This window comes from Ctenocephalides felis, unplaced genomic scaffold, assembly GCF_003426905.1.
Source record: "Ctenocephalides felis isolate EL2017-DRISC unplaced genomic scaffold, ASM342690v1 CF-g0.4_SCAFFOLD_01886, whole genome shotgun sequence".
NCBI lineage: Eukaryota > Metazoa > Arthropoda > Insecta > Siphonaptera > Pulicidae > Ctenocephalides > Ctenocephalides felis.
In genome coordinates, this window is record NW_020538040.1 from 102,205,550 (window position 1) to 102,277,638 (window position 72,089).

At 30.6% G+C, this 72,089-nt stretch overlaps 1 protein-coding gene across 1 annotated transcript; it reads right to left on the minus strand.

The window, feature by feature from the left end:
• Window positions 1–9,127: 9,127 nt before the first annotated feature.
• On the minus strand, window positions 9,128–48,870 carry LOC113375613 (protein naked cuticle homolog). Its single transcript, XM_026615544.1, has 5 exons — window positions 48,774–48,870; window positions 13,648–13,982; window positions 12,326–12,448; window positions 11,192–11,751; window positions 9,128–9,964 (listed from the first exon to the last, which is right to left on the minus strand). Exons 1-5 carry the CDS (start codon window positions 48,868–48,870, stop codon window positions 9,316–9,318), a joined length of 1,764 nt encoding a protein of 587 aa, XP_026471329.1. The 3' UTR covers window positions 9,128–9,315.
• Between the last annotated feature and the right edge of the window lie 23,219 nt (window positions 48,871–72,089).

The following is a 72,089-nucleotide window of genomic DNA, read 5'->3' on the forward strand; positions in this document are numbered from 1 at the left end:
TTCTCAATAATTATTGAAATAATTATTCGAAAAATCATAATACATTTTATTGAAAAACACAATAATATATATATATATACTAGCTGACCCGACAGACGTTGTTCTGTACCCACGTCTACAATTTTTCAATATTTTATACTAATATTTACTGCTTAGTTAAAAATAATAATTACTGTTTTTTGAATTACTATTTACACCAATTTATGAGTGATGTTGAATGTAGAACTGTTTCAAATAAAATGAAATGAAATGAAAAAATGTTCAATAAAATTGTATATTAAAAATTATACACTGCGATTTATAGAACAAATTTATTTCCAATAGCTCAATTTATTTTATTGCATTTGAGAGTTATATAGTAGTTTTAGTCATACCCGTAGATGTGGATGTATAAATGAATGATTTTTTGTTTATTCACGACTAAAACATTGATTTTCCAAATTTATCACACTAAAAATGATCGTCTGCCTTTGTGATTTATGGCCATAGCATAAGATACACGTGTTAAAAATTGAAATCTTTTAAAAAGTACAACAAATTCAGAAAGAATTAATATATAGCATTCGCGGCAAAGGTGCAATATCACCTTTTATTTTTCTACCCAAAATAATTGCTTCAATAATGTTGCCTATAATTTTTATAATTTCGTACCATATTTTAACTAGCTTTTAGTAATTTTAATATCTATATTACATTTTTTTCTCCAATAAATCAATATACATTATTGCTTAAGTTTATATTTGAAGTGAATTAATTTGTCAAATCCTGTTCACATGTGCTCTATTCAACTTACGATCAACAAAATTATTGCTCTGTGAATTTTTTTACTGTGCTCCAATTTACTTGATATTTTGGAAATAGGCTAATCGTTATCTTAAGTTCAATGTTTTTAACAATTTGCACTCCGTCACCATCCACAGCATTAATTGGATTATTACTCTTTTAATTCTGATTTTATCAGTACTTGTAATACACTATTTCAAAGGTGATTAAATGAGCTACAACTTTCTCTATCATAAATTTTACCGTAACTTCTCTTATTGTGAAACGGCGAAGGGTTAAAGGGCTCGAAAGACCTCTGGTTGGACAGCCGCGCACTCCTTAATTAATACCTCTATCAATTTTTGTGTAATGGAAAAATAATAAACAACAATAATTAGTCAGAAAAATACCTCGAATTTTCATATATATATATACTTTTATACGTATTCTTTCAGAGATATTATAATGAGAAATTGGATGTTTTTTTAAGGTTTTTTTTTCATGAAATCATGAGTTTTTTGAAAATCGTTTGTACCAAAGTTGTGGTATATCCTAGAATCCATCAAGATCTCTTAAACCAAGTTAATTCTAGATGGAATACGATTATTTTTAAATTTGGTGGAAATGGCACTGAAAAACTATTTGATTTAAATGAAAAAACATTATATGCGTCTTTTATTTGCATGATAGTTTACTCATTTTACACGCAGAAGTACTCATTTTAAAGCTTATTCTGAGCACTATAAAAACCCATTCTCATATCTAGCCTAATAATGTGCCTAAAACACTAAAAAATAGCGATTTATTAAGATTTTAATTGATATAATTTTGTTCATTACATGATTTTCGTTAAAATGTATATTTTTGAAGGTATTAGCAAAAAATGATGAAAAACGCAAAAAAGAAAGAAATATTCAGTAGACAGTAACTTGAAAAGTATTTGCTTTTTTGAAAAACATTATTAAACATTTTTCTCTTATAATTAGTTCTTTTATCGATAACCAACGTTATTTTGAAAAAAGTAAAATTACACCACTGAAAAGAAATGTCATCCACCCGAGAAGTGGTAAAGGAGTCTAAATTGTTTTCACTTCTGAAGAGTAAGATGAACCTAGTTCCAAAATTCCAAACGAATTGGAAAACAGTAAAAAAAGTTCAGACCGAAAGCGCTTCATTGAGTAAATATTCCGTACCCAATAACAAACATATGAATTTTTGACACAATGAAACTTCTAAATAATTTTTTTTGTATTGTGACTTAGTATAGTAAGGCAAAACGACTGCAAATTGAATATTTTTGAGCAGAAATATATATATATATATATATATATATATATATATATATATATATATGCAGTGGCTTCGGAAGCAAATTTTTGATGGGTGGGCTCGTTTTTTTTTTTGAAAAGCTGGCAGTGGGTTCGTTTTTTTTAGACATAGTAGGCCATATCATTTTTTGAGATTCATGGGTGGGCTCAAGCCCACACAGCCCACACGGTTCCGACGCCACTGTATATATATCATGTCAAGTTAAATATTTTTTTATTTTTATGAAAAATGAGACACAAAGGTCTCTCACATGGTGATTGAATATGTATATATATTTATTTATAAATTAAATCCTATTCATCATGGAATCAAGATTAATTTTGCAGCAAAATATTTATTTAATTGGTGATGTTGAAATTCAAATTATTATCTTGATTTCATGATGAATAAATATTATAGAACAACCCACATGGATTTAATTAGCTGTTAAGTGATTTATAAATATTCTTATGTGTCATAATATTTGAGTTTACGAATACTATACAGATGGCGCAAGAATTTACTTAATGGCGTATGTTAATAACAAATATAAGAAACTTTCAATTGGCGTGCGCTCTATCTAAATGTTTATATTAAAAGCTAATACTATTAGAGATTCATTTTTTATTCATTTGGAAGTATTGGCGCCCTTGGGAGCAAAGAAATTCGAAAATGTCCTTGTTAAGGACCACCCTAATATATATATATATATATATCCACCCTAATTATATATATATATTGGATTCTTGTTCGAAACTCTACATATATATATATATATATATATATATATATCGAAACCGCAGGTCCATGATATGAGAGCACCAAAAAATCAATGATGTTCTTACTCTTCACTGTTTATTATTCCCAGTACCGTTTTATTACCATTAATTAAAGTCTATTGATTACTTTGTATTTATAATAACTTATAAATTAATTTTTTTGTTATAATATGAATGTAGGTATGCATACATAGATTTTGTTTATCGTTTACATTATAACATACAATATTGATTCGAATTAGTTGATTAATCTTACATTCTATAACCTCCAACGCCATTACTAACAAAATCCTAAATAAGTAAATAACGCTCAATATATGTTAGAAATTATTTTTTTTGTTTCGTAATTACAAAGAGTTAATAACGTATTTCATAGTACTAAACATGCTGAAAATATAATACTTGCTTAAGTACTATGTCAACACCATGGCGTAAAATCGTAAATCAAATATCTAAAATGATTTATAAATCACGAATAAGTTTAATAACGGTGAATGCACTAATTATGAACTTTGATTAAATTATCTCTACAAATAAAACAATTATGAAAATTACTCACTTTTTCGCTTCATGTCGCATCTCACAATGAACCAAGTCCAGCTTCTTGATCGTCCCCAAGCATAAAGGAAATACGTCACCATGCAAAGTTCTCATCGTTCAAGTCGAAACAGCTGGACTGAAATCAGGTAATACATAAATAATAAAAATAAATAAATCTTGTCAAATAAAAAGCAATGCAATGCACAACAAACTATTATTTTTTATATATTTTATATTAATTTATTATTTAAGCTATTATTCTTAGTATCTATAAAAGCAATAGTTGTTATTAAAATCATATTTCGTATTTCATTTCTGGCGGAAATGATATATATCGATATATATAGAGTACAGATTATGGAGATTCTTTTAGGCGCGCTTTATTAATAAAAAAATCCCACAATATTTAATATACTTTTAAACAATTAAAAGACAGGTTTTTCTCACCATTGTCATTATTTAAGATTATGTATTTTATTACAAATTGAAAATAATTTTTCGTGTTTTATTGATGATACTCTGGTTCATCTGGTAATACATCAGTCATGTTGGCTAAAGTGAGGATTGGCTAAAGTTGCCATGCTTTAATTTTTTTAACATAGTGGACCAATTCTGAATGTGTAATTTCTGCGTCAATAAGATCAGACATGGACAATTCAAATAATGCTGAATCTTGGGAAAGCTCTTCCTCTTCTTCAGCTTCTACTTCTACCAGTATGTACAGTCTAAAACGATTTATATTCATTCAAAAATATACAATTATAACAATTGAAATGTTGTGTTCAAATCTGTGTTGAATTCAATTTAGATCGGCCAATGTCGCTTTTGCAACTGTGCAGGCGTCGAATTCAAAATATGGCTTTTCAGAAGGCTCTAGAAGACAATAATCTAACCGGCCACGTAAAAGAGGTTGATGATACGTTAATTTTAATATTTTTTACATATTCAAATTATTATTGTTGATTTGTTAATTTATTTATATATATTTTGCTACAAAATTATTAATATTGTTGTGATAGATAGGCTTCGAAATCGTGTTGTCAAATGATTTGAATCCAGAGTTTCTAGTGAAGTTTAATAAAGGGTATGAGCAGCCTGCTTCTGACGAGGAGGAGAGCTTTTTTGACATAAAGCCGTGTTTCAAATTTTTGATTAGCTTGTCGCCAATTATACTGAGGTGAGATTTAATATACTATCTAAAATTACTCAAACATTGAAAATTAATTAATTAATTATCAATAATTTAAAATTATTACCATCTACAATACAAAAATGGAATGAAGTGAGAAAGATGTATGTAAGATGTTTCAAAAAAAATAATAATTTTTATAAAGACTTTTCATAGTTGTGATAATAATAATTACAAATACATATCATGAAAATGTATTGCTGAATATACCACTCAATATATGATTCCTTTGTGGTTGAGAGTGACTAGAAGGATTTCATGTTGTGAACCAAGATGATAAAGCAATAGACTAGATAAATATTTAGATTCATTAAATACATAGTCACAAAGAAAATTAACTTAGTTATTGTGGAAACTATTTTATTGTTTATATAAATATGTAAGTTTGTATTGAAGAAATAATCAGCAAGTGATAGTAATAGGATTTTTGATGTTTTAGTATTATATAATCATTTATTGCGCAATTGAAGTTGTGTTTAATTTTGAAATTTTAATTTCAGTGCCCTCGATAAGTACAATGAAATAATCGACTATGTAATTAAAGAAACTCGAGCCATCGATAACTCCTCAAAAGCGAATTATGTGCACATTGATAGGTAAGAGCGAAATTACCATTCTAAAACAATAACGTATTATATTACAAAATTATTTAATTATAATTTTTTTGTATTAGAAGCTGCATGATTTTTCTCCCTGAAAGGTTTGACTGATGTGAAACATTGCTTAGTAATACACAATATTATATATGATTAATTTAATATTAGTTGTTTGAAAACATATCTAAAGATTTTTTTTATTAATTTTATAATAATAATTTGAAAAAATATCTGAAGATTTTTTTTATTAATTTTATAATAATAATTTCACAGGTTTCAAACTGTTTTCTTAATAAATCCATCATTTCATTAAAACACAATACAGATTACAGTTATTTTATAAAGTATCAGATATATATCATAAATTATTAATGTTTTGTAAATTTTTAATGAAAAAAGAAATAATATGTTTATAAAATGCATTTTTATTTCTAGAATAACAATATTTTCTTCTGAGTGAAGTAGAATTAAATAGATGAATTTAGAATAATTAGAATAATCTAGGTTAGTTAGTTATTTCTATACTTTGGAATTTTCTCGTGTGATAAGAGTCAATTTGCAATATTAAATATTATAAAAATTTAAAGCTAATAATAACATTTTTATATTGTGCTATTAATTTTTAATGCTCATATCAAATTTGCACCAAGATGTATACAATCATATATAATAAATTTATCATTTATTAAGAGAGATTTTTTTCTCTCATAATCAGATCAGAGATCTTATTTTCTTTGCATAAGTGAAATGTAACAAATCCTATTTTTTCTGAAAAATATATTTTGTTGTATGATAACTATATTGTTATCAGTAAATTCAAAAAATACTATAAAATTAACAGTTTATGTGATAGTGGTATAATTACACATCATGGAAATAATTGTTTTATTTACAAATTTCATTCAAAATTTAGCAACAACATAACCTATAACAATCGGTTTTGGAATGGTTTTATTTCAGCTATAATAAATATGACGTATTATATATTTTTATGAATATATTATTTCTTTAACAGTCTTTTCTGAATTTGTTAATGAAGTTATATCCAATATCTTGAATAAAATACTTGCTGGATCAACTAATCGAGATGTGGAAGGGGTAAATACATTTACTTTAACTTAAATATATAAATCTGATAACGCATGTTGAATATAATTAAAAATATGAAATCTTATAATTTGTTTTTAAACTTGTCTTGTAATTTATTCCAAACCTTTCAACTATATTGATCATTGGCCACTTGTCCTTATCAAACCCTTAATTTTCAGTTTCCAACTTGGATATTCTTTGATTTAATTTGTGATATTTTTGGTATCAATCAAGTTGAATTATATATTCACATTTTAATCATTATGCTGTTCAAATCATACTGTATTCATTTATACTTATTTATCTATGACTGTATTCATTCACTACAATTTTTATTGTTTTATATCTTACCTTCACTCCTTGTCGTAACAGTCTTTAAAATTATTTGCTACATTTTCAATTTTTTTGATTTTTTTTTAAATAATACTGGTGCTGTTATTATAATTGTACTTGTAGGCTTATCTAGATTACTGGTTTGCTCCTTATTAAAATTTAATATTTCTAACTCGTCCATTAAAAGATTTATATTTGATTTTCTTTGAAAATGATTGTAAACTATTTGATTTAAAATATTCAATGATATGACTACAAATATATACTGACAATTGTGAGTCATCTTTATATAAATTATGTTATCTATATATTTTCAAACTTCATAATTTTACATAAAGTTAGGTGATAAAATCATAAAAATATTAGTTATCCTGTAATAACAAAAAAGACCATATCATTTCCAACAATATGCTGTATATTTATAAAAAAGATTTAATTTATCCTTACTTCATAAATAAATACAATAATGATCTTATATCTACACTATACATGTTATATTATTATATAAATAAATTTAACAACTAACTCAGAACGTAATGATAATATATTCAAATATACAATGTTTTTTTTTACATTATTTCATTTAATAGATTCACCATTTTTACAATCCAATTCTAGTCTAAAACTGGCTGAATGTTTGAAAAACCTTACATATTGAAGTACAAAATCAACTAGAATGTGGAAAATTGCAACAGCTTCATTTTGAAATTTATATGCAAAATAGGCTTTTTCGTTTAGATGTAAATTATTATTAATACATCTTTATGTCCGTTTAAATATCAAAGCTTTGGAATTAATTTTTTTGGTATTCACTATACGAGTTTGAATTCTTTCGTGTCAGTTATGTTGGGAACTCATATACAAAGTTATTTCATTAAAATTGCAAATCGAGAATAAGAACCACTCAAATTCATGCACATATTTCAGTAATTTTGTGTTTGATGCTCAAAGTATTATTTTAAAGTAGTTTAATATTTAAGCTTATGGAAAAATAAATTATATATATTTATATATATATATATATATATATATATATATATATATTTCTTTTACAAATGTTTATTTCTTTTATATAAATATTAAACGTCTTTCAAATACAATATTGCAATAAAACATGATTCAATACCAAGTAGAAAAACATGAAACACAAAATATATATATTGTATAGTGCTTTGAACAAGGAATCCAACGGTAATAAAAAACCAAATAGCTTTTAATAATTTGTTAATTATTGTCAACATTTTCGCAATATGTACATTCTATCTAGTCTAAAACATGATCTTGAATAGAAGAAAAACAGACAAAACTAAAATAATAATAGTAAAAATTGTAGAAAGTTGATTTTAGTGATATGCAAAGTGTTTAGTACATAATCAATTATGCAGGAAAATAATTTTGTTCGCTCAATTATAACTTTTTAACAAATTTATTCAAAAATACCAAGTTTTCACTTTACCATCTTGTTATATAAACCATTCATTTATAAATTTTCCTCTCATATTCCTCTCTTTTATAATTTTATCATTAGTTTTGTTTGTTTATCTTCGAATTCAAATCATGTTCTTTAATTAAAAGATAGAACGTACATAGTTCTGAAATTTTACAATAAATAATAAATTGTTAAAAAAAACTATTTGCTTTTATATGACCATTGGATTCCTTGTTTGAATCTGTACACAATATTCTCAAATATAAGACTTAATTATATATATGTTCCGTTTTTATATGTATTTATTTTTAATTTATTTATTCTTTCTAACACTGAATAAAATAAAGTAAAATAATTCGAAAGTGTTTTTTACATTGTTTGAATGGCTCTTTTTAAGCCAATTTAATATGTGACCTAAAACTATTGTCTATTAATCAAAGCTGTTGGCGTTATATAATATATCGTTTTGCAAAAGCAAATATAGCAAAGAGCTTCTTAATATTATATAATATAAAAAATTTCACTAACCAGTACAAAACTATATAAAATAAATAACTTAACTATAGAATTAGTATTACAAGTTGGGAATATTATTAATATGACATTTGTACTGCTAAATCATTATAAATAATACATCCACAATAGTACAATTACAGAGTATTTCATTCAGTCAGAGATTTCTTTTAGAGTTTGAGACACCAATTTATTTTTAATATTAAATAAGTATATCTTTCGATGCATATTATAGACTTTCAAATCATCTTATATGGTAATCTAATCACACCTGGACATAATATTTTGAATAATCTTTAATTAATCATATTGTTCTCTCTTTAAAATTAATAATTCGTATACAATTTAAATACTTAGTACAACATCTCATTATGGAAGAGCTCACAATTATTTTAAAATACATTCGGATGAAGAGCTTTTACTTTTATATAAAATAAATGCATTTAGATTACAGGTGTATTATTCATATTTGCATTCAATAATCCATAAAATGATTGTAGTTATTGATTAATAATTAATTAGTATAATTCAGTTAAACAATTTTTATGAGAAGCTGCTGAATCATAAACTGCACTATGGGACTAGGACCTAATTTGATTATACAATTTACGAATTACTATTGATACATCATGGAGAGATATGATAACAGCAATTCAAGATAAAAAGTGAGTTAGTGAGCAGCTTTAAAATTTGATATATTGTGAGATATTTGTTTATGTATTTGGAAAAACAATGTGTATATTTTTGTACTAAGTTCATAACTACAATTTTTTATCCTCAACATGCGGCAGAGGCTTCTTCCTCAAAATGATGATAATGATGATGTATGTGTTCATGTACATAACGATGAATTGTTGAGTTTGTAGGACTGGACGACTTATCTTCTAGTGAGTCATTTATTTTATCAGTTGTCTTTAATAATCCTTCACATTCTTGAGAATCAATTGGATCTACACAAGCCTGCTGCATTTTTTTCTGCTTGGAAGCTAGTCTTGTAGCATTATCATTTTCCAACCAACGCTCAACTTGAGCCATGGCCCGTGCATGATACTTTTCTCTGTTCTGGTGTTTTAAATGATGAGGTGAACAAACATGTGCAGTATGTTTTTTCTGTAAATTTTTTCTCAAATCCATTTTGCAATAACTGACATCGGATGGTTCTAGAAGAGTGTATCGAATAGCAGGATTTGTTTGACCTAGTTCATGTGATCTTGACCTTTGAGGAGTTGTTTGAGGTGTTCCATTCTTTGGTTTGATTTGTGAGGCAATATTATGCTGGTGTGTGTGCTGCTGAGAACAAATTACAGAATGTAGAAAGCTGTCATATCTGCAAAATTTGCTATCTTGAGGCTCCACGGTTTTAGATACAGTGTGTGCCCGATTTCTATGACGTTTGGCATTGGAGCGATCTTCATTATTTGGTTTTCTGTAACATGAAAAAAAGGTTAAATAAACAGGAAGATATTTCATAGATTTGATAATAATAATAATACACAAAATATTTGAATAGTTTTAAAGTTTAAAATTAAATATTAGTTTTAAATTTAAATTATGAATGATTTATTAACTACTCTTTATGAAAAAAATCTATAACAATATGGCAGATATGTCTAGAAGGTTGTTTGGAAAGTCTAGATTTGTCAGTATATTTAGTACTCAGTCAAAATGGCCGGTTGTGCATTTTCAATTTAAAATTCCGATTATACGTATATAACAGTAACAAATATATATTTGGCTACTATCATTTATACCAGTATCAGTCAAAACTGGTGCAAGTTTCTATTGAGAATTGATGAAAGGATTGACATAACAATAGACAGTTCGCATGCGTTTATCGGCGACAATCTATATTATTTATTATTTATTGTTTATTGTTTATTCTTTATTCTTTGATATCTTTATATTCTTTATTAGAAAAGCAAATTGCGGCATTATTACTAGATATCTACAAACAGAACAGTTGTTTCGAGCTTCATTCAACACACCAACTAAAATTTTATTCGAAGTGATCTTCAATTTGAATTCAGATTCAAAGTGTAATTATTTATTCTTCTTGAAAAGTAATAAAGGTAAGAAGTAACATTCATGTGGATACAGAAATTATTCATAAATATATTCTTGGGTAAGAAGAAGGCTAAAAACGAAAAAAGTATCTTGGTTTAACTTATTTTGTATCGAAAGAAATTTTTTTAGCATATTTGGAAAATGCAACTAGAGTATCTCTGAGTAAATAAATATCATAAATTTGGCATAAAATTCTGGCTGCTGCTCGTATTTATAAAAGATCAAAGCTCGAAATGCATCAACCCCTCTAAGCAAATGTATCAAATGAAACATTTCGAACCACATACCATGAAAGGTAGAACTAGTATTCCTCTAAAATAAAAATTAAAATCTAAAAATACTTTTTAGCAGAAATTTTATGTACAAAAGAGGAAACTGCCGATAACTTGTAGTATAAAGCTAAATTTTATTATTTGATAATATCTATAAGTTTATTTAATTACAGTTATTAGTTTTGTTCAACTTGAAACCAGAATAAGCATGTTTTCTTATAGACCATTTTGACTGGCATTGGTTTCTACCAGGCATATTCAAATGCTCATAGTGATATTCAAATGGCTAGTAAATCTAATACTTAAAAAAATCTCACCTATTGGTTTGAAAACACAGGTTGTTCTTCTCCATGCTGGCTTGAATGATTTCTAATAGTTCTCGCCTCTGTAAAGACCCTGACCTGCGCCAATATCCTCTTTGTTCTGGTCCACTGCCTGCACTTAAACTTCTTCCCCTTGGTCCATGTTTACCAGCGGTTAATAATGTACATTCTGTGGCTTGTGACGAGGGTGGCCTTTTTGCATGTTGTTTTGTATAAAGTCTAGCCCTTCTGGATTGACCTTTTTGTCCATCCGAATCACTAGCCACTTCATCATCAAACAAAACTGAACAATGTTCCTCTTCTGAAACAGGTTCACTATGAATAGGAGCCGTTGGAACTGTTTTTCTTCGCCTAGGTTTCCGCCTGTGAAAAGCAGGTTCTCGCCTGGGCGCGGGCCTATTTGGAGTTGAGTTATTTACAAGTTTGGTGGTTGTTGGTGATTTTTGTTCAGGGGCTACTGTCAATCGTACTTTAATTGTCTTGCTACCATAATGAGGTACTATAACTGATTTTCCTACAGATTCATATATTGTTGAAACTATTCCTGCAATATCCTGTAAATAATAAAAAAAGATGTAATAAATAAATCGGATCAAACTTTTTGCTGGTAGGACATTTATTCATATTGAATTTAAATATTATTAAAAATGTTATAAGTAATTTTCATAAGCAAATAAAGAATTATTGATATTTTTCTGTTCCATATGTGGATAATAAACAAGAACTTAGCCTACAAATGAAAAACATTGCAACGTGGAAGTGGCAATTTATTTTTCAATATAATCTTCTTTAAGGTTAATATATTTGTCCCAACGATGAAAGTATTTTCTATACGAGGCTTTGGTAATATCAATTATTTGTGATCTACTTGTATAAAATTTTATTTTTTAATTTTTTTTTTCAATCTATAAGATTAAAGTGAAGTAAAGTGAAAAAGTAAAAATAAGGTAAAGTAAAAATATCCGTAAGATTTAAAAATTGTATCTATAAGATGATTTATCACTATTTTGTTTGCAATTATTTTCATTGCAAGAAAAAATATAAGGTTATTAATATTAATCATATATAGTTTTGATTTTCAGTATGTCATATTTAAAAAAATGACGCATTTTATTTATAAATGCTTACATCTTTGGTTATTCGTCCATGTCCATCCAGGTCATATAAAGTGAAAGAAAATTGAAGTGGTTGGCTAATATTAACACCGGAGCCATCCTCACCGCCCTCTATTGATACATCACATGTGAATTCCTATAATAAAGTTAATGCTTAGTTTTGCAAATTATAGAAGACAAATAATGTTACACAATATAACATTCTGTTCAAAATTTAATTTGAAATTTATAAAGTAATAACAAAACTTTCATGCAAACCATATATCTTTTAATCAAGAAGAATATTGTGATTCAACTTATATTCAGATATATAAAAAAAAAACGCGCACAACTAGTGGGGCGCATGGCATCGTGCCTTAAAGCATATTGCTGGAACTTCCCGTATCAAAAAAAAAATTTTTTAAAGATTAACATTTTTGAAAAAAATAGATTTTTGAGAAACTATAAATTTTTGACAAAAATTTACTAGAAAAAAATACTTTTTGAAAAAAAATTTTCTTTATTTTGAAATATTTTGGAAATTCTGAATTCTTTTTCAAAGCAATCGTATTGCTCTGCATAGATACGAAATATAGAATTTTTGACAAAAATTTACTAGAAAAAAAATACTTTTTTTAAAAAAATGTTTTCTTTATTTTGAAATATTTTGGAAATTCTGAACTCTTTTTCAAAGCAATCGTATTGCTTTAACTGCATAGATACGAAATATAGAAGCGCGTAAGCGCCGCGTCGACGTCTAACGGATAAGCATTGGTACGAACCGCATAGAAATGTAAACAAAATTGATACTGAATGTTAAAATCTCTATAAAATATCTGATAATTTGATGTGCATATGTCTAATGATCATTTTTGACCGCCAAATGGCATTTTTTTTTTTACTTTTTTCACTGGATCTCCGAAACCTAGCCTGTCTTCATGGAAATTTAATTAGTTCTTCATCTTGTCAATACAAGTAAAATGTTTTCTGAATTATTAAAATCGGAGGCTCCGTTCTCTTAAAAACTGAGTTACCGTTTGTGGCACTTTTTGCACCGTATCTTCGAAACGGCTATACCTGCCTATGCCAAAAACTAATCAGCACGTCTCCTTATCAACAGCAACCGAATGTTTTTTGAATAATTGAAATCGGTTGAACCGTGTTCCCGAAATCGTCGACAAAAATTTGTATCCGCACACACATACACACACATACATCCATTTCTCTCTAAGGTATACCAAAATGTTCAGAAATCCCTAAAACGTAACGATATATAAAAATTTTCCTTTTCGATTTTTTCGCGAATACTATAACTTACCCTACGGGAAGTTAATTAAAAAATTTGTGTACGCTTACCTCGAAATGCACTCTGCTATTATTATTATTACTGCTATGAACATTTGTCGCATTATTTGTCATATGATGTGGGGGCCGTTCAGAAGGTGTTGTCGTATTCTGTTGATGTTGAATTAAGGGTGATGGTTGTGCCGGTTTGAGCCGACTTTCGCACCGCTCCCGCTCCCGCTCCCGCTCGGCGCGTTTTTGTGACGCCACCGAGCCATAAGCCGCGTTGTCGGCGAGCGTCAGGGCCTCATTGCGTGGCAGTAAGTCGGGTGGCGCACTGCAGGCGGATGGAGCTCGGTGGCATATCAGCTCCTCGGTGTCCGTTGCACCACAGTCACCGGACAGAACTGAAAAATAAAGACATTTTAATAATATTTCGGATTTTTTGCTGTTATCAATAACATAATTATAAACTAGTGGTAATAAAGGTGGGCATTGTGCCTTAAGGCAAATTGCTGAAAATTTCCGTAACCGTAATTTAAAATTTTTAAAAGCTCTAAACTGTTTTGAGAACCTTGCAAAAAAAAAGATTTTTGAGAATTTTGAAATTCTTGACAAAATTGCACTTTTGATCCAATGAAAATTTGTTTTTTTTGTATTTTATTTTTTTGAAAATTTAGATTTTTTTTTCAAAGCAATCGATGTTTTATAGACAATCGAAATGCGAAGCGCCCCGATGCCGTCTAAATCATAAATCATGGTACGGAACCCATAGAAGTGTAAACAAAATTTGTATTTATTAATAAAATCTCCATAAAATATCTAAATATGACTAATTAATAATTATTTCTTTTTTCATTGGATCTCCGTAACCGCTTGACCTGTCTTTCAAAAAATTTAATCAGTTCTTCATTTTGTCAATACAAGTAATGCGTGTTTTTATTCAAATCGGACGCTCCGTTCTCTTACAAACTGAATGACCATTTTTGGCACTTTTTGTCCCGAATCTTCTTTCTTTTATTACTATTACTTACCATACGATTTATTTATTTTATTGAAAATATTGACTTAGTAGAATTATTAATCAATAATAAAACGTGTTGTATAATAAAGCTACTATTTGTTTTATATAAAAGTCTAAATTTAAAATAGATCATAAATTCCCATTCTAATCAAAACTTCGAGATTCAAATATTGTTCACGAAAAAAAACCCGACCGTAAAGTGGTTAAATTCTTTAAATTGAGATATGAACAAAATTTAGATCGTTTTAGAAGCTAAATATGAATATGAATAATAGAACTATAATAATCAGTGCCAACGATTATATCTGTCTTTCAGGTTTATTCAGGCGAGGGTTTACGATTTTTACTGTTTTGTTCTCGATTTGAAAAGCAGTATGAGCGGCGGCGCGGCGGCACGAAGCTAAGATCAAACGATCGACTCGGTCGAAGCAGAAGAGAGAACAGGACGGACGTCCACAGATGGACTCTGCGCAACTAAAAAAAATTACTATGCCGCGCTCTCCAGGGTCAACCGTATTATCGCACACCTCGACAGAAAATAACATTACATCTCTTACAAGGTATTGACTGTATACATTTGTTTAGAACATGTCAGTATTCTCATATAGTTATCTTTTAGGTTATCGTAAGTCAGTTAAGTTATTCTCAAGTAAATTTCTCTATACTTGTAGTGTTTTCGGTGCATTTGTTTGTATATCATTTTCATTATTTTAATTAGATAATTATGGCGTATTTATTGTTTGCAAATAACCTAACACGCCTATAAATGTAAATTAGACAACAATACAAAATCTTGAAATTCGTAGACTCGACGCATGTTTGTGAGCGGTGCGGTAAATTGTTCAAACAAAGGTAACAATACCCATGCGGGACAGTTAATTGCTTCGTGTGTACCATATGGGTAAACAATAAAAAACCTGCGCGTGCCATGCATAGTATCATTGGAATATATATCGTTAAGTTTATGTTCGTTCGTAAAGAATCAATATACCATAGAGTTGGTCTAGTTTATGTTTCTTTCAATTCAATTTTATGAAAAGTACATATTACATTATGAACATAAACAATATACATACAACGTTGAAACGTATATTGATAAAAATGAAAACGATTCCAACTATTTTGTGCAACTTCAAATTATGATGAAAGTTTTGTTATATTTCAAGTTCGAGTTTATGAAGTTTCAAAAATAGAAAGATATTTATCAAACGCGTTTGATAGATGTAGAATATTTTTTAGCCTGGCAGATTTGCCCAGAAACATATATTTTTCGCAACTTACCAAGTAAAAAGTTCATAAATATTTAAACATTTTATCGTTTATACTCTATGCAAGAGCGTTTTTTAAAAAATGTTTTTTTTTACTGACATATCTCTCCTCGCACATTTGACTTTGACTTGAATAAAAACTTATTCTTACGGTTTTGTTGAACAAAAACTGAATTTTGCAGCCGATAAACAAGTACTCGGTAATCTCTACCTAATTGAAATTCCTTTCAAACTTATGTTTTCACTGATGACTATTTAGTATTATTAAACAATCATTACTCTAAGAGATTAGTTGTTATTTACCTTACAACTTCTCAAATAAGGACAAATAAAATTGTAATGAGACTCGTAAATAAAAATCAACCTTTAGTAACTACCGAAAAATTTATACATCCAAAAAGATCAAACTATTTCATTTATTTCTCGAATTTAAAATTCAGCTATTATCAAATAAAGTTTAAGTAAATTTGGGTCATCCGTGACCTGCAAAATGTTTAATTTTAGGCTTCTTATCAAACTATTTCGAGATGAATGAAATATGATCGCAAAGAGGTCAAATCTTATGCATCATTTACGATCAATGATGATTTATTTTGAAACTATTTTTTTTATAATCATTAAAAAGCTGTTTTTCATAAATGTGAGTAATATAAGTATGATTACGAAATTCGACCTACTTAAGTTGTTTGAGATAATAAAGAAATCTCTACAATTGACTTATTCAAAACTTGAATAATTGTCGTATGTAAATATGCTTTCTGAACATTTTTTTTATCTTTTTCGCCTCTTAAAATGGTATTGTCCTATGAATAAATTAAATATATTTTTATAAAATAAAGTGTGTCAAAATATAATTTGTCACAAGGTTTTTCATTCTTAATTCAGTGACTAACGTGAATGTTCTAAGTTATTTCTGTACTCTTAGTGCCCCTATGGGTTGATTTTCATAATTTGCGATAAAAAATTAAAAACCAACAAGCAGTAATAATAAAAAAAATACAGAATTACATGCAGAATCATGATTTGTGTAGGTACGTGAATTTTGCACTGTTTACATCCGTCATCTCGTATGATGCTTATGGAACACTAAACAATGTTTGCGCTGGAAATCTTTTCGAAGAAGATCTTTTTCTGCGTAAACATACTATTGCTGATAATATTATTGTATTTGAAGTTTTGCGGCGATATGTAACCAGCGTTGTTGATGTGTTATTTGTATACTATTTATTTATACAGATAACAGCTGAAATGCTTTGACGGAATACCGACTGTACAATTAGATATCGGAAGGCGCATTCGGTTACTATTTGATTCAACAATTTTTTGAGTGTGCACACCGAAATGTTAATATGCAAAATCAATCTACACCGAAAAAGATATACTCTTCTCGTAGACGAAAGTAGACCTCAGGAATTGCTTGCTTAAAATATTAAACCTGATGATTTCCTCGTAGTTTTCGCATGCTATTAATCAAAAACTTTATGGGTGATAGATGGTCATGATAAAAGAGATTTAAAAGCCTACATTAATAATAGTGATCATAATGTATACCATATTACGTTCATAAACAATTAATTTATTATTGAATGCTTCGTGTTACATGGTAACATTTTATTTATTTGATCAACTTCACAAATGTCTCAATATTACTGTTTTATAATGACTTATTATCGATTAGAGTTCATGGCCATAGTTTATAATTCTTTTTGTGGTGGAAGAGCAAACGCCTGGCCTCTCTTTGATTTCTGCCGACCGCGGTTGAGTAATATAGTGCTGGATGACCAATCGAGACAAACAGATTGGTCCAAATTGTTTGGACCTAAACTATATAGAACTAAACATAAAGAAATCCTGAAAATTTTGATACAATTTTACAGTGATGGTTGTTAGTAAATTCAAAATTTGATCTAAATCCTAGTTTTATGCGGAACCCCGTAAGATACTGTGATAAATGTAGCGATAGTTGTTCATTTGTGCTGATATATACTGCCGCCGTTTCAACGGGCTCTTTTTTATCAATGATTAGAGGCTGCGCTGCTCATGGTAAATGACTCATAATTTATCATAATCACATAGAATATCAATAAGTTTGCTCCGGAGGGATTTCTCTATAATTATGGAATGCAAGAGTTCCAACAATCACATTGAACGCATTCTGCATTAATATAAATGATAAAATAGAGTTGTAGAATAAACAGTACTCGGTTGATTTTATTTTACTAATCAATTAATCTTTAACGATTCTATGTATATTATTAATGAATATAATATACAAAAGCAATTTAACAATAATCACATAGCATTGATTAGTTCTGGGTGATGATTATTCGTACCAGTGGTGTAACTTTGCCATCTGGGGCCTGTTACATACTGAGACCATCACTAAAAATCGTAGATTTTTCATCGTAATCAATTACACATTGCACGCCCCACTACTAGCCGTAAGTCTATTCTTCAAAATGATTTAAGAAATTAGCGCAAATCTGTATAAAATTTAAAAAAAATTGCTGCCTTTTCGGTTGTACTCTTACGGTTCAGGAGCCTGTGGCATTTTGCCAGCCACGCCACCCTATAGTTAGGCCAGTGGCTTGAGCCATATTTTTGTAATCAACACCGAAATGACAACATTTGGCAACAAAAACTTAATTTCTTTTGAAAACTGAGAAATCGTTCAAAAGGCATTCATTTGAAATCATGCTGATTACTTGCAGTACAAGCCTTTTTTGAGTACTATTTTAAAAAGTCCAATAATTGACTTTTAATTATTGTTATCATTCAGCGGTTTTAGGTATAAATCGACTATGCATTCCATCATCATTAAAAACTTAAGACACAGTGCCAAACTACAGATTTCATTTTAATTACTCCATTGTCATGTCGGACTCCGCTCATGTTTTTTGCTTCGGTCGTCGATATCGGACCCTCCACCACGATTCTGTAACTTATATTATTTAGTGAAACTCATATGTCATTGGAAGGCTTTCTACCTCGCCCGTTCTAGGAAAACCGAGCAATGAAATAGTTATGAGCTCTTCTAAGGATGCATTATGTGGCATTCACGGTATGGGACCCATCACGCAGTTCCGTGAGCCTACATATGCAGTCACAGTGTTAGAGGACATTTTCTAATCACAAAATAAGGGATAAATATCCTATATTCACACAAGATTAGAATAGATGCAAATGTCAAACGCATTGGTTTCGGAAACAAGATATTGATGTACATCAACATAGAAAATTATAATTTATATTTCTATTGTAGTCCCCGTGTTTTGTGAAACAAAAATTAATAATAATTAGAATTACGGCAATGTATGAAAACGATTTTTTTGTCGCTTCTACATTCCACATCTATTGCAGTAGGACTTAATGAATTATTCACTACGTTTCATGTCGGGGGTTTGATCTGAAACGTATTGGATTTTACATACGTCTAGCTTATGGGCTTGCTGATTATTATATTATATTACATTATATAGTTCGAAAAGCATATTGTAACGTTTTGATCGAAAAAGGCAACACAAATTGTAAAATTTGTTAAAATTTAAGCTTTGACAATATATCAGTATTATCAGTAATATCAAAGATACAATAAATATTAATTCTAATATGTTTTAATGAATATGTTAATACGTTAGTACTGAATTTTCATGCACTAAAATATACTAAACTGTACTGTTTTACTTGTTAACAACATCATAACCCAAAATTATCGTTGATATTCATCTAAATTACATTCAGATGTTTTGAAGAAGCGTTGTGCCAAGTTCTTACGCTACAATGCCAATTATTTTTAAACATCAAAAAGTTAGCCTAGGTCTTATATTCACTTTGATGTATCTATATATAACATTGATTTCGACTCAATTTTAAATTCGGTTTCGTTGCGCATATTAAAATTTATATCAAAGGCGAACAGTGGTCTTTATGATGCAACTTTTGTTCAAAGACACACAACGTGCAATAACTATAGTCTTGACGTTTATCCGATTTATAAAACATATCAAAATTAGAAAATTTATTTTATAAACGCCGAACTTCAAAGCAAATGTGAAGTACTATCTCAATTTACAATTAAAATTTCAGTTTATTAAAAATATATTGTTAATAATTGTGAACAAAGTTCTGTTCGAGAAAACAAAAAAAAATAAAATCTGACTTTTTTAATTTTAAAATATTAATCATTTTTTTTAGCTCCGATATATTTTTTGTTAGTCATATATTATATGTATATACACACACACACACACACACATATATATATATATATATATATATATATATATATGCTTTTAACTTATATAAAAGAATACGCATGTTACTTTTTGTTGTCACCAATGACCTAATTAAACAACTTCTCAGAAAAATGCAATGAAATGCAAAAGGTAAAGTGAGGCAACAGCTAAGCATTAACGATTGCTTTAACTAGTATTATCGAGAATATTGTTTTATTATTTTATTTACCGCTTCACAGATAACATAATGCAAATGCTATTGATACCTGGTATAAAATGCCTATATTTATTTAACTTCTAGGTGGGCAATAAAACACTGCCGCCAACTTGTGGTTGTAAAATGTTTATGTCCCTTTGGATATTGATAAATTGCACCAATGTCAAACTTTTGTATGACGACTCAATGCCATAAAATGACTAAGTACGAAATGCTATTGAAGAAAATACAGAGTAGTTTCACGATCTGAAAATGTATTCGCGGTACTCATATATTTTAGTAGTTTCATGTCAATTGTGAACGATTGAGAGGAATAGAAGTGTAGCACATTGTATCGCGAATCCACAGGTTGTGAATATGATATAGTAGACGCACTATATTCGACATAGAAATAATGAACTAATCTCTACCAATCAATTTATTATAGTATGAATAAATGGTTCGTTAATGATGTAACAGTTACGGGTGCGTCGATGTAGTGATACGACGGGTACCACGAAAATATATATTTATGATTGAAAATAACCTATTCAAGCACTAATGTGTAATGGCAAAGTGAAAGCACTTACACTAAAATTCCACGAATCAATATGCAGTAACTCAGTTATATAGATGTGTACGTGTACAGTTTTATCTAAAGATTACTAAATGCGTGTAACAGAAAGAGTTCGCTCGCTGCGATACTACATTAATCTATTATTGAAATTTATACCGAGCTTAAAATCAGCGTTTATTATAAGCCGATTCGACAGCCTACATCAATTTGCTTTTTATCTCGATCGCGCGGGCCAAGCAAAACACAAGTTTGGAATTCCGAGCGGGATACGCCAAAAGACGCTCTTTGAAGAGACGCGAACAAGACGACGCTACACACCGCTTCTTCATTAATTATAAATAATCAAACGAAAAGCAAGCTTTGAACTTTGAATACAGAATTGTCTTGAAATAATAATTTATCTCTTGGTGCGAGATATCTTAAAGACATAAAGTATTTATCTTGTGTCGAAATTGTATTCGTTCAAACGTATGCGCTTATTATTAATCCTGACGAAGTTTTGTCGTTTTTAAAGATGATAGCAACTAGTAGCAAGCAACATGTAAAAACATAACGTTATATTAATTATATTACGTGCAGTTAAAGCCGAACTGTTCAATGAGCAAGAGTGCAGTATCGCCTATTTATATCAATTCAATTTGCAAAGGAAAATATGAAAAGTATGAAAAAGGTCATACTTTGTTAGTGAAACAGAACACCTATATCAATGCTGCGGCAATTCAGCAGTTATTGATAATTTTACGGCAGTTGAGCTTAAAATCAGTTTAAATCATAAAACACTAGTTTTATGAGCAACTGATAGTAAAGAAAAAAACTAATGATAAATAATACAAAGTTTTGTTAATATTTTTACTTGCGTTGTTATTATTATTATTATATTTATTTATTTCAGCCTAATGGCCTAGAAATATATCATTATCTTAAGTCACAATAATACCTTAAACCTACTATATATACAAAAAATAAATTGAAAACTTGCGGCGTTATTATTTTAAATAATTAATATTCTAAGAGAAAATAGATTACTTGTAGATAAAGAATATAAACAAAATCTAATTGATTGAAAAAAATTGATTACAATCGATTAACTAGTGACAGACTTTTTAATCAGCAGACTGATTGCCCATCCATATTACGAAAATCTCTAATTTAATGTTCGATATCTAATTTCATATTCGATAACGATAAGGAAATATAGCATTATGCAAAAAATGCTTTGAAAGAGCAAAATGAAGAAACTACAAAGATTTTGACAAGCAGATATGTTGAGAACTTTTAGCGATTGTGAAACATATGGATAATAACGATATGCAAATGAAAAAGCTAATATTTTTTTCTCCTATATCACCATAATTTCTTGATATATAATGTATTATATAAAATAGATTTGAAGTAATTCATATTCGAAGATATTCTTTTATTCAAAAATTGATGCCGACAGAAAAGAGGAATATTGAATAGTTAAAAAAATTGTAATTATACTATACGATGTAATATGCTAGAATTGTTTATAATTTGCATTTGATTCCAGAAAAAATCAAAACGTTGATTTGCCATTTTAAAAAAACATCAATACTAATTATATAACGATGCAATAGTAAATTGTTTTCGTGTTTTTCCATCGAATGTATTTTTGCATCACTTTTCATAAATTTTTATTGCTTAAATAATTGAATATGTCTAGTCAGGGGCCGTCTAAATCACGTGAAAGGGGTTCCATAAAAAATCACGAAATATCACGTTGAGTCGAGTCTAGTATGACATCGCATGTATGTATTCATTTTTAACCTGAATTTAAATATTTTTAAATCTTGCAATTTTTTTTATAGTGGAGAGTTAATTTTAAATATAATCACGTATAACCAAAATGTCGAAAAATCTTTAAAAATCGATCGCGTCTCCCCTAAGCTATGTGACGAATAATGTCTACGATTTTAAGTGAAAATTTTAATGTATAAAACAGTTATAGCATGAAACACGGACAATATGACATATGATATTATGTGCAGACAGTTAAAATAAAGGTGTCAGAATTTTACTATAGGTCAGAGTAATAGTATACTTCATGCACACGATACGGACTGGCGGAAAACAATAAACCTTAAATTACATTATACAATAGTTGTAAAAAAATATTAATTTAATTTAAATCGACGTCCGATGGTGATGGCATCAGCGTGTGCCGCGAAGCCATCAATCAACGCGGAGAAAAGTTGAAGAGCCATTGTATCGTGCGGCGCCTCAAAGCACTCATAAACATAACAACTCGCTTTATGGCCACATGACGTCACCGTTCGGTATCGCCGTGTAATAAAATACAGGTGTCGGCCGAAAGACTGACTCGCTCGCCTGCCGGGGATTAGCGATGCCGAGGGGACATCGAATCGGGAGATTCGGCGGACGAAAAAATCAGACTGGCTGGAAGTGTCGTTGACAGAACCAATTAAATGATGATTTTTGGGTTTACGCCAACTATATTGAGAAATACATATTTGTTCCGAGACCAAAACAGGACGAGGTCCGCAGGTAATCCTTTTAAGTTTACCGACGTTGCATTTAAACATAATAGTTTAAAGTCAAAACAATTACTGAATGTTCTAAGTGTGACAGATTGTAATTAAAAAAAAACAATAATTCACACACGTTTAGCCGATTAGTTATGGATTTTAGTTACCATAAACTTAAAAATGACAAACAATAGTAATAATCAAGGAAATAAAGTAATAATATAAAAACATAAAAGTTACAAATAATGAAACTCTACAGATCATCAAAATTTTAATCAAGTTTTTAAAACGTCATCTTCATAGACCTTATAAAACATATGTATTGTAAGATCTATGGTTTTCTTACATTTTATTTGTAAATACGTATATGTACAGTAAACCCTCGCTTTACGCGGCAAGTGCGTACCGTGCAGTATGGGAACCGTGCTATAAGAAACTCGTATTTAACATACAATTCAGGCTAATTCGTAGTGCGTTCTATGGAACCTTACATAGTGCAGTATGGGATCCGTGCTATGAGAGACTCTCAGTTGGAGTAATACGGACGAAATGACATGTAGGACATTGATACCTTATTCAAAAATTGGCGCGACACAGTAGTCAGCTCAAACGTGTTCTTAGACAGCTATTATATAATCAAGCATGTCTAAAAGATAACAGTCGATAACAAAATTTACATCAATACCCGTTTGCACAACGAACTTATGGGCTGTTTACTAAATATCGTGTAATAAGAAGTCCGTGTAGTCGGAGGGATGTTGGATTTTTAGCTCCGTGTAGTATGGGAACCGTGTACCCAGAGTGCCGTGTAAAGCGAGGGCCTACTGTAATTCATTTTCGTACTTTGTAATAATTCCTTGATACGCATGCAACGAAAAACAAGTACTTTCCACACTAAATACGCATTGATCGTTTTGGTGATTTAAGGAGGTATTCTAGTATAGAAATTTAAAAAAAAATATTTTTTTTCACATTCTTAAAATTTAACTATTTAAGAATATGTGAACAAGAGAATTTTTAAAAATTTGAATTATTTTCTGAGTTACAAGTGTTTGATCATGATAATCCTCTTTTGTTTCCTTCCTTTTGCGAAACATTAAACGCATTTTTCTCAAAACTATCTTTATCAATACAATGCCCACAATTTCTCGAGTTCTACTGAGCCGATTTACTTGACGAACGGAGAATCGTCTTTATAGACTTCTTTATGGCCTTTATAAACTAGCCTCATCTCCAAATGTTGATTTTTACTATTTTTTAAAAATTAGAGAAATACAAAAATGCGGTAAGAAATTGATCCCTTTGTTCCAGCAGTCAGCGTTTTGTCAAAAATTCATTTTTACATCGTAATCCTGGTATATACATTTCGACATCATTCTAGATTAATTATCTTTTTTTTTTTTCATTTTGAATGGTTACGTGTCAACTTATTGAGATCCCTTACTATTGCTAATTTGTAAAAATATTAACATTTTTAACAGGTTGTCGTCGGCTTATATTATACATTAAAATTATATTACTCATTGTGAAGTATTCAATTGACCGTAACAAACCGTTTGTTCAATGTTCAAACAAACAACAAAATCATATGTTTCTGACAAATATAACTAGCTGATATTTGTGACGATAGATATTGATTCTTATAACCTAAAATAAAATGGTAATTTCATCGTTATATATCTATTGTAAAGCAAAACAATAACATTATTGATTGAATTTCTCACACATTTAAAGGAATGATCCCCAATCGCAATGAGTAATTTCCTCGTCGATTGTTATCACACGACGAAATTAATGACCCGATCAAATCATCGCATCGGAACCGTTCGCGCATCAATAAACCCGGCGACGCCAGCGGTCCTTGATTAGCATAGAGCACACTGCCAAGTCGTAAAAACGTAGTCGAATTCATCACGAACTCACAAAATTAAAAGTACAACGTTTATTGCTTTATTGCTTATTCAACGTCAAACTGATGACAGAATTATTCCTGTTGTAATAACTCAATCACGGATGTTTAAGATCTAAGCTATTCACATCGTCAATATTAATTTGCAATATATAAAATGTTCGATAATCACATACAATAATAATTCATTGAGAGGTTTTTATTTCGTTATTGTGATTGAAAGGTTGTGTAATTCTTGCATATGAGTTGAAAACACAATCATTCAATTTTATTTAATTTTTAAAACTAATATTATTATATAGGCCCAGCGTTTAAGCTCAAGGATTCGTGTTGACGGGGTCGTGAGTTCAAACCCCGCTCTGACACCTGACATCGAGCAGAAGCGATGTCCATTTTCACTTGATATAGATAAAAAATATGTTTCCAACTGAAAATAGCTCATTTAGGGCACTCCGAAGTGAAATGGCAATGGTAAACTTCTCACACTCTTTCTCCCCTGCTTACAGACCTGCCCTATGGCGTATATATACACATATATACATATATAATTTAGGCGAACTATATTTTGATTTAAATTTTATTTAGTAAGCAAACAATCTAAATAATCGATATCCGCTCTTTCATCGACGCAAAGGCAACGAAGAATTGTGTTTGTATTTTGCCGCTGTGAGGGCAAAACGATCTTATCCAGCTATAAAACATTTTACCCAAAAACGTTTCGTTAATCCCCTATCTCAGTGACTACGAACAGTTGTTCGTCTCAGCGAGAGGTCCTTTGTAGAAAATCCATACGGAGAAATCTCAAAGAGCGATGTACCTACTCAAACGATGCGGACGTCATTTCATATTTATGAACCATAAAAATCATTCTTCTACGGTAATCGCAAACACAAAAGGCGAGTACTTTGAGAACATGTTTTATTAAGGGTTACATTTTACATTGCGGCATACGACGTAATTACAGGTGCTGTTTGGAAGGAAGAACCACGACAAAATGTGAAAGCGTTTCGGGAAGCTATTAATTGCACATTTCAAAGTGAATTGTTGCGTGAACACAATACTGACTTGTTTTATTCTGATTTCATGTAAACCGGAAGGTTAATTATGAGGTAAGAATAATGTAATAAAATTAACAAGTAGACGATATTAAAACAAACAGAAAATTTGATCTGAATTGAATGTAATTAAGTTTGATTACTGAGTGAGCTTTATGGCATCAAAACATAAACACAATTTTCATGTCAGTCCAATCTTCTTGCAAATATAAGCATTCATTTCAGTTAAGCGTTCTAACGTTCGGCGACCGAAAGCGTGCAACAGAAGCTGCAACACAAGACAAGCGTGACAAGAGTTGCGACGTCGGGCTGAGGATGAGAAATGTTTAATTTGTGGTAAATAAACATTGTTTAAAATTAAAAATTAAGCAATGAAGAACAAGAAATAATCATGGAGCAAACTATGGTTGACTTCCCAAGAAACACATAACTATATAGTTCTATATAGCATAGCAAACTGCTTAAAATAACACAACAACGATGTTCTTGTCTATAACTATAAATTAAGGAGCAAATCATGCAGTAACATAGACGATAACATAGCATTGTTATGGCAACACTAGCTTATCCTTCTTTCTTGAAACTAAAAACTGTGAAAATGCTATATATTTACTGTACCATCAGCAGTTTTACACATAAAACCGTATGTTATAAATGCTCATCACAAAGATACGCCTGATCGCAATATAGATAGCATTTTCACAGTTTTTAGTACCAACGCTATGTTATCGTCTACGTTACTGCAGAATTGGCTCCTTAATATACATTTATTCAACAAATTTAATTAATTTAATTTAGCACAAAGTTACTTCTATCTAAAAGCAACGATAAATTTCAATATTAGTATAATAATTTATTTTAATAAGCATCAATGTTTTATATTAATACGCTGAACATTTTTCTACGAATGTTTGAGATTTTCACGAGCATATATCTTAGCTTCGATGGGAGGGTCTCCAAGAAGATCTTCCATGACAAATGCGACAAAATAAAAAGGCGAAAAGAACCAGGGTCGCCGTATATCTAAAGAAATATGGGGCGGGCTCGATGGCAATCACATCGTGACGAAGGATTTCGCTTTGGAGAACTTTGTCGCGCCTCATGAACTGTGCCATTCATTTCAGAGACAGTTGACTGTGTGCCGTTAGTGGAACGACTGATATTTTTTGTTCTTATATATATACTATATATATATATTTTAAATTAATTTGTCTCAATTACAAGAAGTAATATGTTATTGAAAGAAAAGTAATGTATTATATGTCTTTATGAAACACATGTTCTTCAATTGAGTGGGTCAATATCATTTTGTTGCGATACAAAAATTATGAAATACAAAGAAAAACTGTCGCATTTGATGCCCAATTCGACTTGAGTATATTTCTCATGTTCGATCTCTCGCTCTGCTTTGGAATCGTGCTTCTTTTTCTAGACTTTATTAAGAGCCCGTTTGTATTTTACTACATCGAATGATTGAAAACCTGTTTTAAAATGTTCACGTTTCCTGATAGAGAGGAATCGATTAATTATTATACCTTTTAATGTGCACGGCACTTCTTCAGTGCTTTTTCGGAGCGGGCCGACTCGTGCGTCACGAGCCACGATGCGAAATGATGGGTCAGTGAAGATGTTTTTCCGATGCGAATTATTAGTAACAAAACGTTTGAATATAGGTTTGGGCAAATTTTGTGTTTGGTTATAGCCAATAAACACGATAAGACGAAGTACATACCCATATGTATAATAAAACAACAAAATATCTAATGGTATATTATCGTTGTTTATCATTTACTATAATTCATATAAACCGATTCAATCAATTTGGTATTCATGTGTGAAAATCATTTTTAACGTGCATAAATATATAATTTTCATTGTCTAAATACATTCAAATCAATCTCTTGTTTAATATATTATTATAAGAATTATATACAATATAATAATTATATATCATGTTTAATTTACATTATAATATTTTGAAATACAATATGATTTGAAAAAATATATACTCAAAGACTTATAAGTTTGATTATGTGAGAGCAATTTGAAAACCTATCACACGATAATTAATTTCGTTACATGCAGTTACATTTCAATATATTTTTTTTGGAAATGCTTTAAAATTTCATTTACCATTTATCTATTATAACTATAATTAAACTATGATATTAAACTGCTTTACTCTAAACTTTAAATGTAACTTTCCACACTTCGGGCCAATAGTGAGCTTTAAAAATTCCTACATATATAACAATATGTTTCCAATATTGGACGAATTCACGAAACGTGACTGTAACAGGACCCAAACGGATTAGTCAGAATTTTATAGAAACCTTTTCTGCATCAAAACCAAACACAAAAGTCGAATTTTGTTTAGTACCACCGGTATATACGTGGACATATTTTTTTTAAAAGCTTGGATGTAAACATATAACAGCTGCTTCTTCATGATTTTTTGACGATTATGAGTTCACGATATTTAACCGTGACTTATGAAGCGAGTTTAATGTTTATTCTCATATATAAATTTTAAGTCAAATCTTATGAATTATATTATATTTTTGTAAGAAAGTAGAAGAATAGAAATAAAATAAAGATGCGTTTAAAATATAGGTATTATAATAATGAATTCTGAAAATCAAATCATTTAAGTTAAATTTCTGAGAGAAAAATAAGAACTGATCTATACTGTTCCAAAACAGAACGTTTGGTAACGTTGCAGAGCATTACATACAAAATGTAGAGCCGCATATTTTTCACTTTCATATAACATATGCATATGCGGAAGATAGCTAGACAATTACCGGGGAAACTCCTGGTCGGAGCTGCAAAGCCACCCAGCCACTAGTCAACGAAAAGGATCAGGCAAAGTCGTATATCAATCGAAGAACGGCAATAACACGTAAAGAAACTTCGCATCTTCATCCAATGAAAGAAACACTATTGCCCGTAACTGTAATTCTGTCGTCGTGATTAACTTAAACAGTCGTAAATCGACTCCTCACATACACCACCTAGATAATAATAATAATAGTCCGAGCGAATAGATATATAGCATCAGATACCAGCCGCACCAGAGGAATGAGAAATGATAGGTTTAGTTAGAAATGTTGGGGAATCGGTATTGAAACAGATTCCAGATCTTAGCATTAGAAGAAATACTTGAAAATATTTATATATAAACAAAATCATATTAAAGGAGATGTTAGCGAAACAATGAGAATTATAACATTCTCTTAACGTAAATAATTAAAGTAAATAATAACAATTTACTTCAATTGATATAGTCAATATTTTTTATTACCTAAAGAAAGATTTTCATATATGATGTTTTATTAAATTAATTTAATTTTCAAAATAACCCATACATTATTCCTATGATGACTAATGCATGTCTTGAATTATCAATTGGTCCATTCATCACTACCTACTGGTCAGAGTCATTGATATAATTTTTCAACACATTCGTGCTAATGACAAGACGGATATCTGTCAGTCGGTGTCACGATAACAGTATTATGTCGCGATCAACATTCATATATCAGCAATTATCTAAACGATTCATAAATCGTTCGAATACAATAACGTAATTAATTTTATAGGCGCTTTAATAAATGGGTCATGATTGCGACGGCGACTACGGCTGCGCTGCCTGCACACATGTAGTCTTCATGAGTACAAAAAATAACATTAACATGGGTGATATCAAACCTTTGCCTTGTTTGCCTTTTTGAAGCTCTATTTGAGTTTCTATCCTAAAGAGCAGAATAAAGTTATATTAGTTCCACAACACGGCCTGAACTCGAGCATATTCGACGTCCAAAATTTATGATCATAACAATAACAAAGAAGATTAATCTCCTTACACCGAGCACCGGGGATTGTACAAACAGTTTTCTGTATATTTAACGAGCATACCATTTAAACTAATAAATCTATAGCGAGCATTACCAGTATCTGTTGCTAACAACGAGGTCCCAAGAGACGGATGGGGTTTGTTGGAATATAGAAACATTTCAAGCGTCTGTTACAAATTTCTGATAAATCATTTGGACCTTTTCTCAATCTGTTTAGATACTGCGTACCAATGCAGTCAATTTGAAGTATATTTTAAGCCCTCAATTCACCAATACGATAAAGATTGTTACAAATCTTAATGCTTTTAATCTCTCATTTATTTCTCTCTTGAAAATAGAAAAACACAACCATTGCAAATGACAAAATGACTGACAGTTGAAAATACGTCTTGTTATATATGGAATTCTTTTGAACTTGATATATAATATGCGCAACGGTAACTATACTACAAACAAGAATAAGCGAATGTGGAGGAACGTTTGGGTTGAATAATGGCCCATTGAACCATCTTGAACATTTTTGTCTCTCTATGGAACATCTGTAATATAAACATCTATAATATAATGTGAAATTTCGGCGTTAAATACACCAACCAATAATATTATTAATCTTGCTCTTCATCAACATATAATTGAAATAGGATGAGATTTATATTAAACAAATATTTCATAGCTAATGTTATGTATGAGACGTGACGGCAATTTCAAAGTACTAAGAATCGTATGCTACGGTCATTTTGCTTCGCATGTAAATGTGATCCTTTATGATTGGCAGAAGCTGAAGCTGACATGCTAGGTCCCTGGTCCCCGGAGTCTTATGACAATAGAAGCAATTGTCTGACCCTGTCCGAGCAACGAGTGAGCACGCACGTCGTGTGTAGTACTTCGCTCATGTACAACATCGCGGTCTTGTTTCGACGAGGTTATTGCCACGGATCTCGTGTAGAGAGGGCGATAATTGGCCCGGAGAGAAGCTGAGTCGCTTCTTTGCGCGCGGATGCGCGGTATCTCTCGGCGGCTAGAGCGGTATAGCGGCATGGACCTGATGCCCGGTACGTTTGATATAAGAACCGATCTTTTAATATACCTAATACATTCAAGTTGCATCACTTTACAATTGTAAAGACAAAACCAAACCATCTCAATTTTTATATTCACCTGGAAATATAACATTGCCAAGGAAATGTAAGAGCTTTGTTTGAAATCATATCACAATGTAAATTTTCTACCGTGGCAGCGCCAGCTCGCATAAGCTTTCGTTTGGAGTATTTCATATCGAGGTAATGAATATTTTATGGGCGTCAAATTGGCCACAAGTGGACACGCGAACAAGACACGTACGAGTACTCTGCGCGAATCTCCCGTTAATTAACGAATGCGTATACAACAGTTGTTGCTAAATGAACAAGGCGAGACGTCTTTTCGTGACGAGTTCATATAGGCATTTATAAGTAAGCGTCAATATACATTTGCCTTGGGCCGCTTTTAACTGACAATGCATAACGCAGCGCTGCTATTATATTTCAGTATTGAGTCATCGTGCGGTATCGACAAATACCATTTGAAATAATAATTGCGAATCAGGCACATCTTGGATGATTCGCGGTTAAAATATAAAAATAAGCCGAAGAGTTACACAATCGTGACAATCAATCGGACGCAAACACGAAGCAAAAATCAAAGGTAGAAGAAAAAAAATGATCAAAGGCAAAACAAAGTAAAACGCAATATCGTACAAACGTCTATAGTATTTTATCTGATTTTTTTGGTTGTTCGTTTTCGGCTGAATCTTTTGAGGTGCACCTGTCTGTTGGCATCAAGAGGATTTGTGCGTAGGCACACACACGCACACATGCGGCCCGAGAACACAACCTGATATCCCGCGGCAATTCCGAGAACAAGAAACAAGCCGCTCCGGCTCGGGTCGACCGCACAGCACACGTTTTCAGGCAATGTCTCCCAAACCTTTTCTTATGCAGAAATCGGCCTAACTTTAACATCACGACAGAAAACGATTTGAATTTTATTGAAATACAAAATACAAATAATGTCCTTATAATTAAAAACCTAGAAACATCTATTTCAAATATTTTGCAAAAAATGTTGTTTTTAACAAATTGACAAAAAAGTAAATTCGTTAAAAACAACATTTTGATTGTTTAATTTCATTGACATAAATGGTCAAAACGAATGTCACAATCTTATTCTTTTGGATAAATGTTCTTTGAATTACGCTTTGTATACATCCACAGCTTTTAAAATTTTCTTTCAGGTACCTTTAGCAAATGTATAATAATAATGCATTTGATCTTGTAAACTATCCTAAACTATCTGAACAAATATGCAATCTTTATAAAAGGATGGAAACAATTCAAAATGTACACAATAAAGTTGTTTGTATGTTTGTACATGATAGAGAACGGAGGATATCTGGCCCAGAAATAAAAACATTACTTTCACTGTTCTTTATTAATTATTTTGACGGTGATCTGAAATGTCGTTCTTTAATTAGATCATATTAATAATAATAATCAGTTTTATTTATGTATACTTAAAAGTGAATTTTAAAAAACTTGCAATATAGAGAAGACCGATTGAAATAAAACTTTGGAAGTTTTTGGCCTATATTTCATATACAGCGTACATCCCGCTCCGAGAGCATATAGGGACGACTAATAAAAGTTTCATAGCATTATAAAAACATTACCGTGAATATTATTCGGTTCTCGGAATCTTAAAATACGAAAAACTATCGAATGTTTTATGGGATAATTTATTACTACGTCAAAAGAACTTTGATTTGATTTATCTGCATGTGTGTATACATATAAACGAACGATGTATACATATATCAGCTGGTCGAACTGTTCATGCTTACCGTAGCCGACACATTTTTCCATTTGAAAATGGCAAAGTAATATTTTAAAAGTATGATACTAATATTGTTTTGATTAATGACAGTGAAATTGTGCAAAAGTAAATTACGCTATATAACACTTCTATAAACCACTTAAAATAGTTGTAAATATACAAGAAAATGTAGACATAGATAGTTTAGTCAATCTAATGTTAGAGCAAGTTTTAATTAAAACTGACATAATCTAAAATCTACTTATTGTTAGATAATTCTTAAACTTCCTGCACAATTATTGTTATGCTGGTCTTCAATTGAGTTAATCGACATTGTGGTCGAAATACTTTTTCTCTAGAAATAGAGGGCTTATGTCACAAATTTGACACCGTCATATCTTCAACTTAATATCAAGCATATGAATCGTTAATTTAATATAAAGCAAAAACTTTGGAAAATCTATATGGGTTTAATTGAGTTCCTCTATTATTGAAAAATTAAAAAAAAATGTTACTTAAGACCAGTGGTTGGGAAACAAGGGTAAATTACACCAAATGGAGTAAAAATGGAATATTTGGGCGTAAATGGTATTTTTTTTTTATTATATTTACTGTATTTACTACGTAGAAGTCCGTATTTGGGTAATCATTCTTCGCCATGGGGGTAATATCAGCTCAGACAAAAATATTTTGGGGCAATGATTAAAAAACAACAGCTACTTCAGTCTTTTACAATAATATTAAGCATAGTATAAAAATTATTTTATAATTTCATGTTTTTTGCACACCAGACCAGATGATTGTTATTTTGAATAGCAAATGTTCCTCAGAGTCTCTGATATACTCAGTTCCCTCGAGATCTCTTACTAAGCCGTATTTGGTGTATTTTAGTGTGTGTGTTCGGACCGAGGCAATGCCGTTGCTTCTAGACGCTGATTAGGACTAATGATACCTGGCGACTGAGCGGACATAATTGAGAATATCCGCTCCCCTTCCTCACCGTTCGATGACGCCTAATATTGTTTTTGTTCTTTCGTGCCGAATCTAATTCTTGATTTTCGACTTATATTAGTGATTCCGACTCGATTCTGATTCTTCTTTTTTCTGTCGTTTACATTTTAAAACGCTCAGTGTTTTTGCTTGTCGTCTGTCTGAAGCTAAGATTAAGACTCGGCGCGGTAAACAGCTTTGATGTCGAATTTGCATTTGTAATTTTGGTGAATATGTTTTGTGTTGAATATGTTAATGATATTACTCGGTATATAGATCTACTAGTTAACACGTGAATGAATAAAAGCTAATTTACGGCGGTTTAAATGTGAAACAAAAAATTCATTATCAAATACGATGAACCACAAATCAGAAGAAAAATAGAATTATTCAATTATGTGAATAAGAATTTGCATTAATGGCACAATAAATATTATATAAATTTGTTAAAAAAATCTAAAGAAAGATCCAAATACTAACAGCAAGTAGCAAATAAATTTTCTGAATCCAAAGAAAGATCCAAATACTAACAGCAAGTAGCAAATAAAAATTATTATTGATATTGACATTAATAACAAATACATAATTATACGTTTCAAAGTTAAGAGACTAAAAAATATTCGAATAAAGATACATAGTGCATTTGTAATGCATTTGCTTTTGTTTGTTTTTTCTTTGCAAAACCATCAATATTCTATGGATGTTTGCAGTCGCAATGAAAAATATTTATGATGGCATTGTTTTATGATCTTTGATGCAAAGCAATGTAACCACGTTTTGTGACAGTTGAGTTGCGTGTGAATAAATATGCGTGAGCGTTTGAACATATTGCTTTGCCAATGTAAGCAACGATTAACAATTTGTTTATGACCGTGGGGTAACCGATTTATTAAAATAATTCTATTTTTTTCTCCGTAAAATGTTCTAGATATCTTACATATGTTTTATGCATCTATTACCAATCATTTTGATTTGGAACACTGGCAAAATGTCTTATAGTATCTCATTTAAACGAATTCATTCTCGTTTACACTAGTTTTCACTTTTGCATTGGTTGAGTATGGAGAAATGATTTATAACTATACACAATGAATTTAGTTTTTGTAGTTAATATCGATATATTGTTGACCATCCCTAGATTAATGCTTCATCATCTGTATGATACGGGCACACACGATGGCGTCTTATAGTCGCGCGCGGCGCTTTCTCCCAACTCAGGTATGCGAACGTACTGCCGCTTCATCGGGCCATCCTCGGGGAAGCGTCCTCAAATTGATTCCGGGTCTTGTCCGGTATTATCTTCAACAATATCTTTATACAAGGGTTCTAACATTTTTGCAAATCATAAAACAATTAGAAATATATTTAATAAATTTTTACATCACAAATTTAATTCAATTTCGAGAACTCAATGTAAAAATTAGCTGACCCACATGAATCGAAACAAAGTGCACCGACGTAATATATCATGTTTTACTGACCAATGTGTGTGCTTTCAAAGATTTACAAAAACGCCTATTTGATTTCACAATATTTAGCAATGCCAATAAATTATTGTAACTAGTGGGGTGTATGGCATCGTGCCTTAAGGCAAATTGCTGGAACTTCCCGTACCGTAACGAAATGTTCGAGGAATACTGAATGTTTTCAAATAGATTATTATGAATATTGTAACATTGTCTAATATTTATAAACTGAATTGCAAAGTTAAAATTATTTGTTTAAAGTATATTAGAACTATAGTCAGAATTAAAAATAAAATCTAAATTATTTTCGATATACAAAAAAAAATTCTTGAAAAAAAAATTAAAAAAAAAAGTTTAAACAATTTTTTTTCCAAAATCAATTGTTATGTTAAGATAAGCAGAAAGTTCTTTGAATCATTTAAATCGGACGCTTAGTTCTCTCAAAAACTGCCATTTTTTGCACACTTAGCTCCGTATCTTCAAAATGGCTGGACCTGCCTTTGCCAAAAACTAATAAACGCTTCTCCCAATCATTACTAATTGAATGTTTGTTAGATCATTCAAATCGGATGCTTCGTTCCCTCAAAAACTCGATTTCTATTTTCTGCACTCTTTGCTCTTTATCTCCGTAACTGCTGGACCTGCCTGTGCCAAAAACTAATCAGCACATCTCCCTATCAATAGGAATCGAATGTTTTTTGAACCATTCAAATCAGTCGATCCGTGCGCCCGAAAACGTGACTGGAAAATTGTATCTATACATACATACACACACAACTGCCCAAATGTTCAGAAACCGTCGAGAAATGTAAAAATTTTCAATTTAGATTTTTGGCCCATTACAATAACTTACCCTACGGGAAGTTAATAAATAAGGTAGATCGTCACCCATTTTTATTGACTCGAAGAGAGGTTTTCATTTATCCTTTCTTCTTCGAATCTAATCAAATTTTAATTCTCGCATCCTATAGAAGTTTCTTTGGTGCGATCTGCCTAGGGTCAGGACGTCACGGCACAAAGTTACGATAGCGCACGGGTCGGGTATATTGAGAGGAGTCTCACGAGCCGAAGCGTCGCGTCGCACGGTAGCCGACAACGTTCAACTATTTCTACGTTTGACAGCGCGACAGGATATTACACATGTCCATATATCATGAGGCAATATGAAAAACACGACTGCCTTATACGTCCAATGTATGTTATGTTACTAGATTCTCATACAGATAATAACTTATATATATACGATTATGAAAAAATTGCTATTCTTCAAACCAATTAAACCTATATCGCCAACAGTTGAGCAATGAACGAATGCGCAATATAAAGAGTATACGATACAAAAGCGATCGTCTCGTCCGTTAATGAGGGATAAAAATCACTAACAAGGTAGCACTTGGAAAGCATCGCAATTAAAATTCTTATCTGTCCATAAAGGTTCTGCTCTAGCCGACCGATGCGATAGAGCTCTTGAAGGCAAATGATGTTTGTATACCCACACAGCCTTACAATAATAATAACTCATACATTTTTAAAACTGTGCATGCGTGTCTGTATTATTATACATGAATGCATTTATCTAACGGCCTAAGATTATTTTGCTATGGTTTTGCTGGATTTAATGATGCATCAAAAGTATAGTAGTAATAACAAGTTTATCGACCCTACATATATAGGTGGATACTACTGTCGGTTCTGTTAGATTTCTACAAATATTTTATTTATTCATGAATGGCTCAAAGGGACCTCACTACACTTTGTTTTTACAACAGCGATCCTCGAAAGTTTATCGTTTTCTAGAAGATAAATGTTTTGTATAAAGGAAATTAAACTTTTTATTAGTATTCTGAATGAATATATGTGCTATACTGCATATGTTGTTTAAAAAATAGGCCAAAAACTTTCATAAAATTTTAAAATCTAAAATTTAGTTTTTTTTGTTTTAAGCACTATCCTTAAGCACACGTTGGGATTAATTAAAATTTAATATATTTAATAAAAAATATAACTACATATCTACAAGAGCTCAGCAATTCAGGTGGAAGTAGCAATAGTTCATATTCCCTCATATACTAGATAATCCCTAAAAATATCGAACATATTTATTATAATATTTGTTGATAAAATATTATAAAATCGATCATAATTATGTTTTCGTTTATTCATCAAGTATCGACACAAATTATTGGAAATATGCAATTATGCACTAAAACTATAGACAACATAGCGAGCACGTGCTACTGATTCATTAATTGCTCATTTAACTATTAAAAAGTGAAGATTCATGAACCAAATAAAAATATTTATTAGTATTTCATATCCCGATAATTCGTTTTGATACAACCGTCATTGAACGTAGGATCGTCGTAGAATTTGCACAACGTCGCGCCTTAGGAAAACAATGTCAGAAGACGGTAGTTACAGGCTCGGCATTTTTATGTTGCAAATGCGATCGGCATGTATCACACGCGAGTGTTAAACACAGGCTGAACAGACAAAAATGAATAGAAAAAATAAGCACCCCTTGTAGTTGCGATAAGTAAACGTGTTGCACGCTGAGGGCCTTCCTGGAACGAACGCCGCAAGAAAAATATACAAGCAGTCGAAAGAAGAGTAATATATAGTAATACCAGCACTCGACAGAGCGTGAAACTCACAAAGGTATTGAATTCGATCCCTACGTTTTTAACAATGCCCGAAAATCGGTTCCTCAGACTGTTTACGCTAGTTTCTGGAGTGAATCGTTTTCTTTGAAAGCGACGATCGTGTTGCAAACCACCCTAGTTGAAACTAAGCCAAGCCAATGAAGCGCGTTTCAAAAAATCTCAGAATAGTATACATGTATTATTATTGTGAATTTCCCAAAATCGTAGTTGACAAACTTGTGAACATTCGAATAGAGTCAATAGCAAAGAAAAAACACGCCTCATCGATTTTGATGGCATTGAATGGTTTGAAAACTAGGATTCCATGTTAACATTAAGATATAATATTGTTTGAATTTTAACCGAAGCTTTCACTTTCTAGTGGGAAAAGTATGAATAATATATATATATATATATATATATATATATATATATATATATACAGGGCCGGTCCTGGGGTCCTCAGCGCCCGCATGCAAGATTCGTTCTTGCGCCCCCCCCCCAAATAAATTTAACTGTTTATCATTTAAAAGTTTATCATTAAAAGTATATAAATATTTACATTTTTTTTAAATAAATTTTTAGTTATTCTGGATTTAGTACACAAAAATTTAGATATAATCTAAAAGCGTATAAAATATACATCGATTTTAAATTTATTTAGAAAATCGAAGTAATTCGCGGGTTGATTATTTTTAACGTATGTGCAATATTGATATTTGTATTTTGAAACATTTTACTTATTCATTATGCGATTTATTTCTATAAGCAAATCATTTTCAATTATAACACTCGTATTTCATTATTTAAATTTTTAATTTAATTTAATTTTTCATTATTTACAATATCCAAAATTGCGTCGTAAACTTTTCTTTATTGATATGGTAAGACCCGAATTGTATTCATCCTTGCTTTCCCGTCATATTCAGAGTATCAGATTGTTTCAATTGTGATCATTTTTTAACGTATTTTAGAAGTATTGTTTAAAAATCAGTAAAAATGCAAAGAAATTACACATTTTTTTAACTATATAGAAAAAAAAACTAATTATATTTGATATGTATTATTTCTGCATAGTTAATATAATTATTAAATTTAGAGTATGGACACTACTAGGTATAAAAAAGCCTTAAGATATTCATTCCAAAGTAAATTTTGCTTTTATTTTTTATACTTGTTCCATTTTCATAACCCTAACCACGCATGTCTTCAACATACAAAGTTCATCACATGAAAAACATTTGCAACAAAAACACAAGTTACAATTCAATTTCTCTGAATAAACATTTTCTAAGCACTGACTCCCCATTTTTTATTTTCTCGATTATAATTTGTTTATGTTTTTTAAAAAGTTCCGTTTCAACTAAATCAGCTCGTAATTTGTCGTCAATAATGCCCAATAATTAATTTAATCTTTCGCAGGTTTGCGCTTACGGGATTGAACACTAGATAATTTATTTTTTGATTCCATGGTAACTTCAAACAAAGAAAAAATTGAATAAGTAGATTAATCAATAAACAGAGCTGTTATTGATTAGTTTGCAGAGTTATTAATCGGTTAATTGTTTCTACTAATATCACATTGCAAAATAAATATGCTTTTTAAGTTTCCGTATCCTTTGTTAAGTTAGATTGTTTATTATAATTTATTAAGTATTCTAAATTTCATATGAATAATAAAAAATATAAATAATACATTATAAATTTAATTTCCGAATCTCGATTTGGCGTCCCCTAAGGCTTGCGCCCGCATTTTTTGCATGCATTGCATGCAAGGCAGGACCGGCCCTGTATACGATATATATATATATATATATATATATATATATATATATATATATAAACGACGAAACTCAAAGCAACCATATTATTCGTTCATTAGACAGATTAAAAAAATAATGATCAATTAAAGCGGTCGCATACACGTTACGGGATTACGAATACGTGTTCGAAAAAAGTAATAAATGGTCGATTACACCCGCGGAAATCTTCAAAGAGATCTTCAATTTGGCATCGTTCTATAAAAAGTTCATACGATCAGAAAAACGATTTTATAACTATAAACTACAGAGCGTTCGCGAGTATTTGGCAGGCCTGTTAGTAAATATTTACGAACGCTATTAATTCGGACTAGTGGCGACTAGTACTGACCTTGTAGATGGCTAGACATCACAGAGAGAATAAAATTAGTGCTCCTACAATATCCGACTTCTTTAATGGATTAATATGATCCATTATTGCAAAAGTTGTATGCTCTTTAATTAAAACAAGACGAAAATAAATATAGACTTTGAAGGTCTCGCGAAGCCGCGTTTCAATCACTGCACTGAGTGATGGCTATTTTAAGTGAATTCATAAACTGCGTGTGAAGCATAAATGAATGCTCAATAAATACAATAGCGCTCTAACGATTTATATCTAACGTTCAAGATTTATGTAGTGACATAAAAGATCGTTCGAATGATTCATAATGTAAGAAATCAATAAATCAATATATTATATGTTACAATCGAATACACACTTTTATCTATTCATAAAATGCTTCTGAGTAATTAACGAAATAATTAACATGAAAAGTAGATCAATCAACCAAGATATTTAAAACAAAGGATAAACAATCTCTCTTTATTTTATAATTGGTGGTAAGGTTTTCAGTACTAAAACATTATTACTTTATAAGAAAGATCGATATATAAAAGTGATGGACAAAAAATATCTTTCGATTTTCTTCTATAAAGTTTTTGCAACCGCAGTGAAGTTTCCTGGTATGTTGTTAAGCAAGACAGATGGTACAAAGAAAAACGCGATGTCGCGAAGAGTTGAAAAGATTGCGTGAGCAGACTAACAATATTTCAAAATCTTCATGTGTACGCACTGTATTATGATGCGAACACTAAGGGTGTACAAAAATGATCGATGTGGGAGATAACTGGCGATAAAAATAAACTTTGTTTGATCCTAGAAACTTTAGACCTTCTACAGTCTGCATTTAAACAATTGTAAAAAGAATATCACATTGTTCTATATTTCAACGTATAGAAATACAACATTTTGGCTAATAGAGACGATTGGGTACGGTTGTGCCACTTATTTTTTGTTCACTAATAATTTTGTTAATTTATCAGTTAGCTGGAAGAAAAGTAAATTCTATGGTAATTTGAATATTTGTCTATATGAAAATATGTACTAAAATACTGTCTTTGAATACAATGGTTTAGTCATAAAACCAAATCATACAAGAAAAGGGCGAGTGGCACAACCGTACACACCAGGCATAAAAATAGGTTAAAAACAATAGCTATAAACACCAAAAATGGTTCATAACGACTTTCAATATCAGAAATATGTAACACGACATAATCATTTAAACAAAGCTTATAAATATAATATAACAAAATATAATTATTTAAACAAGAAATCTTTGTGAAATCTTTTGTTTCCTTGTACTATATTTTCCTTTTCCTTTATCTTCCGTATTTTGTCTTATATTAGTTAAGTTAGTTTTTTTTTTCATCTGTTTAATTTTCGTCCAAAAAGGTCAAAAAATACATGTCACAACATATAAATGTCACTTCAAACAAAACTAATTGCTGGTAATTATTTACTAATATCCAACTTATACCAAATAATAAACAAAGTGATCTATATGTTTACAAATTACATTATTATTAAAAAAAAATTGAACAAAAAATGCCTGTGACTCTTTAAAAGCAGTGCGGTCAAAGAATACAGATCAGCAATCAAACTAGCTGTAAGTGGAATTCTGTCTTAAGGCAATTAGGGCATCGTGCCTTAAGGCAAATTGCTGGAACTTCCCGTACCAAAAATTATTATTTTTTTTTAAAACGATTAACATTTTTAAGAAAAAATTACTTCGAAAAAATAAGATTTTTGAGTAACTATAAATTTGACAAAAAATTACTTTTTTTGAAAAAAAAAAATTAAAAAAAAAAAATTGTTTTCTTTATTTTGACATATTTTGCAAGATCTAAACTTTTTTTTAAAGCAATCGTACTGCCCTTACTGCATAAAGACAAAATATCAAAGCGCGTAAGCGCCGCGTCGCCGTCTAACGCGTAAACATTGGTAAGGAACCCATACGAATGTAAACCAAATTTATACTTATTGTTAAAATCTCTATAAAACATCTGATAATTTGATGTGCATATGTCTAATGATTATTTTTGACCGCCAAATGGTTTTTTTTTTACTTTTTTCATTAGATCTTCGAAACCGCTAGACCTGCCTCCATGTAAATTTGATCAATTCTTCACCTTGTCAATACAAGTAAAATTTTTTGAATTATCAAAATCGGACGCTCCGTTCTCTTAAAAACTGAGTTACCGTTTTCGGCACTTTTTGCCCCGTATCTTCGGAACGGCTGGACTTGCCTTCGCCAAAAACTAATCAGCACGTCTCCTTATCAATACGAATCGAATGTTTTTTGAATTATTCAAATCGGTTGATCGTTGTTCCCGAAATCGTCGACGAAAATTTGTATCCGCACATACATACACACACGCACACACACACACATAAACACACACACACACACATATACATCCATTTTTTCTAAGGTATGCCAAAATATTCAGAAACCTTTGAAACGTCGAGAAATGCAAAAATTTTCATTTTCGATTTTTTTGCGATTACTATAACTTGCCCTACGGGAAGTTAAAAACAGTTTCGTTTCGCTGTTATGACGAAATACACTACATCAAAATACCAAATCATTCATTCGTCCCTGCATTTGTCTAATGTTGTTCATTGATATAGTTTTCGAATACATATATTGCTAAGAATCAATTGCCGATATATCGATGAATAATAATTAACTTCCCGTAGGGCAAGTTATAGTAATCGCAAAAAAATCGAAAATAAAAATTTTTATATATCTTTACGTTTCAGAGGTTTCTTAACATTTTGGCATACTTTAGAAAAAATGGATGTATGTGTGTGTGTGTGTGTATGTACGTGTGTGTATGTATGTGCGGATACAAATTTTCGTCGACGATTTCGGGAACACAGATCAATTGATTTGAATAATTCAGAAAACATTCGATTTGTATTGATAAGGAGACGTGCTGATTAGTTTTTGGCGAAGGCAGGTCTAGCCGTTCCGAAGATACGGGGCAAAAAGTTTCGAAAACGGTAACTCAGTTTTTAAGAGAACGGAGCGTCCGATGTGAATAAATCAAAAAACATTTTACTTGTATTGACAAGATGAAGAATTGATCAAATTTACATGGAGGCAGGTCTAGCGGTTTCGAAGATCTAATGATAAAAGTAAAAAAAAATGCCATTTGGCGGTCAAAAATGATCATTAGACATATGCACATCAAATTATCAGATATTTTATAAAGATTTTAACAATAAGTATAATTTTTTTTTATATTTCTATGGGTTCCGTTAGACGGCAGCGCGGCACTTGCGCGCTTTGACATTTTGTCCCTATGCAGATAAAGCAGTACGATTGCTTTGAAAAAAAGTTCAGAATTTCCAAAATATGTCAAAATGAAGAAATCATTTTTTTCAAAAAAATATTGTTTTCAAAAAAAATTTTTTTTTTTCAAAAAAAGTAATTTTTTGTCAAATTTATAGTTTCCCAAAAATCTAATTTTTTCGAAGTAAATTTTTTTCAAAAATGTTATTCGTTTTTAAAAAAAATAATAATTTTTGGTACGGGAAGTTCCAGCAATTTGCCTTAAGGCACGATGCTTTAATTGCCTTAAGACAGAATTTCACTTACAGCTAGTTATCCTTTACGATCGACGTCTGTCACATTTCAGGCATCCCTAAGCCAACGTATGTGTGGATCTATGCGGAAACACTCGCAGTCGATTATGATGTATGCGTGTTGCAAGTGTGTTGTGCCGTCGCTGTGTATGGGCGTGTAATAAATTGGAGAACGTTCGTTTTGTGAGCGTTTATTTTTCGCCTTTGGCCAAACCAGAGATGGATTTCTCTCGGAACACTATCTTTTTTGGGTAATCAAAGCAAGTTACATAACAAACGCGGTCGTACAACGTTAGAAGGTATAATCGTTCGTCCTAACGTAATTATACCCAGATCCACGATGTTTGATGTAATTATATTGTGTAGCGCGATGGTGAAATTATACAATCTATTAAAATGCTTTTGTGGATATACAGTGGAACGCTGACATTCAAATATACTATACTATATGTGTATACACATCTTGTATCCGAAAAGAATTGATTGTGATTGATCTGATTGACAAATCCCAATATCCCATACAATTGATAGCAACAATCCTTATTCATTGTCGTCAATAGTTTCTCTTCATCCAATTGCTAACGCACAACTGACATGCATTCATAATTCGCATACCTGTACTAAGTTAATATTTTACGTGTATGGAAAGGATGCTGGTGTCAACGGTACGTAAAATAAAGCTTTGATCTATATGTAGCCAAACTTAAATAAGTACGTGATACCACCGAGTCTTAATTCTAATGTAAAGCGGTTACCGAACGCAGCAGCGCATACTAAATAAACTCAATAACCTAACGTGCTTTTCCAACTGTTCGAAAGCTTACCCGAAATGATGATTATGCATGCACACTTGCGAAATATACATAAGATATTTATGAAAATTATAAATAAATTATATGCTGGAAATTACCATCAACATAAGGAAAATAGTTTATCAATCTATTGTTACTTGGAAAATGAATACGAATACTATATATGAAAATATCTTATATTATTGAGCAAAAGATTTTTTATTTGAATGTATGTGAATGTAGGCAGGGGTAAAGCAAGGCTTAAATGTCAGCGGGTAAAAAGGTCCACCAACAATATTTCAAAAAAGATTGAAGTTAAAAAAAATTTAACAACAATATTTGAAAGTAGAAAGAAAAAGATGTATAACCAGCCATCATCTTGATTCTTACGACGTCGCTATCGGGAGATAAACAACAATATTTGGAAAAAATTCTAACGGAACCTTTATCCTAGCACAAATGTAAACAATAAAAAAATAGTAAATAAAACATTAATAAAGATAGAAGCAATTTTTCAACAGATAAAATAAATTAATAAATATTCCAACACTACTGATACGAGTATTTCTGACAAAATACTAGATACAGGTTACATACAGTGTTATCTCTGGGGCCGTTCAAGTATTACGTAAACACTATAGGGGGGCGGGGGGGTTATTGATTTGCTTATTTATGTGATATTTTAGTGACAGCTTTGCTTACTTTTGCTGAGAAAGGGGAAGGGGGGGGGTAAATAATTGTACTAAATCTGCTTACGTAATACTTGAACGATCCCTCTGTAAAAAATGTATCCATGGAGTTTATATTTTGCATTGGTTGATTAATGCAGTTATTATTTCATAAAATTTCTTTAATACTAAAAATAAGCCATTGTATCTGTTCGCCCCTTAGCCGTGGGGTAAAAAAGGTCATGAAACAAGTTTTTGAAAAGGTGCAACAAAAAAACACATTTTTACAATAATGAATTAGCGGTGAGTTTTATTGAACGTAATCAGATAGTTGTTTGTTTGATATGTGTTATTTCTTGTGATATAATTGGGTTGGTATACAATATATTTGCTCAAAGTCAAATTGGACCTTTGTGCCCTGCCCTACCCTATTTTTTATCCATTGAAAGTATTTAATCATCATATAAATTTTTGTGTTGCTTTTAAAATATTACTTTAAAATCTAATTTTATGTTATTTTACGATATTTCTAAGTTTTTTTTATTACCCGCATAAATGTTTATAATGTCCAATTATCCGAATCTTATTATTTTAATGCAATTAGCTCTATGAAGTAATCTAGACCGTTACTGAAGATGTGGTTTGTTCTTTTGAGGTTAAAAACACAATGTAGGTCAATAATAGAATTGTTTGCAAAGTCTTAGCTAAGTTTAAACAGCAAAAATGATTTGAATTCTCTGTTTTGTATTGGATACAAATCGAGCAAATTACATTAGTGCCCACATGCACGTGTCGTAATAATTGCAAGCGGGAAAAGGTTAAAAATGAAAAATATATAATAGGGCAGCAATATTACTATTTAGAATCATTTACCGATATAGCAGTGGATCGCCCACACAAAATGCTAGAGAACACATTTCCTAAGCAGTGGGCATCGGTTATATGAATGAAGATCGTTGACTGATCAGATATTATGCTCTATTCTGGGATCAAAGCATTCTAGCTTATACTGTGTATACTCTGGTTTGGCACTTGCTACTTGGAAACATTCCACATGAAACACTGGGTCGGCGGTAATTTGTCCATTTTCTTTTTATAATCATTCTTTTAATTTCGTTCACGAGTGGCATGGATGTATGTCAAAGACGATTGAAGTTTGAAAAAGTGAATGCGCCGGGAACAAAACATCACAAAAAATAATAGTAATTCAAAAGATACTGAATTTTGATCGTGCTGTATTAACCGTCATGACTCTTCAAATAATATATGCCTTATATGCGACAATTAAAAAACTGCAAAGTTTGACATATAATATAGAGTAGGGGGTAGCACAATGGTGCAATTTGACTTTGAACAATTATATTTTGAAAACTAAACCAATTACACCACAATAAATACCACATATCAAACGAACAACTATCTGACTATTTTCAGTAAAAATCTAAGCTAATTCATCATTGTGGAAATGTGTACTTTTGTTGTTTATCAAAAATTTGTAAATTTCATGATTACACAGATAACATTGTATATAACCTTGATCTGGTATTTCGTCAGAAATATTCAGCATCATAGTTGGAACAACTATTTATTTAATTTACCTCTTGTAAAATTGCTATTTTAAACTTAATTTACTTCTTTGTTTACTATTTTTCATTGTTTACACCTTGGCCAAGGCAAAGGTTCAGTTGGGGCTTTTTCCTCCTTTCAGATGTAAGCTTTTATAGATGTAATACAAAAAACACGATTGAATCTAACTTAAAGTTAACAATACATCTTATAAAACAATTAAATACGTATACCTAAGGTCTCATAAACTAAACAACAGTGCTCACAACCAAAAAAACTAACAACGAAAGAAAATATTTTTATTATACATTTTCAAACTTTGCCGTTTATCTCCGGATAGCGACGTCTTGAGAATCAAGGTGATGGCTGGTTATATCTTTTTCCCTACTGTCAAATATTGTTGTTAAAAATTTCTTGGCTTTACTTGTTTTTAACTTCCCGTAGGGTAAGTTATTGTAATGGGCCGAAAATCGGAATTGAAAATTTTTATATTTCTCGACGTTTTGAAGGTTTCTGAACGTATTGGCATACCTCAGATAAAATGGATGTGTGTGTGTGTATGTATGTATGGATACAAATTTCCAGTCACGTTTTAGGGCGCACAGATCAACCGATTTGAATGGTTCAAAAAACATTCGATTCCTATTGATAGGGAAAAGAGCTGATTAGTTTTTGGCAAAGGCAAGTCCAGCCGTTTCGGAGATACGGAGCAAAGAGTGCAGAAAATAGAAATCGAATTTTTGAGAGAACGGAGTATCCGGTTTAAATGATCTAAAAAACATTCAATTAGTAATGATTGGGAGAAGTGTTTATTAGTTTTTGGCAAAGGTAGGCCCAGCCATTTTGAAGATACGGAGCTAAATATGTAAAAAATGGCAGTTTTTGAGAGAACTAAACGTCCGATTTAAATGATTCAAAGAACTTTCTGCTTGTCTTAACAAAATAATTGATTTTGGAAAAAAAAATTTGTTCCAATTTTTTTTTTTTTTTTAGTTTTTTGTATATTGAAAATATTTCAGATTTTATTTTTAATACTGACTATAGTTCTAATATACTTTACAAATAATTTCAACTCTGCAATTCAGTTTATATAATTCTTATAAATATTAGACAATGTTACAATATTTATAATAATCTATTTGAAAACATTCAGTATTCCTCGAACATTTCGTTACGGTACGGGAAGTTCCAGCAATTTGCCTTAAGGTACAATGCCATAATTGCCTCAAGATAGAATTCCACTTACAGCTAGTTAAGATATCGTTGGTGGTCCTTTTTACCTGCAGATCTTTAAGGCCCGATCTACCTTATATGAATTAATGAATTAAATATTGAAGTGTATATTTTTGAAGAAAAATCTAAATTTGTTATATTTAGAAACTTGGTCAACCGACAAATAAATACCTATTGCTCTATATAGGATAAGGAATTTGCATAAAAACATTGAATATCAATATATTCATAAACTATGTATTGAAAGTTCTGCATCTAGTTGAAATTTATTCATCTAAATGTATCAAATATGCAAATCACGATTAGGTAACGCAATCTCAACGGCCAGGACTCGTAGGAATGAGGCAGAATAGTTTTCAAAATTAAACATATCAACAAAATTTGTGTCAAATGATCATGACTGGAATGATGTTTCAATTACGAACAGGCTGAGATTCCCGTCATATTAGTAAGGTCATAAAATAGCAATCGCAATGTTCGATTAACATTTTCCGGCTGCAGGAAAGGACGTGCGGCGTTCTTTCAAAAAAGTAGAGAGTGTGCCGGCAGGAAGGCGCGCGGGCCCCGTCTTCTGCAGGGACGTGCGTTACTAGAATAAACATCAAAGAGTCTCTAGAAAAGTAATTACCTGTTATCTGTTTGTAACCGCCGTGGAACTTGGCTCTCCACCATTTCACAAGTCCACTGGCCATCGGCTCCACGCTGCTGCCTTCAACGTGAGGCATTCACACAACAAAAACACTTTTACGTTATTATTTTTCAAATGATGAACGAATAATTACAACTCTATCCTTCGCCCATCAGTAACAACTTTGTCAGATGAAAACGATGACAAATGATTTAAAAACGACACTATGAAAACACACAACAAGTTAATAAACACGCGCTTATTCTAGCACCAAGAAACTTATATTAAACAAAGATCGTAGAGAATCACTCTTTGTCGTCAACAAACACTGAACACACTCTCCTTTGTATAATCCAAATTGTTATTGTGCGATGGTACGCATCGGGTACGATGCACGTGTATTGTGCCCGTCGAAAGCCGTTCCGTTGCGACTGATACGCGTCCTGCGCTTACGATACGCTGAAAGCAACTGGCGCGTACCGACGCACAGCGCTGTGTTTTGTGTTTTGAGTTTTGAGACGCTCGAGGAGGTACACTCTCCGACATAAGCGGACACAAACGGACACCTCGCTCTACGACGCGGCCGCCTCGTTCGACCGGAGAAGCGTTTACCTTCGCCGAGTACTCGACACTCGGCATCTGTTATTTCATTTTCATAGATCTCTATAATTCAAAGCCAAACAGATTGATGCGCATCAATCCTAATGAATTTTATACATTCATAAAAATTTAAGATGCTGTAAGTTGAACGAGATAGTGTAGAGTGGTGTTTAAAGGTCCGCGGGTAAAAAGCTCTATCACAAATATCTCAAAAACAAGTCAAGTTAGGATTTTTTTAACAACAATATTTGAACGTAGAGGGAATAAGATTTGTAACCAACCAACATCTTAAATAAAGCAACGTCGCTATCAGGAGATGAACAACAATGTTGAACAATAATAAAATTATTTTCATTCGTTGGTAGCTTTTTTGGTTGCGAATAGTGTTGTTTAGTTTACGAAACCTTAATATAATTTTTAAGTATATATTATTTAATAGTTTTATAAGATGTATTGTTAAATTTAAGTTAGATTCAACCATTTTTTTTATATAATTTCTATAAAAGCTTGCTTGTGCGTAGGGTAAAAAGTACCAACTGAACCTTTTCCCTGGCAAAGGCGTAAACAATAAAAAATAGTAAATAAAAATATAAATTAAAACTAGTGGGGTGGGTGGCATCGTGCCTTAAGGCAAATTGCTGGAACTTTCCGTACCGTAACGAAATGTATGAGGAATATTGAATGTTTTCAAATAGATTAATATAAATATTGTAACATTGTCTAATATTTATAAGAATTATATAAACTGAATTGCAGAGTTGAAATTATTTGTTCAAAGTATATTAGAACTATAGTCAGAATTAAAAATAAAATCTGAATTATTTTCGATATACAAAAAATTAAAAAAAAAAAAAAAAAAAAATTAAACAAAATTTTTTTTTCCAGTATCAATTATTTTGTCAAGACAAGCAGAAAGTTCATTGAATCAATTGAATCGGACGCTTAGTTCTCTCAAAAACTGCCATTTTTGTACATTTAGCTCTGTATCTCCGAAATGGCTGGGCCTGTCTTTGCGAAAAACTAATAACCCCTTCTCCCAATCATTACGTATTGAATGTTTTTTAGATCATTCAAATCGGATGCTCCGTTCTCTCAAAAACTCGATTTCTATTTTCTGCACTCTTTGCTCCTTATCTCCGTAACTGCTAGACCTGCCTTTGCCAAAAACTAATCAGCACATCTTCTTATCAATAGGAATCGAATGTTTTTTAAACCATTCAAATCGGTTGATCCGTACGCCCGAAAACGTGGGCGAAAATTTGTATCCATACATACATACACACACACACACATCCATTTTTTCTGGAGTAGGCCAAAATGTTCAGAAACCTTCAAAACGTCGAGAAATGTAAAAATTTTCAATTCCGATTTTCGGCCCATTACAATAACTTACCCTACGGGAAGTTAAAAAATTACAAAAAATAAATTGAATTAAATTCCAACTCCGATGATGAATATTTCTAAAGAAATACCATACCAAGGTTATATACAGCGTTAGGAGCCGTTCAAGTATTACGTAAGCACTATAGGGGGGCGGGGGTGTTATTGACTCGCTTATTTTGCTTATTTTCGGTAAGAAATTTGCTTACTTTTGCTGACAAAGCGGAGGGAGGGTAAATAATTGTAATAAATCTGCTTACGTAATACTTGAACGATCCCTTATCCTTATTAAAAATGTGCCCTTTAAATTGATATTTTGCATTGGTTGAGTATTGTAGCTATTATTTCGTAAAATTCTTTTAAAATTAAAATTGAGACATAGGATCTGTTTGCACCCTGGCTGTTCCATTTTACCCCGTCCATGAGGTAAAAAGGGACAGATGACAAATTTGAAAAAAATAGTGAAAAACACTTTTCTTCAAGAATTAACTGGGAATAATTTAAATTTACTGGACATAATATGGTAGTTGTTTATTTGATATGTGTTCTGCGTTATGATGTAGTTCATTTGGTATAAGCAGTATAATTACTTACTTGTTAAAGTCAAATTGAATCTTTGTGCCCCGCCCTATCATACGTATAAATCAATTTGTATTGTGTGTATTATTAGAGTTGTTTGTTATTAAATTTTTTTATAAGGTTTTCCTTCTAAATGCAGATGCTACTTTGCAGTATTCTTTATATGTTCTAATTCATTTCATTTCAATATTTACTATTGTATATGTAGGAATTATTTTATTGCTAGATTTTTCATGTTTCAAATATATGATTTTGCATATTGTGTACTTCTATAAATTTTTTAAATAAAAAAGTACAATAAATGGCAAGCAACTCGAAAGTTATTATATTTCTAAAAATATATCATATAGTATAAAGCATATTATGAATTTTACTGAAAGTTTAATTTAAAAATATCAAAAATATAAACATAATATATAAATTAAACTGATATTATTATTACACAATTCCTTTAACATTAGATCTAAAGTATACATGCCATAAGCAATTATTTTTTACATATACTTGAAAATGTTTAACTTTGATTTTATTGCATAAACCATCTGAATTACTAACTAAACCAAAATACAAAGTCGTGTTTCAATTCTGTGAAAGCACACTTTACTTTTTTATATTGATAATTGCGAAAATGTATTAATTGAAAAAGATAAGAAAAGTTTGACCTCTTATTTCAAACTGCATGAAAATAACCCTGAATGATAGATTCAGTGTCTTATATTTTCTATTATGGAAACTAATTTGTAATCATGAATGAGAATAAAATAATTTGTAATTTTGTGTTCTTCTCAGTTTAATCAAATTAGTCTATTCATTTGAGAAGGATGTACTGCACCGTATCGTCTATTCATTACTATATTTTGTTCTAATGACATAAAATGTTGCGGCGTTACGAATGTTATTGCCACGCTCATTTAAACTGCCTATGCTTCTCTCCTAAGCTGCATGTACTGCGTTGTAGGCTAGGTCCACATATCGGGATCTTGTAACATTGGACTTGTAAAAACATTATAAATATATTATAGCAATAATAATTATTTTTTGTACTGTAATTATTTAATTACATTTATACAGCTAATTTACATGTTTTTTTAATTTAATTTTGACAATTGGGCTCGCTCATAGAACCGGGGTCTCGAGTTCGATCCCGATATCAGCAACCTGTTGTCAAATAGTAGTGACAACAATTTTTAATTATAAATATACATAGCAATGTTTTTCCAAGTAAAAAAAATTCGCCCTATTACAGAAATAGTAATAATAATGATCATACAGAGATGAGACAACTGTTTGGGTTGCTATATCTGTAGAACCGACTAGTATTAAGTAAAGCACATCAGCTTATAGGACTCTTAAGTTCTGAATGCTGTTCAAAATAATAATAATAATAAATACAATATTTTAATTATGTTATATATTATTTATATAAACATTATATTCATTTTATATATATATATAATATAAAAATAAACAATAATAATAAATATAAATAAAAAATAAAAAAATAATTAAATCATGGGAGCCACCCGAATTCAAGTTACTTGCATGTTCCGAATTCAATCGAATCATTCGAGTTACTGGCATGATCCGAATTGAATCGAATCATTCGAGTTACTGGCATGATCCGAATTGAATCGAACCATTCGAGTTACTCATATGATCCGAATCGAATGAAATCGAATCATTCGAGTAACAACAGATGCGCAAATACACCACCGTCATTGTGTTCTTACATTTGTTTATTAGACGGAATACCGAAAGCGAATTCGTTTATAAAATAAAATATACACAATATCAATAGACCCAAGATTCTAAATATTGTTTCATATGCTTTAGTGGCGCAGACGTGTTTATCTTGATCGAAAATATATTGCAATCGTCTTTAAAACTAATTCATTAAAAAAAAATTGCAATATATTTTTTGATACTTCACAATCTTTACTTTGTCGAGTATATATTGGTTAAACTCCATTTTTGTAACAATTACTATATAAATTTATCGATGGCTTTTTTGTTTTACCTTTTATTTATCAATAGACTTAATTGGAGTTAATTCAGTTTTTTTCTGAGGCGTCTATAGATCCATATCACCTATTAAAATGATGATAAGTAAGTCATAGGACTTATGTAACAAGAATGAAATAAAATGACAAAATAATCAAGCAAGCGTTCAGGAATATAAAGTTATGCTTGCGTAATTTTTTTTAGTTCAATAGTATACACAGCATTTATAGTGTATGGCCATTTGGACGAGGCCTAAATGAGATGGTACAGATGCGATGGTTCTTGTGTGAGGCGCTCGCTTTGTGAACTACGATTGTCGACGGTTGGAGCATGTGTGCGTTTTATATACGTACTAACGTACTCGAATTTCAGTGTGTTCGTGTTATTGTCGGCTTGTAGGACCATGCTTACCAATGATTGTCAATCTTTTTTATCGATTTCAGCAATTATATTGTGAAAATCAAACCAATTATATCACAAAAAATTACACATATCAAACAAACAAGTATCTGACTACGTTCAGTAAGCTCCCAGCTAATTCATTATTGTAGAAATGTGTTTTTTTGCTGTATATAATGGCATTTTGTTAGAAATATTCATCAAAAGGTTGAAATAACTAATTATTTAGATCGTCTATTAAAAAATTACTTTTTTAAAATAATTTACTATTTTATTTACTATTTTTTATTGTTTACATCTTTGCCAGAGTAAAGTTGGTCCTTTTTACCCCACCCACCTGTAGGCTTTTATGGGCTAATTAAATAACGTATACCTAAAATTTATATTAAAATCTCTTAAACTAAACAAGTGCTCACAAATGAAAGAAATTACTTTTGTTATGGATTTTCAAACATTGTCGTTTATATAACGATATTGAGGTGGTGGTGGTTATTCGTCTTTTCCCCTCAACTTTTAAATATTGTTGTTAAACAATTTGTGACTTTGATGGTTTCTGAAATATCATTAGTGGACTTTTTTACCCGCGGACCTTTGGTCTCGCTCTACTCTACATGTGTTCCAAATTTAAAAGAAAATCCAGAATTATAAGTTATTAACTTTAAAACTTTAGAACTTTTTAGGTTATACTTTAATATTTTATTTTAATCAGAATATCTATTAAAATATATGATAAATAAATAGTTGGTATTGATGAACTTCCCTATATGTGTGAATTATCAACTTATTCAATAAAAAATAAATTAATTTATGAGTGATTAAAAGTATTCCGAATGGATTTATTACACAGAAGTGAAAACAAACTAACACGTTAACTCGGAGTATTTTCTAAAACCAAATTTTCAAAAATCAATAATTTTTATAATTGAACCAGTTTCGTAGGACTTTAATAGTTTAGTATGTCATTAAGACCAAGTACTCTATCGTTATACCAAGTAAATCGTTTAATTCTAATTTTAACAAACGCCAAAAAAACTACTCATTTTCTCAAACTTTGATGAATTTCTAAAATTAAACTATTTCTCGTAAAGCATATATTTCAGTAAGTTCTATAAGACCATGGTATATATCGCCACATGTCGATGAAAGGTCTAATTTTGACAAACGGCAAAAAAACGAAACTAATTTTTGCAAACTTTGACTAATTTTTAAAATTAAACGACTTGTCGTAGGGCCGTAATATTTTAGTATGATCTATAAGACTATGGTATCTACTCCAATAAAAAATTCATAAAAATTGTCGAATTTTTTTTTAACACTTTATTACAAGAAAACGACTCGGCCGATCTTTTTTCAAAAACTAATCAGTGCGATTCCCAAACCAATATCTTTCGAACGGTTTTCGAATTTTCAAAATCGATTCAGAATTGCGGGCTAAAACGTAGACGAAAAAAATTTCTGCTATGTACAAAGAAACGGCTTGGCTGATCGTCGCGCAAAATTGATAAACCTTAGTCCTCATCGAGATACATCGAATGGCTTTTAAATATTTGAAATCGATTCAGACGTTTTCGAGAAAACCTCGATTTACGGTAAAAAATCTGTACACACACACACACGCATACTTTTTCTGGTCTCATTCGATTCAGAATGGCTTGAAACGTCGAGAAAACATAAAATGAGCGAATCGATTTTTTTATGAAAACATAAACTTCTTCGGAAAGTTAAAAATATATAATTTCACTAATTAACTATTTGCTCATGTATATTACATGAGAATATAGTAACACCCTTAATTATTCTATTCTATACCTGAGGTAATAGTTCACTTTGATGCAAAATAAGTCAGTAGGACACATTCATTGATAAAACAGGGTTGCCTTGATTTAATAATGAAATGATAGTGATATCATCTCAAAACATGTGGAAATTGGATCATTAGCTCCTGGTATATTTTAGATGCTATTTTTAGCTCAAATATAATACAATTATATTATTCAGTGAGATCAATTAGCTAGATTCTATTTCATATTATTTTATTTTGATGACTCTTACGATAAAAAATTATAAATTAGAAATTATTTGCCAAATAGTTAGACAATGTTAATTTTTTTTTTCAAAATTGGTACGTAGGTAGATTGGTATCATCTTAATATGACTTATGGATTTGGTACATTATAATATAAAATTAATGCCGTCTAGGTACGGTTGTGCCACTTTTTTATCAGCAATGTATTTGTTAATTTACGAGTTAGCTGGGAAAAAGTAAATTCAATGGTATTTTAAACCTGTGTCTATATAGAAATGCTAAAATACTGCAATTAAATACGATGGATTAGTTATAAAATCGAATCACACAAGAAAAGAACGAGTGTCACATTTGTCCTGGGGGTGTGGACGGCATAAACATAGGTTAAAAAACAATAGCAAAAAGGTTGACGACTTAATAACGAGTTTTATTGTAAAGGCAGGTCCACCCGTTTCGGAGAAACGGAGCAAAGAGTGCAGAAAATAGAAATCGAGTTTTCGAGAGGTCGAAGCATCTGATTTGAATGATTCAAAAAACATTCAATTCGTAATGACGGGGAGAAGTGGTGATTAGTTTCTGGCAAAAGCAGTTCAGCGGTTTCGGAGATACAGAGCTAAATGTGCAAAAAATGGCAGTTTTTGAGAGAACTAAGCGTCCGATTTGAATGATTCAAAGAACTTCCTGCTTGTTTTAACGAAATAATTGCTTTTGGAAAAAAAAATTTTCCTTTTTTTTTCAAAAAAATTTTTTTTTCAAAAAATATTTTTTTTTTGTATATCGAAAATAATTCAGATTTTAATTTTAATTCTTGCTAAAGTTTCAAAGCTCGCTTAAATACTTAAAATAAATAATTTTAACTTTGCAATTCAGTTTCTATAATTCTTATAAATATTAGACAATGTTACAATATTTATTAATAATAATCTATTTGAAAACATTTAATATGTCTCGAACATTTCGTTACGGTACGGGAAGTTTAGCAATTTGCCTTAAGGCACGACGTCATACACACCACTAGCTCTATCTTAATTTTAGGGACGATTTAGTCTGAACTCAATATATTTGAATATTATTTGTTCTATATATTATTATCGATCAGGTTGTGATAATTGAAATTGGCATTAATAAATGCGTTACAATAAAATTAAATACTTATATAGTATTTGAAAATTAACTTCATGAAAATAAGTAAAAAGGGAAACAATGATAACATTTTTTATTGAAATGAAATGGCGTCAGAATTGAAAATAACAAGAATGAATTTTTTATCACTTTGTATTTATTGACATTAAATACACTAAACGACCTTAAATCGAAATTGTGTTTAAATCAGTTAATGAATAATAATAGGTAATCAAATCATTATTAAAGGTATTATTTATTCACTTTGCCGATAAAGCGTGAAATGGGCACAACAGTTCTCTCTTCGATAGGAAATATAAATCACAAAACAAGGAATTCACAAATCAAAACAGTTCCTTATCTTAAACCACACAATTTCTCTTATCACAAGAGAGCCGACGTCTATGCATTTGTACGTGATTAGGCTACATTTGTATTAGTGGGATCTACGAGCTTAGATGGATGTATCCATGCTAACAATCCAAATGATTCACCATAGGGAGTGTTTGCATTATACATTACAAACATACGAAAGAGCTCGATTGAATCTTTATCCGTACATGAAAACACATGATGTTCAAATTTTTGGCAATCCTTTTCGTAACGTTTTTCTTTTTCGTTACTTTTAATATCATTACACACGCATGTACATGTAACGTCCGGACTTTTGTAGCACACGGCTTCTCTCTAACACGATTTGGAAATTGGACAAAATCCTAATAAAGTTGTAGTGCATGGCATAGTGCCTTAAATTTTTTTTGAAAACTTTGAACAAATTCTTTTTTGAAAATTTTTTCATGTTTTGAAATTTTTCGAAAATCTTGAACTTTTTTTTAAAGCAATCGCGCGATTGTGCTGAATATCTCTAATATGATTTAAAATCAGTTTTTTTTATTGACTATAATGTTTTATTTTAATCAGAATAACCGAATTTTAGTAGGACTTCATTATTCTATTATATGCTATAATTTTTTTTTCTTTCACAATTAACTTTAATAAAAATTAGCACTTGTGCAAGGCGTTCAAAAAGTTCGTTTGCATCATTTTTGGTAATTTTTGTGAAATTGAAAATGAAAGTACGAAATTAATAATGTGAGGGCCTATTTTAATCGACTTTTGGAATTTTGCATTCGTCAATTTTTTCATTTATTGTTTTACATAAGCATACTCGTTGTATAGATCATTATCAAATATTTGTTGGATTGTTGTAATTTTATTATCAAGAAATTGAAAATATTTATTTATAGTTTTTGAAAACCCGGGACAATCCGGGACAGAACATCTAAATTCGGGACAAATATTGCCTTCAGAAAAACCCGAGACACAATGTGAAAATCCGGAACTGTCCCGGCTAAACCGGGACGTATGGTCGCCTTAATACCTTATAATTAGAAAAAATGGATGTATGTACGTACAAATTTTCGTCGATGTTTGGAAAGGCAGGTCTAGCGGTTTCGCAAATTCAATGGAAAAAGCAAAAAAATTCTATTCGGCGGTCAAAAATAATTATTAGACATATGCACATCAAATTATCAGATATTTTATACTACGAATTTTGTTTGACTTTCTGTGGGTTCCGTGCCAATGTTCTGAATCCGCGCTTCGATATTTCGTCTCTAAAACAGCTACGCAGCGCGATTGCTTTGAAAACAAGTTCAAAATTTTCAAAAAATTTAAAAATAAAAAAATACCAAGATTTATAATATTTTACCGTTAGACTGAGATTGCTTTAAGAAAATCAAAATTTTCCAAAAAAAATGGGAACAAAAAAAATTCAAATTTTTCAAAAAAGTCCAAGGCACGATGCCATGCACCACTAGTTTGTAATTTATTTAGGGTTGTAAATTTTAATTTTATTCATACAATACTTGTTCATAGGACACGCATTTGCCTTAAAACAGAATATCGTACATCAGTGTTTTCTTATGTTTCAGTATAAATGATTTCAGTGAATGGTCACAGTGTCCAAAACCATTTTATGCCCAAAGGAAAAAGAAAGAAAAGTAAGCAAACAATGGACGGTATTGTGAGCTGTAAGCGTGGAGGCGCGCGTCGAACCTACTTATTATTATTAGTTTAGTGTCAAGCATATTGATCGTACCGTACCGAGTTCTTCGCTTCGGTACGTGACAGAAATTCCAATGAACGCATAATATCGCATCGATTCTGTTTCCTGTTCGGCTGTCGGCAATTGTAAGCAAACTGCCTCATTTATTTCTCATTTTATTTTTATGACAGCCTTCAATCGTGTTATGCTCTGTGCCCGAAGGGCAATGCGCATGAGTTTACTTAATATCAAAAATCGATAGATTGCCTTTTAAAACCGCATTGATATCGTCTGCTTCATTAACACCGAATCCGTTAATTGGCAGAGAAATATTGAATATAAATTAATTTATAGGGCAAAGATAAGAATGTGCACAAGGAGTTGCGACGTTGCGAGAATAGAGTATATAATCATTATTATTTGTGTATTTATTGAAATTAATCATTGTCGTTAGTTTCTTAATTTTTTTCATCATATCATGTGTATTTTGATCTACTCATTTCTAGTAATTTAAAACAATTATCTTTTGTTACTAATTTAAACTAAATCTGTATAGGCTTACAATTAGTAATATTAAATATCTTTTGAAAATTTGTATAAGGGACATTTTAAATATATTTTGTTATTGTTAGACAACTAGTTTGTCTCCCAGGAACAAACAAAAATGTAGAGTGCACATGCATCTGAATTTGGCAAAATATCAATGTAAGTATTATAATTTTGATAGAGCTAGAACTTATTAATCATTTTGCGATTTCAAACGCTCATGGTTTCTGCGTCTTCATAGTGGGGGAGACTTAGTACGGTTGTGCCAGGTTACTGTAGTGACAGTAGTCAAAACAACTAAATTATACCGATTTTGAGGTAGGGTTCAAAGGGCGTAGATAAAGTATGTTTGCTCAAACAAGTTTCCATTATCGCAATGAGTCAGCGGTTACATTAATATTATCTGTAGACCGAATTGCTTTTAAAGAGCCAAGTAAGTTTTTTGTTCGATTTCTTTTAATCATAACTTTTAATTGTATACATTTTGTTTGTTATTTTGCTATAAGTTGAACATTAATAGTTAATTACCAGCAATTAGTTTTGTTTTATATGACGTGTATTTCTTGCTCCTTTTAGGTAAATTTTAAACACATAAATAAAAATCTAATTTAACTAAGACAAAATACTAAAAAGAAAGGAAAAGGAAAATTCAATACAAGAAAAGAAACGATTTTACAAAGATATATTGATTATAAAAATATGTCTTGTTATATATCGTTACCTTTTATGCCTGTTACAACCGTCCCTCGCGGTGGACGGTTGGACACTCGCACTCTTCTTGTATTATTTGATTTTATGATTTTATATTTACTCGTAGACAAAGTTTCAAATTACCATTTAATTTACTTTTCTCTCAGCTAACTGGTAAATTACAAGAATTATTGCTGATAAAAAAAGTGGCACAACCGTGCTCAGTCTCTCTCATACCTTCATTATTTTCAATATGATGTGTGAAGCTTTCAGTTCGTTTAGGCAAAAAAAATGGTATAGCATATAATTATAATTACAACCTTCAAAATTAAAACTTCAAACTTAATTATTGAACCTATTTATTAACGTTCACTAACAAGAACAGCATATTTGTGAGATTTTTTAAGTCAAATGGTCAAATCATCTCAAATACAGAAATTTTGTATTTATCGATTTATTAATTACTACATAATAAGCAATAAGATTAGAATGCTCAAAAATTATTTCTTTAATTGACAGTAGTTGATTAAATAAACACAGACTGGAACTTTCCGTACCGTAATTCGAGGAATAGTAAATGTTTTCAAATAGATCATTATAAATACTGTAACTTTCATTATTCGTATTTTATAAATAAAATATAAGAGTTTATCAATTGTACGACGATGTTTATATATGTTTAAATGAAAAGTGAATAAATATAACTAGATTAAGCGGATTTGAAAGTAATACTAATAATAATTTGACTTCAATTCTTATACGCTGTCTATTATTCATGTGGGTCCCACTGCGAAGTGTATTTTTGTCATAACGCCTGGGAAAAGCGTTTTCCATTGATGTATTTTCCTGTCGCGTCGCTCCAACGAGCCACTTGTAGCGAATAAACGACCATTTGGGCTTTCACGACCCATTTCATAGAACTATAAAGTTCGGGCAACAACCCATTGAGCTGTTACGACCATTCAAAACGGATACGGAGTGGGTTCACTGGGATTACTCCCATTACTGTAGATATCACAATTAATTGTAATTCAAGATTTTAGGTACGTAATTAGAGAGTGAACATTATTAAAAGTATTTTGATTGCAAACCATTTTTTTATAGTAGGGGAGACTGGGTACGGTTGTGACAGGGTACGGTAGTAACAGTCGCTATAGCAGCAAAACTATACTGAGGGCCCAAACGAACAAACAAAGATGAAGTTTGTTTGTTTAAACATGTTACTATTATTGCTTTTAGTCTGCGCTCTACACATGATCTGTAGACTGCACTGCTTTTAAAGGGTCAAAAATAAGTTTCGTCATTCGATTTCTTTTAATAATAACTGTTACGTGTAGACAGATAGATTACTTTGTTCGTTATTTTGCTGTTAATTATTAGCAATTAGATTTTGCGTAGATAATTTAGGTCAGTCATAACGATGATTTCTTTTCAATAGTGTGCGTTGGGTACGGTTGTGACATGTGGTTGTGGGTCTTGTCTTTTTCAGATGAAAATTAAACACATAAAAAAAATCTAACTTAACTAAGACAAACTACGAAAGAGAAAGGAAAAGAAACCACAAAAAAAGTTTGACAAATATTTTTTGTATACTTAGTTTTAAAAAAAATGTTTTGTTATTTATTGTTATATTATATTTATAAGCTTTGTCGATGATTACGTTGTATTGTATTACATATTTCTGACAATAAAAGGCGTTATGAACTATTTTGATGCTCATAGCTATTGTTTTTTAACCTATGTTTATGCTGTCACAACTGTCCTGGGGGCCGGTTGTAACTCTCGACCCTTTTTTTGCATGTATGATTTGATTTTAGGACTAATCCATCGTATTTTAAGAATGTATTTCAGTATTTTCACGTAGACAAATGTTCAAACTACCATTTAATTTACTTTTCTCCCAGCTAACTGGTAAATTGGCAAAATTGTGGTTGATAAAAAAAAGTGGCCCAACCGTACCCAGTCTCTCCTCCATTCTGAAAAGCGCGTTAGGAACTTGTCAATTTATAAAAAATAACTAAATTAATTTTCAATAAATTCGATATAGCCCAAGACATATAACATCGAACCATTAAAACATAAGTATAAATTCGACTGCTACCAATGTCGCTACCAATGTCGGGAAAAAAAGAATTATATGTTCAATTAGTTATTATTATAATGTATTAAGAAGAAACTAATTACGTTTGTATGTGGTTTTAATATTTGAAGTATTAATTTATAAATTCTTCATTTTGTTTTTTAGAATTGCGTTTTAAAATCATTCTTTTATCAATTAGCGGTAACATAAACTTACTCTCGCAAAATTTCACATTTTATCTTAAAATAGGTAAAATTTCAAAATATATATTTTCATAAATATGGACAAATTCTTCGTAAAATTTACAAGAATATAACTTCAAGACCGAGAATATTTCTTAGAATTTTATTTGATCAGACTACTTTGAAATACAAGGCTCTATTAAACAAAGATTTTGTGCCTATATTCAATATTATCTATATAATGGTAACTCAGACCTTGCCGTCAAGCCAAAATAAGGTGAAAGTAAGGTATTGACCTTAACTGTCCTGAACAAAATTGAAAAAATATCACGTTGTTTGGTATTTATGAGATTTTAACTGTAACCTAGAGCTTTGATGAAATTATGACAATTTTTTGGTTAGTGTGGTTAATTTTTACTAATTTTGTTCATTTAAACTTTGAATTAGTAACCGTGAATAATATTTCAAGGATCACAATCAAAAACAATTGCACGATTGCTTTAAGTTTCAAGAATTAAGACTTTTTATTGAACTATGAATTTAAAATCATTAAAATCGGTCGACTTTGAGAAGCCCTCCTTTAAAAAATTGTACTAAAGTGATTTGGCAATTTTTACACCAAAACTTTGGCCATTTAATCGGGTTTGTAATATGGTAAAATACTTGATAATTTTATCATTGAAAATTTTGAGTAAAAAAATAAAAACCTAAAAATGACATGATTTTTGCTAGTACATTTCGCTCACAATGTTTTTCTGTAGTATATTGAAGCTTGCGCATATTACAAACATTTGAATTGATTATGAGTAAAATGTACTAGCAAAAATAATGTGATTTTTAGGTTTTTATTTTTTGCTCGAAAAGGGCCTTCAAAGTCAGCCGATTTTAAAAATTTTAAATATATAGTTCAAAAATGTCTTAATTCTTGAAAACTTGGGGCAAATATTGATTTTTTTGACTGTGTTTCTAGTAATGTTATTCATGGTTACGGTTCCAAAGTTTAAATAGACAAATATAGTAAAAATTAACCACAATAACCAAAAAATAATCATAATATCAGCAAAGACTCTATAATTATTCTTGCAAGACGAAAAAAATAGCAATGTACACAATGTTTGCGCATATAATATTGACGTTATTACTTTAATATTTATAAACTAATTCACTTTAGGATCAGTTTAAATAATCCTAATCCTATACATCTCAATTTGAAGTAACTAGTACATTAATAGTTTGACAATCTGCGGGATATTATCGTTGCACTGAATAGTCTTTCATTACATAATGTAATAACTATAATTACTGAAGCATTAGTTTATGCCTATACTCAGTACGCTTAGTAAAAATGTTTTACTACCAGTAATCAATGGTTCAAATATTGCATTTTATCTTCTCTGCATTCCTTCCAACTGTTAGAATAAATGCAGAACGAGAAATAGAGCATGCTGCTGATGATCGAATATCAACAATCGAATGAAAAATATATCAAAATTTATTTTCGACTTTTTTTTACAAGAAGTAAATAGTGCGTAGAAAATAATTGTGCCTTCCTCGGTTGCCCTATGTGGATACTTCAAACGCTTAACATGTTTTTAAAATTCCATTTAAAGTGCGTTGCGGTAGTGCCGATAACGAATTCAAGTGTTCGCCGCAAAGTAATTGATTTTTGATAATTTGATAACCGTTAACTACGAAACTTGGTGCCGCTTTTAATAATATATAATCCCATCTACTTCAAATCGACCTTTCTTATGAGCAAATACGAGCAGCATAACAGCATTATCGTTAGTACATGTTTTTAAGCCGGTGGAGAATCTTCAGAGAATTATCTAAAGATATAGATGATGTATTCACTAATAAATAGCTGAGATAAAACGATCCTACCGATTTTAATAATTAATGTTTGGTGTTATGATTTAGTTTAAAGCCTCGGGTCCTAAATATCATGTTTAGAAAACAATGCTTTCGGAAGTACATACTAGTTTTATTTATCTTAGAAATAGAATACTTAAGGTAATCTATTTTTATCGTAACGATAAAATGAATTTCTATTTATCACTAAGTATTTTATAACATTTTGAAATAAAATTATGCGAATTATGTAGCTGAACTAGGAGCTACCTGTAACAGAGGTACCTAGTAAGAGGCGTTTTTCAATATGATCTTAAACGATATTAAAATATTTTTTTGTCTTGATTGGGCATGCAAATAGTTCTGCATGATATTATCATAGCTACTATCCTGAAGGCAACGCAATGAACAGAACTGTGGAGGTGCGTCATTTTTGTACTATCATAAAAATACAAAATGGTACCATCATAAATTTTCGGTTTGCGTTATTATTATCGACTAATTTTAAATTTTACATATCTTAATTCGCTTGAAATTTAGCAAACTTATTGTTAGATAATGAATATCAATTTATGTGATTGATAAAATGAATAATTAGTTATCATGATTCAAGTAAAAAATCGCACCTGTGGCTGGTTAAAACAAAACCTTGGGACCAGTTGTAACATACAAGATTATATGCAGATTTAAGTAAGGAAGATTGATTGGAATATATAGTTCGTAACATGTGAGCACATGTAAATTGTGTTACCGGAAACATTATATATTTTATTTGTATTATGATATTAATTGTAGTAGTATTTATGATAAAAATTTATATTACAGGAGACATTATATATTTTGTTTGTAGTAATTATAGTTTGCATTGATGTATGAAAAGAAATACTTAAAACAAATTAACTTTCTTAAAAATAAGTAGATAATGAATTATCAGAAGCATTATTTTTTGTGACTATTTGCTCTGGTGGATGTTACAACTAGCACTAAACACGAGTTAAGTTGTAGCACCGCACTTTTTCTAGAAATTTATTAATAACGTGAAGTAATAAACAACATTTGTTAATATATTTTTACTTGATTCAGTAGAGAAATAGGTTCATAAACTGTTCATCTTTATTTCGTAGAAATATAATCAGTGAATTTCAAGATATATTAATTTAGAAAACTGTTACAACAAGCCTCTAACTCACCTACGTGTGAGTATATATGCAATTCAATAACTTTTTCTTGAATCGCTTGTACTGATTTCAATTATTCATAAGTGATTTGATGTAATTCAATACTAATGGTTCCTATTTATTGGTCGAGTCGTTTTTTGCAAAGAATAGTTAAATACAATTTTTTGCTCACATTCACATTAATTTTGAAACCAATCTAACACATTGATTTTAAACCAACTTATTATTTGCGAATCGCGTTCGTAGCCTTTTGTTTTGTAAAGCATACAAAGTTACTTCTTCTGAAATGAGATGAATACTACCACGTAGTAAAATTTACACGTATTCTCCGATAGGTTTTTTGTTAGTTCAGGCGTTAAGTGTGCAAAATAAACAATAGTCTGCAAAGTACATATTCTTGTTCTATGCACACAGTCGCGAATATTGGTTATAGGCGATTAACAACCTGATGTCTGCGGAGATATTAAGGAAAGGCAAATGAATATTACTTAAGGTCATTGCACATACGCATAAAGAAAAATGGTACTTCATATTTAGTCTTGCGACTTTAGGGATTCTTTGATGATCAAAATGTTCAACAATCGTTGTCAATAACATTATTTTTCAAATAATTAATTCTAACTGTTGCCGATTCAAGTGTAGACATACAGGTATTTATGTATGAAAAATGTTATCGATTATTATAACCAAAAACTCTAGAATCTTGAATTATTAACTTCCCGAAGGAGAAATGTTTTTATCAAAAAATCCGATTATCTTATTTCATGTTTTCTCGACGTTTCAAGCCATTCTGAATCGATTGAGACCAAATTTGGAAAAAGTATGTGTATGTGCGTGTGTGTGTGAACAGATAAATCGACGTTTTCTCAAAAACGGCTGGACCGACTTCAAAATTTTATGTATCGCGATAAGGACTAGCGTTTATCAATTTTGCGCGATGATCAGCCAAGCTGTTTCTTTGTAAATAACAGAAAAGTGAAAAAATTTTCGTCCACGATTAAGCCCGCAGTTATGAATCGATTTTGAAAATTCAAAAACTGTTCGAAAGATATTGGTTGGGAATCGTGCTGATGAGTTTTTGGTAGAGATCGATGAGAATTTGGTAGAGTTTTCTTGTAGTAAAGTGATAAAAAAAAATTTCGACGATTTTAATTATTATTTTTTGACTGTAGATACCATAGTCTTCTAGATCATACTAAAATATTACGGCCCTACGACAATTCGTTTAGCTTTAAAAATTCGTCCAAGTTTGGAAAAATTAGTATCGTTTTTTTAGCATTAGTCAAAATTAGACCTTTCATCGACTATTGCTTAAAAACGCCTGAACCGATTTCAGAAATTTAAAAATCATTTAATGTGTCTCAATGAAGACTATCGCTTGTCAGTTTTGTGCGGCGATCGGCCGAGCCATTCTTTTGAAATTTGGAAAGTGTTAAACTTTTCGTCCATACTACCGAATCGATTTTAAAAAATCAAAAACTGTTCGAAAGATATTTGTTGGGAGTGATACTGATTAGTTTTTGGTGAAAATCTACCGAGCCGTTGTCTTGTAATTCATTGTTAAAAAAGTTTGAGCCGATTTTTATGAAACTTTTTTTGATGATATATATATAATATAATGGTCTTATACGAAAAGTAGTTTAGTTTTAAAAATTCATCAAAGTTTGAAAATGAGTAGATTTTTTTGACGTTTGTTAAAATTAAAATTAGACGATTACTTGGTATAACGATAGAGTACTTGGTTTGAATAAACATACTAAACCATTAAAGTCCTATTGAAACTGGTTCAATTATAAAAATTGTTGATTTTTGAGAATTTGCTTTTAGAAAATACTCCGAGTCAACGTGTTCGTTCGTTTTCAATTATGTGTAATAAATCCACTCGGAATACTTTTAATCACTCATAAATTAATTTAGTTTTTATTGATTAAGTCGATTAATTACACATATCGGGAAATTCGTGTAACTTGCCTCACGACAAAATACCAATACCAACTAGTTTTGAATTGTACCCATCGCCAGATGAACACCTTGTAAGAGATTTGATGGGTAGTTTGCGTTCTTTAGTCTAGATAATTTAATTGATAATTTTATTAATCTTCAATAATGTTTTCAAAACTAATGTACTTATATCATTTCACCCATATTCCGAATACGCTCTTACTAACATAAAGGCACACCCGATTTATGCTGTAATAGGTTTCACATTTATTTCTACAATTTCATATGGTCACGACTAAAAAAATGCATATTTTTTTCAATTTTATATATAAGTTCAATGATTTTTATCTATCGACTTTTATATCACTAATGATCATTATCAGAAAAAATATAAATATATTCTATGTCTATAAGCGGTTGTGATGTGATTTAATCTAGAAAGCAACCCAGTAGGTGACCATTCCCTATCTGATGAGATTTGTTTATTGGATTTTTTATTTAATAGGGGAGAGGTTATGCACAACCGCCTTGGGGGTGTGGACTGTTATGACACTTGCCCTTTTTTGGCTGATTTGATTTCATCACTAATACATCGTATTTAAGGACAGTATTTTAGTATTTTTATGTAGACAAATGTTCAAATTACCACGTAATTTATTTTTATCCAGCTCATTAGCAAAATTATTGCTGATCAAAACAATCAGTGGCACAATCGTACCCAGGATTTACTACTGATGAGGTATATATCGCAACAATGGTCTTGAATGGCAATTTCTGACTGGCATTTAATATGATATTTTTAAATTTATGACTGGAAATTTGTTATCACTACCGCTTTCGATCAAGATGGCCGAGGTGGGTATCGAACCCAGTGATTGAGAGAAATCGTTCTTACGATGGATCGGCATTGGCAAAATTCTTGTGCGATCGGCTAACATGCTGAATAAGTTTTTATCGTTATATATGTTGCAAAACAATATGATAATTGTATAAAATATAATGGAATTGTATATGCATATAGTAAAAATATATTATATATGTGGTATATAGGGATAGGATATAGTTATAATAAATAGTTATGAAAGTAGAAATATAGACAGATAACAAATAAAGTATGCTATATCACGACAATAAATAAATAAAGAGATAAGAGTATGCGACTAAAATGTATATATAATAAACAATAATAATAAAAAAACAATATCCCTATCGATTACCTTCGGGTACGGAACTTTCGAAGGTACATAGTCCGGAGATTAAGCTTCCTGTGGGTGTTCCAGGTTGCGGAGCCCGCTATAGACCATGTGATGTAATGCATTATTATGATAATGACGGCTTGCGCTCGGAATGCTATTACGTAAGACGCTAAAGATTTTGTAAAAAGCGATCGCCTGCGCGCCTGTCGAATTTTTTTTGTGAAACTTTATTAGTCGCAAAATGCATTATTCTGTAATATAACGCTATGATGAAATAAGTAATCAAGGTTGCATTTAACTTGTAGTTTAAAAAAATCTACTATGAATTTACGCAAAAAACGATTAAATTTGATTTGCTGGAACTGGTTTGAAATTAGATCTTTGGTGGTATTTATATCATCTTATTACATAAAGAAATTTATATTATATTATTGAAGCAAAACTTTTATACAATATGTTGTGCTCGAATGATGTTAGTAAGTTGCTGTTTGTTAGAAAATATAGAAAGAGAGGAAGAGACTCTTTTCATGATTATGTAATGCTCAATAATCTTAATGAAAAGTGGTTTACATTTCACCCAATAATGCAAATCCTAATCCCGGGTTCGAATCCAACCTCGGTCGGTTTGGTATCAAAGCAGCTTGATACCAAATTTTCACTTGAAATCATAGATTTCAAATATGATATCAAGTGAAAATGGCTTTTCGTGGGCATAGCTGTAGCGGCAACATGCTTCTAGGAAGTAAAGAGGTACTAAGATTGTATCTCTTTGAAATAAAAAAGGAAGTCGAATTGTATCCCTATAACAGTCTGGACTCTGACTTTGTGCATCCATAATTGAGTGCAGTTCAAGTCAACCCACGGACCTTTGCCGTTGGAAGAAATATTCGTTAAGAAAAATGAAAAAATATGTAATAAACATTAAAAATATGTAAAGAAAAAGTAAAAATATATGTAGGATGTAAGATAAAAGTAAAAAAAGAAGTAATAAAGTTAAAAAAAGGCAATTAATAATATTTTATATAAAGGATAATCATTTACGATATAATAGGCCTCCAATTCAAGTGTCATATAACTACACTTGCAGGCCGCCTGGCTTAAAAGGGTGGGAGGGTTTGACAAAAAATCACGAAATATTACGTGGGGTAGGGGAGGGTCTAGTAAAATATCACTAAAAAAAATCAGCATTTATCAAAACATTTCCAAAAATTTCACGTGTTTCTTAAGTAAGTGATGTTGGGCGGTGGAGGGGGTTAATTTTAAATATTACCACGTATGACCAAAAGAGAGAAAAGGGTTCAAAAAAGCAAAATCCTTTAATAAAATACCTTCGACACTATCGGAAAGTAAATAGACTTAATGAATAAAAATTGAGATTTAGCTACTTTTAAAATTTTGACGATACAACTTTGAAATTTTGATACGAAAATGTTTCAAAACGTTGATGAATTTTTATTATGAAACTACTATTTGCAGGCCTATAATATTTTAGGATGTTCGTTAATCAGAAACGCTGATATTATACAAAGTTTTATCAAAACTTCTGCAATTACGATGAAATGACTTGGCGGATCTTTGCCAAATACTAATGAGCATGATTCGCAACTGATATTTTTCGAACAGATTTGAATTTTAAAAATATAAATGTAGAATTTGTGACTAAAACGTGAACGAAAATTTTTGCATTTATCTGCTTATTATAAAGATATAATGCGGCTGATCAACCTAATCCGAGTTTTATAAAATGGTTTTCATATTTCAGCTCTCACACGCAGTTACTTTTTTCAATTTTGGGGCAAACGATTCAGATTGACTTGAAACGGGGAAAAACATAGTATTAGCAAATAGGATTTTTCGGCGAGATGATAAATTTATTTTTTGGGTTAATAAAATTATTAAAAGTTTGTCTAAATAACGTATTTTCAAAATGCAAACATGTAATCAATATTTTATCAATTAACTTCATTTAATAATAATTTATTGAAAAAATTTAAAAATGTTATATTTGAACTGGATAGTGAAATATAGCCATATGATATGTACTTAATTACATCGGCTTAGATATTTTTATGACTATGCTCCCGTTGAGAATTTCTATGGCTGCTAACAGGTCTGTCTGTTAGCTCATTCATTTGGATTCTCGTGACTCCAACAGACCAAATCTCTTAGCTGACTAATTGCGAAGTACATTTCCGTGTTATTTCATTATAAATAAAATCGTTTACCGTTATATAGCATGGAAGGCATCATATACCCATATTGTTAACACATAATGCCACTTTAGTGAATTTGCACCAGGACCCCTTCACACAATAGGCCGCACCGCATGCACGGGGCTCGCGCTGCGTGCACTGCCATGGGCTGCTTACACGGTTACACGCGATTTTCATTTTGAAATATTATTATAATAGATATTTACTTTAGAATAGAACAAATAAGATGGATATTTTTATAATTAACTCTAAATATAAACTAGCGGTGCATGGCATTGTGCTTTGAAAAAATTATATTTTTGAGAATTTTAAATTTTTTGAAGAAAATTGTTTTTTTTATATTTTGAAATATTATGGAAATTTAAAACAGTTTTTCAAAGTGATCACGCTGCGTTAGCTGCATGTAGACGAAATTTCGAACTCAGTGTTCGAAACCCATAGAAATGTAAACAAAATATGTTCTTGTTATTAAAATCTGTTTAAAATATCTGATAATTTGAGGTGCTAATGATATGTCTAATGATCATTTCTGAACATCAAATGTTATTTTTTCACTTTTTTTTATTGGATATCGGAAACCGCTAGACCTGCCTTTCCAAGAATTTTATAAGTTTTTCATTTCGTTAATACAAATAAAATGGTTTTTAAACTATTCAAATTGGACGCTTTGTTATTCAAAAATCGAATTCCTATTTATGGCACTTTTTGCCCCGTATATTCGTAACGGCTAGACATACCTTTGTCAAAAACTAATCAGCACATTTTTTTAAATTATTCAAGTCCGTTGATACGTGTTCCCAAAAACGTCGAAATTTTGTATCCGAACACACGCACACATTTACACATAGAGCCTCCAGTACCGTACTAAAATCTGAATACTAGTAATCGATATTTAAAATTTGTAATACCGCGATCCCGGTATTAATACCGGTATTGTCAATGAAAAATTTACTAGCCATATTTGTATTTACCGCATTTGTTATATTGACATATTAACAAATAATATATGAAATCCAATAAATATTGTTCTGAAATGAGTACCTACATATTATTTATTTTTTTAAAAAAAATGTATATTAACTTCTATATTACAGGTTCGTATGGAATTACATACAATATTTAAGGGGAAAAAATTAATTAATTACTTATATTTTTTTAAAATACGCTCAATAATATAGACAATGATTTGTTGCATCTTCAAGCGAGAACCGAGTTTTAGTACTTAGATTTGTAAGTAAGATTTAGATTTTTTTTTCGATGTTGAGACATAACAACATATAACAAG

What these genes read in the sequence shown, in the direction of transcription:
- LOC113375613 (XM_026615544.1), bottom strand. Translation starts at nt 48,870, where the DNA reads ATGCCTCACGTTGAAGGCAGCAGCGTGGAGCCGATGGCCAGTGGACTT. An exon ending in CGGTTACAAACAGATAACAG is followed by an intron (nt 13,983 to 48,773) that starts GTAATTACTTTT and finishes TTTATTTTTCAG; the next exon opens with TTCTGTCCGGTGACTGTGGT. An exon ending in CTGTGTTTTCAAACCAATAG is followed by an intron (nt 9,965 to 11,191) that starts GTGAGATTTTTT and finishes TTCATGTTACAG; the next exon opens with AAAACCAAATAATGAAGATC.